This window comes from Polypterus senegalus, chromosome 16, assembly GCF_016835505.1.
Source record: "Polypterus senegalus isolate Bchr_013 chromosome 16, ASM1683550v1, whole genome shotgun sequence".
In the NCBI taxonomy this organism is placed as follows: Eukaryota; Metazoa; Chordata; class Cladistia; order Polypteriformes; family Polypteridae; genus Polypterus; species Polypterus senegalus.
In genome coordinates this window covers 56,357,050-56,429,138 of record NC_053169.1, presented here as the reverse complement: position 1 = coordinate 56,429,138, position 72,089 = coordinate 56,357,050, and the positions used below count along the sequence as shown (strand labels likewise).

The window sequence follows — 72,089 nt, the reverse complement described above, 5'->3', positions numbered from 1 at the left end:
ACCAGTCTTAGCTTCTCTACACTGGCTTCCAGTTTGCTACAGGATGAAGTTTCAAATTTTACTGTTTGTTTGTAACTCCCTGAATGTTTTAGCCCCTTTTTTCTTACTGACCTCTTGCACTCTCCACGGTCAATGAAGTCCTCTGACCAGAAGTCATTGGTCATACCGAGATCCATACCTAACCTTAGAGGGGACTGAGCTTTTTCAGTTGCTATCTCTAAGCTTTCAAACAGTCTACCTTTTTATATGAGGTCGGTACCAACCTTGGTCACTTTTAAATTTCACTGGAAAGCCCATCTTATTACGTTAGCTTTTAAAACTAACTGATTCATTAATTATTTTTGGTGTATTTATTCACAGTACTGTATCTGCGGTACTGCAGCCTCTGCTGAAGGAGAGGTTGAGAGCATGCACTGATACAGCGCATTACCACACGATGAACCACCTCAGGATCCCAAATTAGGACCCAAGAGCAGCCGTGCAAGGAATGACACATCAGCACCACACTAGTTTGAATGGATTGAACAATGTGAGGTTTTTTATAGTGGCTGGAGCTGCCATCAACACCCAAGGTTTCCCTGTAAGTTGGCGGACCTGCTTACAGGGCTGGATGCAGGTTAACGTCATACCCAGAATGGAGCAACTGCAGGTTAAGGGCCTTGCCCAGCAGACTGGAATCATTTCTAGCATTTATGGGATTCCCACCGGCAACCAGTGCAGATCCCGAGCCTCAGAGCCGCCACTCCACCCTTTCTATACACTGCTGAAAAGAAAAAAACAAACAAAAATAAACATGGCAGCTGTTCTGTTTTGGTAAATTTTAGGCCTCCTAATTTAAAATTAATTTTTTTCAACAATTAAATGTAAAAACTCTAAACAAGATAGATAATCTGTGAAGTTTTAAATCTAATCATTGTAATAGCAGATACATTTTGTACATGGATTTTTATTTATTTTATAGATTTTTTTTGGACTATTGGTTTCATTTTTGTTGTTTAACTTTCATTTTAATTAATTTTGGAAAAGCTCAGTTTCACTACTGGCTTTTATTTGATTACGTGATGCTCTTGTCTCATGTCATGTGACCTTGCTTGTGTCATCTTGCTCTTACATTGTTCTGTAAGTTTGTGACGGTGTCAGCTTGCATTATTCCTTGGAGCATAAACATTTTTTATTGTGTAACTTAAGCCCTGGGGCGGCACGGTGGCGCAGTGGTAGCACTGCTGTCTCGCAGTTAGGAGACCTGGGTTCGCTTCCCGGGTCCTCCCTGTGTGGAGTTTGCATGTTCTCCCCGTGTCTGCGTGGGTTTCCTCCCACAATCCGAAGACATGCCGGTTAGGTGGATTGGTGATTCTAAATTGGCCCTAGTGTGTGCTTGGTGTGTGGGTGTGTTTGTGTGTGTCCTGCGGTGGGTTGGCACCCTGCCCGGGATTGGTTCCTGCCTTGTGCCCTGTGTTGGCTGGGATTGGCTCCAGCAGACCCCCGTAACCCTGTATTCGGATTCAGCGGGTTAGAAAATGGATGGATGGAACTTAAGCCCTACTCAGTTACACCAGGAAGTGGGTTAAAGTTATTGTTACCAATTATAGTCCTGTCTAATCTGGTCCCATGATTGAACTTTACTAACGTCTCGATTCACATGGGACTAGTTCAACCTTGTTTTTTTCATGGACATTATTAATTTATTTATTCATCCACTTTTGAATATATTTTGCATGTTTTATTGTGTATTGTGATGTTTATTTTTTATGATTATTCATATGGCACTATTTTTTTTCTTGTTGGCCCAACATTTTTTTTTTACATTTTATTGAATCTTTTAAAAGCAAGTAACATTCCATACAAGCAAGTTAAACTTGACAAAACTAAATTCAAATCAACCTCCACCCATGAGAAAGAGAGCAAGGCCAACCACAGCCAGAGTAAAACTTTAAGAGTAGAAAAGTAAGGGGGAGAAAATCTTTATCCCCAATATAAATGCTTATTCTAAAATGTTATTGATTGGGTCCTGCCAGGTTTTAAAAACATTTTGAACAGATCCTGAAAGTGAGAATTTGATATTTTCCAGTTTCAAATAGTATATAACATCAGTTGCCCACTGACTTTAAATGTTGGCTCAACCACATTTTGTGTCATGTACGTAAATTAAGTTTTATGATATGCATTTTAGGTTTTATTGTTTTTGTTTATTTTCAGTTATTATTTTTCATGTCTTAAAATTATTTAAATTGATTTTATATGTGAGTATGTATTGGAGTACTGCCCCTTTTAAATGTGAGCATGTTCCTTGTAGGTGGGGTCTCAAGAGGCGGGACTACCTGTCAGTCTTCATTAAGGACCTGCCCCCAGCCCTATAAAGGCCATGTAGATAGGCATATTGCTTTGTGCCTTCCCCCACCATAACCTATCATCTATAGGGGAGGAGCAAAACCTTTAGATTTATTTTTTAAAATTTTTGATCTCCAGTTTCCTACGGATCTCGATGTTTTAGGGTCCCCTGATACCAAAAACATTGATATCTTGATGATGTTTGTGTGTCTGTCCGTGTGAGTGTGTGTCACGGTTTCTTGAGGATGGTCTACAGCTAAAAGAACAGAATGGAAAAATACCAAACGTGAAACTTAAGCCTGTTATGAGATGACGATGTGCTGATTAGTTTTTGAACCAAATCATGCATGAAAAAGAGGTCCTCTAGAGAAACCCTCAAATACTGTAATTCTGCAATTAATTATGAATTCTTCTCCTCAATTGCTATCGTAATGACCTATTTTATGATCAGAATGATCAGCATCAGAGCAGTAAATAATTACTGAAATGTTATAGAATAGTTTAGGTAACTCTTTTCATGGAGACAGAGTATGCCTGGCCTGGCTTGTGAAGGCTTCTGGAGGCCTCACATCCTTTTTAGCTTTCATGGAGGCTCCAGTTCATGACATTTTGTAGCTTTCTGGATGGCTGCAGCCATAGTTTTTACAAGTTGTCGTTTGCCAGACACATGGCACTTTGATAACTTGGCCTTTGCCACATTTAAAAGATGGCAGCATGCTAATCCGGCTGTCCAAATGCCTGGTTTCTGAAATCAATCTTCATGCTGCTTTTATTAACTGAAACTCAATTTACAGAGAGAGTTTGTTTTGTGTGTTGGACTTTGGTATTTTGATTGTATTTACCCTTTTGCTTTTTGCCCTGCTTATTATTTGACAATAATTTTCTTTCAGCTCCTGGCTGAGGTACTCATATTTACTTTTCACAACCTACCTTTTCTCCAGCAAAGGTAGAGAAGGTACAATTATTCATAGGCTTGTCGTGGTACCATTTTGTTTTTATTGCATTCTTAATGTTTTTTGTCAGTACTTATCAGTATTCGTACTCTGACAAGCCAGAAGGCAATAGAAGAGCCCGCTGGAGTAACTGAAAGAAAACATAACAGAGAATTTACATTTTGTTCAGTTACTGATTCCTCTCAAGGGAATCGCCAGCGTTGGTAGGTCATGATGTGTCTTTCTGGGGGATACCAGGCTGAGAATGATTTGTTTGTGAAAAAATTCCCTCAAGTCTTTAAACGAAATATGTATTAAAAGACTGTGGGGTGTTCTAAAAAGGGATTAAAATGCACAAAAAATGTCCTTAACTAAGGCATTTCAGTGGCAAAAGGTGCTAAAATACGATAACACAGGTGTTGAAAGTTATGCGTCAACAAATGGCTGACCGAGTAAAGGCAATTTGGACTTAAGACCATACTCTAGAAATTGTCAAAACCAGCTATAATAAAAAATCTGTTATTTTTGTAATTATCATTTCACAGGCTCACATACGTTTTGTGTCTTTTGGGTCTTTAAGGTTTGTTTTGATCAGCACCGCTCCACATGGCTAATGCATTCAGCCCGCGTCGGTCGGCTGTCCCTTACTCCAATGTTTCTGGACCTTTAAAGTCCCTTGACCCAGTTTTGCCTTTTGACAACCCACTTGCAGCAAATGCAAACCACCCTCCTAGAACACTTAAAAATGGGGAAACATATCCCGCAGTGCTGTCGATTGCTTAAGTAACCCACCATTACCGACCTTGTGAGCCAACAATGGTAACCTGTAACCCAACAGCATCCTGTGACCCACCAGCTGCACGACAGAGGCTGAGAAACACAGTCTTAAATGGATCCGGTGTGTGGATCTGTCATGTTCATCAAATCATTTCTGATCAATTTTTGCAGTGTGGCAAGGCATATTATCCTGCTGAAAGAGACCACTGCCATCAAGGAATACCATTGCCATGAAGGAATGTATGTGGTCTGCAATAATCTTTAGGTAGGTGTCAAGGTAATATCTACATGAAGGCCAGGACCCAAGCTTTTCCAGCAGAACTTTGCTCAGAACACCACACTGCCAACTGGCCTTCTTCCTATAATGCATCCTGCTGCCACCTATTCCCCAAGTGAACAACACAAATGCACAGACAATCCACATGAGCTAACAGAAAACATGATTCATTAAACCAAACTACCTTCTTCCATTGCTCCATGGTCCAGTTCTTACCTGCCCATTGTAGGCACTTTTAGGGTTGGATAGGGGTCATCATAGGGAATCATTACTGGTCCACATCTAAACAGTCCCATTAGCAGCAAGCTGTAACACATTGTGTTTTCTGACACCTTTAGGTTGTTCAGCAATAAGTAATACTGTAGCTCTTCTGTAGGATCAGACCATACAGGCTAGCTTTCACCCCAATGTGTGTCACTGAGTCTTGGTTGCCAATGACACTGTCACCAGTTCACTGGCTGCCCTTCATTGAACCACTTTTGGTAGGTAGTAACCTCTGCATACCAGGAAAACCCCACAAGACAAAAATAAAATGGCTGCAGTTAATAAGGCTCTCTAGTTTGCCTTGTGAGATACGTGGAGCTCCTTAGCTTTGGTTGATTCCTGCAGAAGTGATGCCTTCCTCTGGGTTGCTGCGTTTTAATAGCCCAGAGATTGGAATGGGCGGAGTCCATCTATCTATCTATCTATCTATCTATCTATCTATCTATCTATCTATCTATCTATCTATCTATCTGTTTGTCTTCAGTACCAATAAAATGTTTTCACCCCCTTGGAAGTTTTCACATTTTATTATCACAGTGGATTGAATTTGGTTTTTATGATACAGATCAGCAGAAAAAGATACTCTACTGTCAAGGTAAAAGCATATCTCTGCAAAATGGTGTAAATTAGTTACAAATATAAAAGTCAGTACTTAGTAGATATAGCTCTGATTTACCTAAATCATCACTCTGATTGGTTTTAGCCATCGCAGAATTAGTCAAAACTCTTTCTTTCTTTCTTTCTTTCTTTCTTTCTTTCTTTCTTTCTTTCTTTCTTTCTTTCTTTCTTTCTTTCTTTCTTTCTTTCTAAATTAGACAAAGCACTAGCCCACAGCCCTCTTGAGACTTTGCCCAAATGCAGACACCCCCCTCCTCCTTCCTTGTGGGCTGAGTCACGCTGCACAAAGGAAAGTCTTTCTCATTTCTTTTTGTCCACAGACGAGATTTTCTGACTGAGGGTGGGGATATTTATCAATGTATAAGTGTGACATTTATTCACAGCCAAAGAAGCAGCAAAAAATGGTGCTGTATTTTACTTTGAATAATGTGCTTCGCAGATTATTTGCTCACTACAGTGATGGATTAATGAGAATAGTCCTTTATTTTTTAATCGTATGAATACTGCTTTTAAAACATTGTGAAATTTTATGTTCTTCCTGATAGATAGATAGATAGATAGATAGATAGATAGATAGATAGATAGATAGATAGATAGATAGATAGATAGATAGATAGATAGATAGATAGATAACATTGGGTCATTTCACTGAAAATATTATCTGATGAGTATGCAAGAGAGGTCCAATGAATCAACAAACAGATTAAGAAGGCAGATTCAATTATGAGACACACTGTTGACCCCCTGAAGATAGTAGTGAAAAAGAGAATGAAAACAAAACTGATGGTCAACATCACCAATGCTGCAAATCCACTAGCATTGAGGAAATTCAGACAACAAGTTATTCACCAGTAGGGTATCAAGAAACAGTACTGGTGCTCTTTCATACCTACAGCACTATGTATTTATAGTACCACACTATGACTGCTCTCGTATCTATCTATCTATCTATCTATCTATCTATCTATCTATCTATCTATCTATCTATCTATCTATCTATCTATCTATCTATAATTTTGGAGCCTTGGATGGACTGTCAAATCCTCTAAGTCTACACCCTGCATGTATGTAAGGCCTTGGATGGGTGAGCTTGCCTAAAATGATCTAATCCTCTAAGTCCATGTCCTTTGTGACAAGGTGAAAAATCACAATTTGGAGCTCTGAAAACTCTTGATAGCACATGGATACAGCAGAAGAATTATGGAGCCATGGACATGAGTCACCCTGCATGTGTCTGGGGCCTTGGATTTCTTAGCATGTCCATTGATGTCAGTCCATCTAAATAAACACCCTGTGCGTCAGGGTAAAATGTCACAAGTCAGAGCTCCAAAAACCTCAATAGTACATGAATGCAGAAGGAGAACTGTGGAGCCTTGGATGGGTAAGCATGTCTGTGGATGTCAAATCCTCTAAGTCCATACCCTGCATGAGTGTAGGGCCTTGGATGGGATAGCATGTCTACAATTATTAAATCCAATAAGTCCGTATCTTTTGTGTGAAGGTGTAACATCACAAGTTGGAGCTTTAGAAACTCTGATAGCACATGAATACAGCCGAAGAATTATGGAGCCTTGAATGGGTTAGCATGTCTATGGATATCAAATCCTCTAATTCCACTCCCTGCGTGTGTGAGGCCTTGGATGGGTTAGCATGTCAATGAGTATCAGATCCTCTGATTCCACACTCTACGTGTGAAGGTGAAACATCACAAGTCAAAACTCAGAAAACTCTGACAGTACGTGAATGCAGCAGAAGGATTGTGGATCCTTGGCTGGGTTAGCATATCTGACTGGAATGAAAACCTGCTGCCACTGCAGCTGTCCAGGACGTGAGTTTGACACCCCGATGTAAAGTCTGCCAGGATTGCTTACCTATAGTGTGAAAAGAACCAACCGGCTCCAAAGAACTGACTAACTAAATCTTCTTTGTTATCTTTTCTATCTTCCTTAGTAACATTATCTTCACAACACACCCTCACAATCTATTTTTAATAATACATTTTCAGAAGTTTCCTTTATTCTAAAGTGCAGGAGCAAAATGTTGATAGTTTGGTAGCTAAAGAAACAGAAAATGTAACATGTCTAATCAGGTGCTAATGGAGTAAATTCCCTTTATAGCAATAATAAAAAATAAAATTCACATTCTTTTTTTCTTTTGCTGACTTGAAAAGTAGGTGAAACTATTTTTTTTTCATTTACAATAAAGTTCCAAATGAGAAAGACAGAGATATTTTTAAGTCCTAAGTTTAGCTGAGACTGTTCTTTCTGAATGCATCCTGGGTTTATATGGGTAGTCAGAGCAAAGAGTTGAGCTGAGGGGTCTGATAGCACACTGGTTTGTGCAGCAACCTCACAGCACCAGAGACATGAGTTCAAATTCTAGTTTGTTCTCATTTCCTTGTTGCTTTTTGGTCACATCCTAAAGCATTCGTTACTTAGCACCTTTAAATTGGTCTGCTGTGTTTGAGACCGCCCTGCCATTGACTGATTTCCAGTTTAGGGTTGGCTTCAGCTTCTTGTGGCTCTTCTGCAACATTCAGCATATAACAACAGCAGCATATTTATATGTATATATATATATATATTGTTGCAGGTGGCTGGGGGGGCAATCCGGCTGGGACCCTCCGGAAGACCAGAAGAGGGCTTATGCCCACCTCAAACCACGTGGGGGCAACCACCCTGGTTGCTATGGGGACCACAGGTACAGGGCTTTGAAGCTTAACCCTGTAGGGGCCCATGGTCACATCCAGGGAGCGCCCCGATGCCTTGAGAACCCTGGACCTCAGCACTTCCGCCACACCCAGAAGTGCTGGGGGAAGAGAAGTGGGGAGACCCGGAGTGCTTCCGGGTACGCAGCCGACACTTCCGCCACACTGGGGAGTGTCAGTGGAAGATTGCCGGGAAGCACCTGGAGGACATCCGGGTTCATAAAAAAAGGGACCGGCTCCCTTCAGATGGGGACTTGAGTCGGGTGGAAGCAGGACGAGGTCTCTGGAGAAAGGCAAGGAGGCGGCCTGAAGGAAAGTGAAGGCATTGGACTGTGTGGCCAGGACTTTGGGGACTTTTGGGGTTTGAGCACTTTGTAAATATGGAACAGTTGTACAATAAACGTGTGTGGGGTGATTTTAACGTGTCCACCTGCCTGTGTCCGAGCCAAGGTCCACAATATATATAGGACCGGGAGAGGGACAATACCTTCTTTGGGCCACGGGAGGGCAGCCACCCTGATTTATATGGGGGTGCCTGGAGAATCATGGAGCCATGGACTGCAGCACTTCTGCCACAACCGGAAGTGCTGCCGGAAGAGATTCCAGGCACACCCGGAGTGCTTCCAGGTGCTCATGTTGCACTTCCTCCACACCAGAAAGTGCCGTCAGAAAATCATTATGAAGCACCTGGAGCAGATCCAGGGTGTTATAACAATGGCCACCTCACTCCGGAGCCGGAGTTGAGAGGAAGAGGACGGAGCTTGCGATTGGAGGAGTGGATGGCAGAAAGAGAAGAAGAGAGAAAAAGAAGGGACTGAGTTGGCTAATTGAGCATTGTGTGGTGCTGTATAGTGCAGAGAAAAGCATTAAACATGTGTGTTTTGGACATCTGGTGTCGTGTCTGTCTGTGTACGGGGTGCTGTTATACCACTAAATATATATATATATTGTGAATAAGGTGCTATATAAGCGTCCGACCCGGCACAGATTCACAATGAGGTACATATAAATAGAACAGATATCTTTTATCTTTCTTCACCTGTGGGGCACGTCTTCACCGTGAACCCCACAGGTATAACACAGTCCCCAAAGTACCTTACTGTCAACACAACAATCTTTCGCTGGCACCACCACTCCTCTCAGGCAACCTCGTCCTTTTCCTCCCGATACAGGCCCTGAGTGGTGGTTGCTGGCTCCTTTTATGGCCCTCCCAGAAAGGCTCCTGGTGCTTGCTCTCCTGTTCCCCATCACACTCCCGGGTGGGGCCGATAATTAAAGCAGCTGGGCTCAACGATCTCTGCCATGCCTCATGGCGGCCATCCCAGGTCCCCACAGGGTTGTGGAAAACTCCATCTCCCATGAAACCTTGCGGGAAACTGAGGCATCATCGACAACCAGGGAGGCATCCATGGGGAGGTACTGAGGAGTCCATGGCTGCTCCCCCGGAACATAAGCAGAAGGGGCGTCCTGGCCTGGCATGGACCCCGGCCGTCCTCCACTATATATATATTAGTAACATATATATATCACAATTCCCCAAAGAAAAACTCAGGACATTGGAAGTTCCTGCACTTCTGGTGTGTTTTTTTTTCCCCATCCACAAGAAATCTTTATTTAAGTACTAAATGACAGGCAGAGATATGTGTAATTAATGCCTGAAAACACTTCCAGGCAGGAACTAATCTCCTTTCTTCTTGTGTCAATGGCACAAATTTTGCTGCAAATGAAAAGCACAATTTATTTAGCAAACAGGTCTTCTAAAGCAAAACACTGAGTTTCGCAGCAAATTTATTTTCATGTGAATCATTTTACTTATCACTTGTTAACAGTGTTACCATTCTCACAGCTCCATAAAGCTTAATTACGACTATTGACCTTTATTCTAGGCTACATGCTTGACGTATCTCCGTGATGGGGGTCAATTTTTAATTCCACTTGAGGGGGAAGCCTTATTTTGCACTAACGTCTATCAAATTCTAGTTGTGCGATCGAACAGAAGCCATCTCACCCAGATCGTTCCCTTCTTAACCTGTTTGCTTCCCACAGTTCCAAGTTTCTTGTTTCAAACACAAAACTCCATCAGGACACACACATGCACACAACAAACCAGAGAAGGCAGGCATTTTATTTATTTTCTGTCCTTAGGTCTCTGCCCAATTGGTTTCTGGCTTCGGCTGTGGTGCATGTGTACACCCGCAGGATTTCTTTTTGCCAGGGCCTAATGCCACTAGAGTTTGGTAATAGCTGCAATATACTGTATACACAGGGACTGCTGCACCTCCATCCATCCATTATCCACCCTGCTATATCCTAACTACAGGGTCATGTCGGTCTGCTGGAGCCAATCCCAGCCAACACAGGACGCAAGGCAGGAAACAAACCCCGGGCAGGGCGCCAGCCCACTGCAGGGCACACTCACACACCCACACACCAAGCACACACTAGGGACAATTTAGAATTGCCAGTGCACCTAACCTGCATGTGTTTGGACTGTGGGAAGATGACACGGGGAGAACATGCAAACTCCACATAGGGAGGACCCGGGTCTCCTAACTGCGAGGCACCATGCTGCCCACTGCTGCACCTAATATATACATTATATTGTTAGCTATATTATTATTATTAATTAGAATGATGCTATTAATATAATCTTCTTATATAATACACTACCGTGGCTGTCCATTTGTCTGTCCAGGATTTTAAATCACCTGTAGTTCGCAAACTGTTTGAACTATTGACCTGAAATTTGGTACACATACACACGTGGACAAAATTGTTGGTACCCTTCAGTCAATGAATCAAAAACTCAAAATGGTCACAGAAATAACTTTTTAATCTGACAAAAGTAATAATAAATAAAAATTCTATGAAATTTAACTAATAAAAGTCAGACATTGATTTTCAACCATGCTTCAGCAGAATTATTTAAAAAAATAAACTCATGAAACAGGCCTGGACAAAAATGATGGTACCCCTAACTTAATATTTTGTTGCACAACCTTTTGAGGCAATCACTGCAATCAAACGATTCCTGTAACTGTCAATGAGACTTCTGCACTTCTCAGCAGGTATTTTGGCCCACTCCTCATGAGCAAACTGCTCCAGTTGTCTCAGGTTTGAAGGGTGCCTTTTCCAGACGGCATGTTTCAGCTCTTTCCAAAGATGCTCAATAGGATTGAGGTCAGGGCTCATAGAAGGCCACTTTAGAATAGTCCAATGTTTTCCTCTTAGCCATTCTTGGGTGTTTTTAGCTGTGTGTTTTGGGTCATTGTCCTGTTGCAAGACCCATGACCTGCGACTGAGACCAAGCTTTCTGACACTGGCCAGCACATTTCTCTCTAGAATCCCTTGATAGTCTTGAGATTTCATTGTACCCTGCACAGATTCAAGACACCCTGTGCCAGATGCAGCAAAGCAGCCCCAGAACATAACAGAGCCTCCTCCATGTTTCACAGAAGGGACAGTGTTCTTTTCTTGATATGCTTCATTTTCCGTCTGTGAACATAGAGCTGATGTGCCTTGGCAAAAAGTTCAATTTTTGTCTCATCTGTCCATAGGACATTCTCCCAGAATCTTTGTGGCTTGTCCACATGTAGTTTGGCAAATTCCAGTTTGGCTTTTTTATGATTTGTTTTCAACAATGGTGTCCTCCTTGGTCGTCTCCCATGAAGTCCACTTTGGCTCAAATGACGACGGATGGTGCGATCTGACACTGATGTTCCTTGAGCTTGAAGTTCACCTTGGATCTCTTTAGAAGTTTTTCTGGGCTCTTTTGTTACCATTCGTATTATCCGTCTCTTTGATTTGTCATCAATTTTCCTCCTGCGCCACGTCCAGGAGGTTGGCTACAGTCCCATGGATCTTAAATTTCTGAATAATATGTGCAACTGTAGTCACAGGAACATCAAGCTGCTTCGAGATGGTCTTATAGCCTTTACCTTTGACATGCTTGTCTATAATTTTCTTTCTAATCTCCTGAGACAACTCTTTCCTTCGCTTCCTCTGGTCCATGTTGAGTGTGGTACACACCATGTCACCAAACAACACAGTGACTACCTGGAGCCCTATATATAGGTCCACTGACTGATTACAAGATTGTAGACACCTGTGATGCTAATTAGTGGACACACCTTGGATTAACATGTCCCTTTGGTCACATTATTTTCAGTCTTTTCTAGGGGTACCATCATTTTTGTCCAGGCCTGTTTCATGAGTTTATTTTTTTAAATAATTCTGTTGAAGCATGGTTGAAAATCAATGTCTGGCTTTCATTGGTTAAATTTCATAGAATTTTTATTTATTATTACTTTTGTCAGATTAAAGTTATTTCTGTGACCATTGTGAGTTTTTCTTTCATTGACTGAAGGGTACCAACAATTTTGTCCACGTGATGACCTCCAAGGTTATTCCTCTTTTTATTTTTATTTTATTTAATTGTAAAATCAACTCTCAGCAGCGGCCAGCAGGGCGGCCATGCGACGCATGCATACGGGCGCTGTTCTCATACCTACCACTTTTGTCATCACTTCCCTTGAAGTGCCAGCTTAAGTGATAAATTAAGGAAAATGTACTCATTGCAACACAAACACTGACTTAATCAGTTTTAATGCGAAAAGATGCCGACGAAAGAAAAGAAGAAGCGGGCCGCTAGGGTGGAGACGAGAAGAGCTGCTCAGAAAGTAGCAAGCGCATCAGCCTCTGAGCAAATGAATGTTAAAAGTACAGAGAAAGAAAGAGGATGAAAACTAGGAAACTCAAGTCAAGTGTATTCGCCTTTACTGGTTGTAATATAATTGTATTGTAAACCATTCTTTAAAGCTATTCATTCGGTTTAACTTAGGATAATGGTCACCTGTCTAAGAGTGACAGGTTTATTTTTGTGAAGGCAAGAAAACAGTCAAAAAATCCTCTGTTAAATTTTCACCAACACACAGAACAACAAATTTTTTCAAAAGTTTTGATAAATTTTAATAATAATGATCGATAGCTTCAGGCCAAACATGAATGTAATTTCAGATTGACTATACTATGTAGGTATTTTGAGAAACATGAAACTACATTTTACTGAATTTAGTGTGTTTAATCACTCAATGTTGCCGGCACGTTGCATTGGTTCAGTAGAGCTAAAAGTGTTTTGCCGCTGATTGTCATTTGTATTCTACATGTGATACGCCTCATTTCAGTGTCCAACAGCAGTCTGTTAGCATTGATGGATTCCACCTGCCTTGAGAAGTCTAAACATGATCCTTTAGTGACATGGTGCACTTCAGGGTTTTGCATGCTTGAAGCATGTTGTCAACCAGCTGGATGTAGATTGATGCTCTATAGCTTCCAAGAAAATTCTCAACATTATCCTTGAACGCCTTATGTGTGATCTCCTCCAGCCTCCTCCTGGCATATAACAGAGACATATGTACTGCATTTGTCATTTCAACAGATGGCACAACACAAGCATCAACAATGTTTTCATGAATCCCATACCAAATGGCAAATAACAGAGACATATGCATTGTATTTGTCATTCCAACAGGTGGCATATCACAAACATTTTCTATTAATGCATTTTATTGCCACAAATGTTTCTGATGCACCATCTGTAAGGATGAAAAATGCAATGCTTTTTATTACTACATCCATCCATCCAACCTGCTATATCCTAACACAGGGTCACCGGGATCTGCTGGAGCCAATCCCAGCCAACACAGAGCTTAAGGCAGGAACAAATCCCAGGCAGGGCTCCAATCCACTCCATGCATTACAAAATAATTTCAATAGATGATGCACTGGAAGCGTTTACACTGAGGTCTATGTTGATTACATCGACCCATCTTAGATGGATAGCACAGCTAGCATGTGCATAAAACAACAAAATGTCCAGCGTCCATGCCCAGGCATAATGTCGTCCGCCATCCAACAGAGTTCTGCAATGTTTCTGATGTGCCACCTTTTGGAATGAAACGTGCAATGCATTTTATTACTATGTGCATTACAAAACCTGTCTTAGTGGCTTAGTTTTTAATACTTTTGTAACATGGATTTAGAATAAGATCAGCATCACTCTTCTGTTTCTTAAAAAGTGACTAAAGATGGTTGGCCCAGGGAAGGGATACACGGGTGAAACATTTCTGCTCTATAACCGCTTTGAGGGACCAAATGTTCAATCTGGATGAACACAGAAGGGAAGAGGGTGGTTGAAATAAATAATGAAATTAATTACAATTTAATTAACATCAGGAAACAAAGATTAAAGGAAGACAAGATTAGCCAAGAACAGAGTGGAGGAAACACATGTAGAAAAACAAAAGACACAAGGGAAACAATAATGAGTACAAGACTGAAAGTAGGTCACAAACTGACTGACCTTAGTAAGAGGAAGGCAAAAGTAGATCAAATAATTAACTCAAAAATCTCTAAACTAACTAAGCTTATACCAAGTAAAGAGGGGCTACAGGAGAAGTAAATTGACACAATGGCATTACTTAATCAACGTGGCATGCTAAGGCAATGAAGGATGACCATATTTTGCTTTTTAAAAGAAAAAGAATGGGGTGGCCATGAAATCGACACTTGATGCATGCTTTCTGCATGCAATGAATCTTTTTTGCTTGTTCTCGTCATAATATTTGCTCAGTTTAAACTTCGTAGTTTTTATTGAAGTTATGAACAAGTCTGCAGGGTTTCTAAAAGGAAAACAATATGTCACTCAACTTGAATGTTTTTTACAACACTGTATACTCGGTGGGGCTCTCTCTGTCACTACCCAATCTGTACTACATAGCAGAACACGCTTAATAAAGCAATGAAGACACAAATTACAATAAATCTAAGCAGAACAATGAAGCATTTTCATCACATCTTCATTATTGTCAGCTAAAGTGCCCCACAAATGAAAACACTGTGAGTTTGTTTTTTTTAAGGTGCAAATTTGGCTGAACTACTGATCAGGAAGTGACATCATACATGGTGTAGGAGAACGGACATTCTGGACGGATTTGAGGATATTTCATTACCAGGCCAGTGTGATAACGCAAGTGGTGTGACCAGTGGGGCAAAGAAATGAATTGATATCTGCCCAGTATGTTTGGATGGACTGAGAAGCACAGAGGATCGGTATTGGTTCCATCCCCCATACACTAGGTGGCACTGGTCCTCATATGGTAACCCAATCATGATGTACACGGGGGTGCTAGAGACTTGAAGTGCGGAAGTGCAGCCCTGTTAGGGGCCCTGGGGATCGATAGAGGGCGCTGTTGGGCGAGGACCTTCCTACTTTTTCTATGGCCCGGAAGTGCTTCTTTAATGGTACAAAATGACACTGGAAACATTCCTGGGTCCGACATGAAAGGAGTCTGCTACCTCACATCAGGAAGTCAGAGTTGGGAGGCAGCGGGCAATACTTAACAGAGTAGAGAAGGAGGAAGAATTGTGTATTTATTGTGCAATTGTGGCTGATTTTAAAGAAAGGAGATTGCAAAGAAGTGCTTTGTTTAAATAAATATGTGTGGTCACAATGCATTGTGGTCTTCTGAGCAGTAACAGGCTGTTATAATTGCATTTGGGTGCCAAGCCAGCTGTCCCAGTTTACTTGTCAAAATGTTCAAATAAAACAATGCGTGGTGGCATTCAGCAATAATTTAAACAAAATAAGGTAGTCCCTCAGTAATCGGGTATGCAGGGCTTTTTTGTGTATGGCTCTTTCAGTCAGCGTTTGGAGAGCCTCTCCTTGGTTGCTTAAACCTTAAGTGACATCTTTCCTCAGGTAGGATCTCGAATTTATAGCCCAAGGAGCACAAAGGTTGCAGTTGGTTGCCCTCAATGGGTGGTCTTTCTGTGCTGCAGAATAAAGAGAAGACAAGGCAGTCAGCGAAGGCAGTGCCCCCTCTCGGCTTGGAGTGGTATCACCTACTTGTGAAGAACTTGGCAGGTGACCCTCTAATGCGCAACTAGTGTGTATTCTTCACCGATGCATGAAGCAAATTAGTCAATGGTGTAAAATTGTGAGGTGGGGCACCGCTTAGTGCAAGCATGTGCAATTCAAAAATGGAGGCAGTATAGATTGGGTAGGGACATCTCCATCCAAAACTGGCTGGTACAGCTTTGTGATATCACACTGACCTCACCAAGCGTCATAAAGTGCTGAGAAAAGACAAAAAAAAAAGTCAGCCACATGACTAATTTTCAGGAAAAAAAATTTGAAAAATGAAGTCACTGAATAACCCAGCAAATTCACTGCAAAAATCGCTTTGCCAACTTCCACCCAATCAACAGTACTGTCAGCTCTACGGTTGGTACATTTGGCTTCCAATTTAGTTGGAAACATGGGTAATATTATTATTATTTTTTTGGGGGTCATTGATTAACCAGCGGCTCCATCCTTGACTTTAATTTGCTTGATTTTTTATTTATCTTACTGTTTTATGTGATTTGTTTTGGTATATTTGTTAATGTTTTGAATAAATGTTCTGCGATAATTTTTTTTCAGTTTGGAATTTCCCAGTTACTGTCCCTGTTTTCTATGGTACATGTCGTGTTCAGGAGTCTCAAGCATGGTGACGGCGGTGTGAGGCCTCCAAAAAAAGAGTCCCTAAGCAGGCCAAAAAACTTCACCAGCCGGTCCAGAATAGACTTACCCAAAGTCATACAGGCCCCAACTACAACCACTACAGGCCTAAAAATGGGGAGCTGGACTATAAAAGTTGAAAAATACATCAAAAGGTCTATTAAGAGAGCAGAACCAGTCTCAATTAGAATAGCATGCAAACTGGGAACTGCATAAGTGCAATATCACAGTGCTTAGTACTGAGGTGGCTTGCTTAAGAAATGTGTATAATTCATCAATATGATCAATTCAACAAGAAATATCAGAGATGTACACTTATTGAGCAAATGCTTAGTATAACACTTTAAGACCTGCTTATCTATCAGCCAATCACATGGCAGCAGTGCAATGCATAAAAATCCCGCAGATACAGATCAGGAACGTCTGTTAATGTTCACATTAAAAACCAGAATGCAGAAGAAAATGCGATCTCAGTGAGCCTGACTGTTGGTGCCAGACAGGCTGGTTTGAGCTCAACTCCATAGGATTTTCACCTACAACAGTCTCTACAGTTTACTGAAAATTGTCCAACAAACATCTAGCAGTTCTGACAATAGAAATGCCTTGTTGTTGAGAGGAGACCGGCCAGACTGATTCAAGCTGAAAGAAAGGCTACCATAACCCTGCTAATAGAAACACAAAAGCATCTCAGAATGCACAATACGTCAAACCTTGAGGTGGATGGGCTACAACAGCAAAAGACCACGTCAAGTTCCACTCTTGTCTGCCAAGAACAGAAAGCTGAGGCTGGAGTGGACACCTGCTAACCAAGATTAGACATATGTAGCCTTGGTGTAATGAATCTCGATCTCTGCTTACAGTAGAGTCAGAATTTGGTGCCAATGCCATGAATCCATGCGTTATGCTTAACAGTCCAGGATGGTTGTGGTGGTGTACTGTTGTGGGGTATGTTTACTTTGGGCCCTTTAATGCCACAATCTATTTGAGTATCATTGCTGATCATGCACATCTCTTCATGGCCACAATTTTTCTGTCAATGGCTACTTTCAGCAGGATGTCACAAAGCAAATGTTGTCTTAAGCTGGTTTCAGGAGTTCAGTGCTCTTCAGTGGCCTTGTAAATCACCAACAGAATAAATATGGTAGAGTGGGAGATTCATGGCATCCATCAGCAGAAATTGTGAAATGCATGTAATCATTTCAACATTGACCAGAATCTGCTCAAAGAAATGCTTCCAAACATTTTATGGAGTTCATGCCACGGCCATCACCAGTATTAGTGCAGTGGTTCTAAGAATTTGATCAATTGGTGTATTTGATTTTGAGAACGACAAACTGGCATGTTATGGCTTTAGTTTAAAAATACCTAATAAATTCCTAGTGTACCCTAAAAACTCTTTCCCAAAATTCATACTCTTGTCATTAAAATCCCACACAATCAGTTTTCAGTTTCAGGGGTCTTTTGTTTGGGATTGAACATGTCTGAATATAAGTGATACTGCACATACTGTATACTACCCTTCTGCTGGGGTGTCAGCAGGATCTTCTGGTCGGTATCAAGTTGGGCTATAAATGTAACCCACTACTTTTTTTGTTTGGTTATTTTGCAGAATTTAGTACTCAATTCCAGCAGGTTTACACACAGTCGACTGTGTATAGCTATTGCATGACAAGTAAATAAGCTTTAAATTATGTTTGTGCCAAAAATTTACAGTAAATAACTGTACTACAGTATATGACTAGAACAAAAATTAGAAATAAAATCTTAAAGCATCAAAACAATCCATCCAGAAAATATCACTGAACAATTCCAAATAATTTATTAAAGATCACATAACAGTATAAATAACTATTCAAATATCAAACTATACACATATACATTTGTAAGTGATTTTTATATAATATTGTTAAAAAAAAAAAAAAAACAAAAAACGCTCAGATTTTTATTTATCAGGTATGTCAGACATGTTCCCTGGATCTTAATTGTAGTATTAAATTTAGTTCAGTTAAATTGAGGTATATGTCATTTATTGTTTAAATAAAGCACATTATATATAACAGCTTATTGAAGTTAGGTGCAATGGCAATATGGTCAGACTTCTGTTCTCTCGAGAGTCATAAAACAAAGTTTGCTGTCAAGTAATTATAACATTAGAAAAGAACAAGTGTTTTCCATTTTGATACCAGTCTCTCCGTTAATTCTTGTAAATCTGTCTAAACAAGTCGCACTCGTTACAGAAGCCTTGTTTCTCCTGGTTTGCGTAGTGATCGCAGCCTAGGGTCCTGCACTTTGGCTTGGCCGTTTCTCCCACTGTCTGTATCCTGCGATTTGTTTGCACGCCGTTTTTCTGACATTCGGAACAATACTCCTTCCAGACTGACACACAGTTGCTGCAGTTGTTTGTGAAACACTGTATTGGTGAGGTGATCAAATGGCTTTGCTGAAATCTGGGTGGGGTGGTCTGCTAAACAGAGGTAAAGAAAATTTATAAGAGCATGATTTACAAATTGCTGATGTCAAAACAATATGTAATACAAAAGAAGTTTAGGTTGTTGAGGGCAAGTGGGAAAGTCACGCTTTCCTTATATTAGACAAAAAGATGAAAAACAAAAAAGACTTGAGAGACGTGTAGAAAGGGTTTTAAGGGAAAGAGCTGAGTTGCATGATCCACAACACAAGTTAGATATAAAAGCAGAAAATGATGTATATACAGTATTCAAATTCATTATACAAAATGTACTTTTAGTAGATATTTATCACATAATAGGAGTGTTACTAAAATACAAGTGAAGCCCATAGCAGACATATTGCATGCTAACTTTAGAATCTCATATTGAAATTGGCTGACACCTCTGCAAAGAAGTACCCAGAGCAGGGGATGTACTGTATGTGTGACATTAAATAAATGAAAATAGACAATGAAATGGTATTGTACATGATTAATCGATTGTTCACAATGCAATGCTTATTTTAGGCTGAGAATTAGTGGAGGTGTTAGTTTAGAAAAACTTTCACTTTTGCCCGAAGTATTCGTGTTGTAATTACTACTGCCTATTGGCCGACTCCTGTGACCTGTTCTCATTACAGGATGCAGCCAAGTTGATTTAGTGCAAATTAATTATTTCCATGCTGACCCGGACTTCAGTGTACAATTTGCTCACTCTACATGAATACAAACATTAAGGCATAACGCGAGATGCAATGTGAGTAAGTAAGGTCCAGGATATACTCAGAACCTGTATGTGCATATATCATGGCTGCCACACCTACTTAGCACTCTTTTGGCTTCTGAGCATGTCATTAGAAATTAGTTGCAGCACCAGCAAAAATTTGGGAGGCATGTGCATTCAAGTGTTGGTACGTAACATCAACATCATACTGTAGTTTACTATCAACATCTCCATAGTGACCAACATGCCTGTCAGAAAGGCTGGTAACACAGGCTCTTTGAAAGTGGATGTGGAAACGTGTGAGACGAAATGGAAACAAATTTGTCTGTGCAAAGCATAAAATATCTGACAAATGAAGTGGGAATTGCAAGACAATGCAGTGTGACAGCAAGCCACACTGCATTTCGGGATCCAACAGTATCAATGTGCGTGGTGCAATAATTGATGAATGATTCAATGCGGTGAAGCTAATCATCAAACTTAAATGTTGACATACAACAGGAATTTGTGGCTCTTTTCTTCATCCACTTCTTGCATAGGCAATAAAACAGTTGCATATTCCCCATCGTACTGACACAGTACATTTAAAGGTCTCCACATACCATCTGTGTCGCTGTTGCCCTCTTTCTTTTTGCATCCGAATGCAAACAATTTTTACATTTAGCATCTTTCTTCCTTCAACTCACAACACAGTGAAACCAGACATTGTTTTCTCACTGTGACGATTTCTCACAATGCCACCTGGTGGAGTCGTCTTGATTTACATAAAGCACATGCGCAAGTATAGCCAGTACACTGCCTGCATAGCAGTAGCATCAGCAAGCGTCTGCAACACATCAAGTATATCCCGGCTCTAATGCATACCAAGCAGTAGTAATGTATAGTACGTAGCATCCGATTAATGCAGAGGTAGCTTGGGGCTGATGAAACGAACTGCCAATCTCCATCTGAAGTACTGACTCCCTCAATTTGTTTCAGAAGTGTTTGAGTGGCTTTCATAGGTTCTTGTAACCCAAAAAAAAGAGTAACTAAACTTGTTTTGTTATATTTGGTTTACAGCTCTTCACTTGTAATGATCATTTTTAGAACACTGTCCTGGTGACTTGTTTCAAAACTGTCTCCTAAGACTCAATTATACTGGTCTCTTTTGTTGGTCACTTTAAATAAAGGCGTCTAAGTGATTAAATACAGGTGTAGGTACCAGACATACTTACTTACCAAACCAGTAAAACTCTTTGTGTAAAGGAATAGGTTAAGAACAAATTGTCCTGCAGTACTTGCTTTTAATAAAGAAAATCTACCATTAGCATATTCTCAATGATAAAGTACTAACTGGAATTGTAAATCTACTGGCCCATTAACAGGGTATAATAGTAAGTAATAAACAAAATATCACAATGACAATAAAGAGGGGTGATGCGTTACTTTCTGTTATATACTAAACTAGCTGTTCCCCGCAGCTCCGTCTGCATGGTAGTGAAACAGAACAAAGTTTAAAAATCAACAATAACAAAAAAAAAAAAAAGTAATTTTTATTGAGAAGAATTTGTAGCAATTGCTTTTGTATCCAATGGCCTCTTGATATACAATATTTTTGGCTTTGCAATTAAGGGCGAGAATGTAGCTGTGATCTCTGCCAAAAATGTAAAAAGTTGGCAAGGTATCTCTGGCGAGGCTGAAGGTAAGTATGCTTCAACATCAAACGTTGGCACAGTATCTGATAGTGTTTAGCTATGATGGGAGAGCATCCCCCGTGTGGGGAGAAGAACACGTGGCTGTGATATCTCTGCCAATGAGCAGGTACCTTCTAAAACACAAGTAACTGTGATCTCTCTCACAAAAACATCAAATGTTACTCTTTAACAACCTCTAGATCATAATTTCTGTATAACAAACAGGTATCGCTAGCACCAACACATGGTGAGAGGTACAGTGACTCGAATGGAGGGCCCCGCCCAACTCCTGAGGTCCCGCCTCCCCCTTCCTCAGGCCTGCAGCCTATTTCTCTGATTCTTGCAAATAAATCTGTGCTTAAACCGAACTAGAATACTTCGCACAATGACAAGCAAATTATAGGAAAAAACCTGATCTAAATCAGTTAAGAAGTAGTTCTCTTGTAAAAGGCAGACAGACATACAGACAAATGGATTATATATATATATATATATATATATATATATATATATATATATATATATATATATACTGCTCAAAAGAATTAAAGGAACACTTTTAATCAGAGTATAGCATAAAGTCAATGAAACTTATGGGATATTAATCTGGTCAGTTAAGTAGCAGAGGGGGTTGTTAATCAGTTTCAGCTGCTGTGGTGTTAATGAAATTAACAACAGATGCACTAGAGGGGCAACAATGAGATGACCCCAAAACAGGAACGGTTTAACAGGTGGAGGCCACTGACATTTTACCTCCTCATCTTTTCTGACTGTTTCTTCACTAGTTTTGCATTTGGCTACAGTCAGTGTCACTACTGGTAGCATGAGGCGATACCTGGACCCTACAGAGGTTGCACAGGTAGTCCAACTTCTCCAGGATGGCACATCAATACGGGTCATTGCCAGAAGGTTTGCTGTGTCTCCCTGCACAGTCTCAAGGGCATGGAGGAGAGTCTAGGAGACAAGCAGTTACTCTAGGAGAGCTGGAGAGGGCCATAGAAGGTCCATAACCCATCAGCAGGACCAGTATCTGCTCCTTTGGGCAAGGAGGAACAGGATGAGCACTGCCAGGGCCCTACAAAATGACCTCCAGCAGGCCACTGGTGTGAATGTCTCTGACCAAACAACCAGAAAGACTTCATGAGGGTGACCCAAGGGCCCCATGTCCTCTAATGGGCCCTGAGCTCACTGCCCAGCAGCATGCAGCTCGATTGGCATTCGCCATAGAATACCAGAATTGGCAGATGCACCACTGGTGCCCTGTGCTTTTTACAGATGAGAGCAGGTTCACCCTGAGCACGTGACAGAAGTGAAAGGGTCTGGAGAAGCCATGGAGAACATTATGCTGCCTGTAACATCATTCAGCATGAGCAGTTTGGTGGTTGGTTAATAATTGTCTGGGGAGGCATATCCATGGAGGGTCACACAGACCGCTACAGGCTTGACAAAGGCACCTTGGCTGCCATTAGGTATCAGGATGAAATCCTTGGACCCATTGTCAGACCCTATGCTGGTACAGTGGCTCCTGGTGCACGACAATTCCTGGCCTCATGTGGTGAGAGTATGCAGGCAGTTTCTGGAGGATGAAGGAATTGATACCATTGACTGGCCACCACACTTTCCTGACCTAAATCCAATAGAACACTTCTGGGACATTATGTTTTGGTCCATCCAATGCCACCAGGTTGCACCTCAGACTGTCCAGGAGCTCAGTGATGCCCTGGTCCAGATCTGGGAGGAGATCCCCCACAACACCATCTGTCATCTCATTAGAAGCATGCACCGATGTTGTCAGGCATGTATACAAGAACACAGGGGCCATACAAAGTGCTGCGTACAATTTTGAGTTGCTGCAATGAAATTTTGGCAAAATGGACTAGCCTGCCACATAATTTTTTCACTCTAATTTTTGGGGCGTCTTTGAATTCAGGGCTCTGTATGTTGATCATTTTCATTTCCATCAAACGATGTGGCATCCTTTCGTTCCTAACACATTACCCAGTCTATATCAGTATAGATATCCAGGAGGATTTCTTTTTCCCATTGAGATCTGATGTGTTTTCAAAGTGTTCCTTTAATTTTTTTGAGCAGTTTATATATATATATTATACATACACACACGGATAAGATACTTGTAATGCATCTAGGGAAAGAGTAACATCAGTGGTACCTGCCAAGTCTTTACAACGAGGACAGAAGAAATTTGTTTAATAAACAGAATATTTCATTGTACTGACAACAGTAGATAAATGGACCGAGTTAATTGCGTTGTTGCTAAAAGTAGTATTTCTGGAAATCAGAATTAGTGAGTGAACTGGAATTGTCTTGCCTATGCTTAGGTGAAACATGTTCATTTTCTTGCATATGTGTATACCAAAGGAGGGTCAGTTTATGAATGTTTTTGCATTAAACAAAATTTTATTTATTCATGTCATACATAATCAATCAAAAAAAAAAGTAAACCTAAACAAAAATTAACGCTTTTGTAATGCAGTCTATACAATATTGTACAGCAGGGATTTTCAATTATGTTTGGTTATGCACAGGATCATGGGGAGTTGGAACCTACTGCTAAAACACATATTGTATTGGGCCAATTTTCTTTTGTCATTCAATCTGCCAGTATGTACTTGATCTGTATAAGGAATACTGGGTAACACTTTCTTTACAAAGATAAGTTGAACATTCATATAACAGTACAACAACAGGACAAGAGTACTTTTTACTAAGCTACTGTATTACCTCATGCCTAGTAGGTGGAGTATGCTCTGCAGTCCTGCGTGCATCTACATATCTTTGGTTCTGTTGTTTTAAGTAACATTTCTCACAGTACCCTTCAAATATGGAATTGCCCAGGTTGGTACAGTGATGACTGAGACATTTTGAAGTATTCTGAAAGACGGCTTCAGCAGAGCTCAAGACATTCCGGGGAGAAAGTCTTCTATGAGCTAGAGATGCGTCTTCACTTCCTGGAATTCAAAACGTGTAATTACAAAACTGCATTTCTAGTTGTCCATTACTCATCCATTCATATTTAAACCTACAAAGAAATGTAGACACTAATATTTAAATATTTTGTCTTCCCTAAAAGAAATTGTTGACTGATGTTTTTCAGTTTACATCTTGGCTAATTGAAAAATGAAACATTTAGATCAAAACTGAAGGAACTTTGGCTAATGACTATACCCATAAACATTTGACAAGCAAAACATGCAACAAAATCATGTACAAAAAAAAAAAAAAAGATAAACTTACTCTGCATGTTTTGATACTCAAAAAAACATATGGTGCAGAATCCCAGTTTCTGCAGTGTTCCATAAAATGGACAACCTTGTTTTCTGCATGGTGTTCCTTCTGATATTTCTTGAGACTGAGATGGCAAAACAGATTCCTCTGGATCAAACCAAAGCCACTGTCTGGAGCCTACAGGCTGGGAAGGCCAAGGTGAATTTCTCTGATATTTTGAGAGAATCGATTTTTCATTGCAACTCCTCTGCATGCACAAATTACATAGACCATTAAAAGTCCGAGAGACATTCTGATGGCAAACACCACATTTAGTATCTTCAGAAATAGTGGGTGAGTCCTCATTTTGCTTATGCCACAGCTGTAGTGGTAGCTGTGGCTCATTCAAACATTTACCAAATTCCGGATTTCTTTTACTTTCCACATCAGGTATCTGATTGGACTGTCTAGCTATGAAACAATGTTCACAAAGTCCATTGTGCTGGACATTTAAAGTGAATAGACACTCTGGGGTTTTACATTTCATTGCATGAGTTTCACTGAAAAGATTAAGACTAGGCGCAGTGGGAGGTGCACATCGAGGGCTGGTAACAGATTTTTCATTTGATGTTCTTAAAGGAACACAGTCCCTTGGATTTGAAGAACCTGCCCTAGTCAGTTTGTGATGCTCTGCTCCCAACAATGGGATCTGGCTCTGAGGCTTCATTTCTGGTTTGGCATTCATTCTTTTTTCAAAGCATTCATGACAATAGGGTCTAGTGTCTACTGAAATGTAAAATGGACATCTTTTGGTGGCACACTTAATTTCAATGAGAGAAAGCTGAGAAAGAGAAAACTGCTCTGGTTCATTGTAGCCGGACTGCCTGCAGGATTTGGATTTCTCTTGCCAGTGTTTGTACTCATGGTTGACAACTTGTAGATAATCTTCCATGAGGTCCATGTCTTCTGGCAAATTTCCTTCATCAAGTCTGTAAAGATCAAATTGAAGTCTTTGTTCAATATTATTTCCAGACCAATACAATTCTCTATTACTGATATACTGCTCATTTTGAAGCACTTTTATGGTATATTTTGCATCTAAACTTAAGGCTTAAAAGGATTTAATTAACTAGCAAAAATAAACTCATTATTTAAATATTTAGGATTTGAGGGCATTAAACTAAGAAACAACATTATTATTAATTTTTCTGAAGTAATTATCTCAAAGAAATCAAACCAAACATTGAAATATTTGATTTTTTTTTTTCATTTTAAAATAAGTTACAACATAATAGTATTCAAATATAAAAAATTGGCAATAGCTTTGAGAATATGAAATTTTTTAAACAATACTATTTACATTCTAATATGAACTCATCTTGGCCTTCAAGGTTTTATGTGACTACATTTTAAATGTTAGTTTTTTCACTTGATATTCAGTTGGTGCTGTTTTTGGAAACACCACTTAAACTGTAAATTAGGTTGAAAACTAAAGTCAGAAGGACAATTGAACATAAAATAAAAATGAAAAACCATGATTGAAAGTTGAATTCTGCTGTCAATTCCGAGAAAGAGGAAGTGTAATTCAGATAATGAAATTAACAGATCAAAATGCATTAGTGCTACTTTCAAACTTCAACAATGTTAAAAGATGATACATGCATATTTATTATTATTTTGATGGCTTTAAAACTGTATAGCTTTAGTAATGCTCTTGTCTGGTATTTCACAACTTGAGTATTTTTGATGTGTAAGACTATACTGTAAACTTTTAAAATGCATTTTTATGGAATTATTTGCTGCAAGTAGTGCATACTGTTATGAAATATAATGATTTCCTTAGAAATGATACTTCATTTTTAGGAGAAAATAAAGGCTAGTCAATCAAAGTGAATACATTTGTAATACACAGGTTCCCCAAATATGTGTGCTGTTATTTTCTTCATGTTATTCTAATTCGCCTGTTAATTGTCACTTTCTAAATGTAAATACATTTAGTTGCAATTAGAATCAGAGTGAGGGTAGAAAGGAAAATATCCTAAGGACAAAAAGATCAGAAAAGCAGATTCCTAAGATAGGGTTTTCAGAAAGCAGGACAAATTATAGACGTAATGAATAGCTAACTAGAGGTGACACGAAGTTATGATATATAAATGATCTCACAGCTCTAAAAGTGATAGAAGGAAAAACACTCAACAGCAATAGTTTTGTGTTAAGTTGTCTTTGCAAAAGAACAGACATCAGAAACTGTTGCTACCTATACATACCCATGAAGAAAAATTTCTTACAATGCCAAAACAAAATAAAAAAAATGTTTGATTGATATGTCTTTCCCTAATATTGAACTCAAGTAATTCTATCTTCCTATATTTTGACTAAAGCAACAGATATGCTGCATTCCCTTTGGAAGACTAGATGACTCGATAACAGGAAGAACTGCAGCACTGGTAGGTGCAGCTTCTTCTAGTATTACAACGGGGGGGTTGGGTGTTGGGGAAGAGTTCTCATTAGCAAATAGCACAAATGATAAAGAATGAGCTGTCCAATTTGATGTAAAAGCTGCTCCCACAGGGTCCAGCAATGTGTAATACTATGGAGAGTACATGTGACAATTCAGCAATCCTGTCCAATTAATTTGCTTCTGATTTGTCTGGCAAGACACATATAACTCGACTCTTAAACACACGCCTGCTGCCTATCATATTATGGACTATAAAACAGGTAGCCTATAACATGGAAAAAACAAGTTAAATCAATAAAGCATGTGACCCAAACCATTTTGGAGGTATTTTTGCATATGTTATCTCCGGAGTCGTAACGTAAGAATGCAACTTCTATATCTAAAAAAAAAACACTGAGCTATTTGAATATAGTAAAGTAGTACAATGTATAAGGATAATTAAAGTGGAATAAAAAGCATAACAACATACACTAATAAAATGTATTTCTTTGATCTATCATATTAGCACACATACTACTCACATAAATATAATAGTGTGTAATACAAACCTTGCAGCCATAATGATGTGTGTTATATCAGATCCAAAACGCTGAATTGGAATTTCAACTAAATTCAAATATTCTTTTAACAAATCATTTTTGTCCTCTGAACCTTTTAGAAAGTGGACTTTCAAATCTTCAAATCTACCTTTCCCTTCATAGGCTAAAGGCACAGCTCGAATTTCTATTAGAAAAGAAAGAGAAATACAGGATCAAATGTTTGTCAAACTGTTACTTATACCACATCTCCTTATAAAGTAAACACAAAGCTTTCAGCAAAGTCTTAAAGGCTTGAGCAAAATAAAATGGAAGATAACACAAATACAAGTTTAAATATTGTTTCACAGATATTAAACATTCTGCAGATGCAAATAAACTGAATGTCCATTCTTGCTGCATATTTCATACCTGCACTGCTGTCTTTCATTGTTATAAGAGGTGCAAAATGTTGAGAATCATAACCAAGCACTATGGGATATCTGTAACACTGATGGGGACGCCAGGCCAGAGGCAAATAAATTCCTCCAACATTAAGAGGAGAAAAAGCTGTGCCAGACTTCATACTTTTCAGTACCTGATCTGATTATTAAAAAAAAAAAAAATCAGAAGTTAAATTATTCTAATACTGCAAAAGCTAAAATTATAAGGGAGGTATTCATAATAAAACATCCTTGTTTATTTAATTAATTAAATGACTTTAAATGATCATTTACATTATTAGTTCAGATTTATTAAAAAAAAACATACTCCTGAATGTTCTTTTCGTTCAGTTACAATAAACATTTTTTTATAAAACAGGATAACGTACAGATTAACCTACAGAAAGAGACAGTGAATTAAAATTCTACTAATATGATCCATTTGTGCAAAATCTACAAGATGCAATATAAAAAACTGGGACTAATATGAAATATCTTAGAAAGTATAAGTAATGGAAGGCATGATTCGCTGATCAAGAGGCTACATACCAGCTATGACAATAATGGGTCTCCGTAGAATGTTTGCTAGAACCAATATGTGGATATCTTCTAAAGAATCATATTGTAGACCACTGTGACTTGAAGTAGGTGATGCCATTTTGATAATTTTTTCCCATTCATCTTCCCAATTCTGGAAAAAAAGTTTTTGCGTACAGAATTTTAAAATGCAATATGAGCAAAATTAATGTTTCCCTTAATGAGATGGAATCATATACTTGTTTCTAAATGGCAAGAGTAAATTTTTTGGAAATATTGTGCATTTCATGAAATGTTCTTAAAATATATGGCTCTTACTGATAGAATGACATCTCCTATATATTTATTAGTAAACTTGAGAAGGGAATATGAACACATTTTTTTCTATAATTTACCATAGTGTTATAGCAGAGTCCTGTCTCTGTAAATGCCTGAGACTGCATGCATGCGAGCTGATAGCGCATTTTAAAGTTGTGTGCATCCGTTTCCCTCAGTGCACTATACAAGGCTTTCCGCAGAACAAGGTCTGTATCTTGAACGCCCAACATGTACTGTGAAGCAGCGTGGAGTAGGCAATTTCCATCACCTGTTGAACAAATATGAGAACTTGTGAGGCTAAGCAAAATGACAAACATCAATTATAAGTAAGATTGACAGAGGTACTCCAGAAAATAAATTGTAAAAGCAGTGCTTCAACAATTGGGATACAGTATATACTATGCTGAATTAGTTTACAAAAGCAATCTTTTAAAAGTTTATTTTTCTTTAACAAAAGAAACAGTTAACAGTGACAGTATATACTAGTCTTTTACTATTCACAGACCATAGCATTTATTATTATTTTTTTTTTTTACTTTTTACTGTAATTATCTTGTATTACTGGCCACAAACCTGTTTTTATGTATATCAGACTATTGTAAAAAATAAATCTGGTGAAATATAACATACATAAAGCAAGATAATTTGCATAGTTGCTAACTGGGTAAATTAACAATTTGTCAGTTTGGAAATGGTGGGCACTGAACCTTGTTAACCTCGAACTAAATTTAACTGGATTTGGAATGTATGGATGAAAAATGCATAAAATGTACTGTATTACAGAAAATTGTTAACTGATATTTTCTTTAACTTCATTAAGAATGTAAATCAGAAAGGCATCACAACAAAGACAGGCTACCAAACCACAGAATGATGGTACCAGACCTAAGTTAGTTTTCTTCAGTTAGGTTTATTATAGTACTTTTCTGTATGCTCAATCAAATATTTTTAAAGCTGTACTGGTCATTTAAACTAGAAATGAAGGGCCTGATATGCCTATAATGCAAGTTCAGAAAATGGATGCACATATGCACACAAACATGCCAATGCACTAAAATTCCTATACAAACAAAACAGAGCAAATGCAAACTAAATAAACTGAAAAGCTGCAGGACACAGAATAAAATCTTCACATTAAGAGAGAGACGCAATTTATAGGTTGCGCAAGGGGATGGGCTGAATACTCCAGTATAGCATGCTACCGATCACCAGCACTGTGTTAACCAATCAGAGGGTGTCAGATCTGCATGACTGTACTGCCTATCAAAGTGGAAATAGGACACTGGTCAAATGCCCTATGAATTTTAATGTTTAAGTGCTGTATAAAGTCCAATCAACTACTTTTTGTCACTTTTGCTGTATCCAATGCAATTCTCTCTCATAGAATGGCCACATGTCTGGCAACTATAGTTACTTCTTCAAATGCCCAATTTAAAGTGGTACAATCTCAATTAAAATGAAATAAAATTCAAATTAATGCTATAATTAATTAATTTTAAACATTTTAAAACTTATGTGTATGTTTAGGATTTATTTATTTAGTGTCCTTTACTGAAGTAAAAGTAACCATCTGTACTGAAATGTTGCTCTACACAAGTGTAGGAAGAAGCCTGCTGATTTTTCAAAGCCGCAAAGGACTTGATAGGCTCTGCAAACACAATTGAGTCAGCAAGTTAATTATCTAGATGGGCTCCTTGTGAGTCAAGAAGAAACTTTTCTGCCCCCTAATAAAATGTTTCCTACTGTGTAATGTATCATGTCCTTTAGCAATCAACTTGATTTGTAAGCATAACAACTTACATATACTTAACCATAATTAATCAATTAATTAATTAAATGTAACTAAACTAGATAGCTGGTTTGAAGTTTTTAATTTTATAAACTGACTGACACTACACACAGCTACTCAAGGAGCACAAGGAATATCCATACAAGGTATACTTTTGGGTTATTCAAACCATCATATTACCAGACAAATGTAATTCAATACAAAAAAAGCAAGCACTTCATGACTTAAGAGAGTAACTGTGTAGAATTAAATGTGGTTTATGATTTATGGAATTACTGTATCCAGGAATTTCCCTATAATATAGTCGGGACATTCCGTTTTTCTGCAATTGCACTTCTCTTTCTGTCACAACTTATTTATTTATATACGTAGCTGTGTTTACTTTATTTACTTTTATAATTTTAAGCATTGGTCATCTGGTAATAAAATATATAGGTGCTTAATATAGTTTAAACTGTTTTTCTATCAGATAAACAACCCCAATAGGGAATAGAAAAGGAAAATGGTTAGTTAACAAAGACTAGAGTAAAAGGGGATTTCCAAAGTGCTGCTTTAGCAGCTGCTGCACTTTATACTTCTAGTTGTATAAGCCACAGAAGACGGAACTGAGGTCAACAGAAGAGATAATAATATTTGGAGATAAACTGGTTAACTTTTTCAAAGCTTTATTCTAAAATACCATCTTCCTTTTCTGAAACTTTATTAGCAGGGGCTAAAAACTGTAATGAAAAATATGTAGATGTTTTATTTTAATTAAGTGTATTGATGAAAGAAAAATAATAGATGAGGAGTCCTTGGATCAGACCTTAAAAGGGGCTTTGAGTCCTGTGCACAAAACGGTTTAGTTAAATTTATCTGTTTGCTAATTATTGAAATGTAATAACATACAACTTGTAGAATCCCTTTCACTGCAATGTTTAAAACTAGTGACATATCTTGTATATTTTTACTTATACATAACTGGCTGCATACATAATATGACAAAACTTAAGTATGCAGTCACTCCTGTGGTTTTAAGGGTTATAGTATTTTAGTACTTTTTTTCTTTTAAAAAAAAAAGAACTGCAAATACAGAAGCTAAACAATCTGTACATGAAAGAAAAACAAAACATATATACTACACACACACACGGATATTGTATAACACAAATATATATATATGTATATACATACATACATACATACATACACACACACACACACACACACACACACACACACACACTATATATATATATATATATACACACACACACACACCCATGTAAAGTAAATCATTTGGTGGATAGGAGATACAAAAACATCTCAAGGGAATGTTTATACTACAGATAATTCCTGTGGTAGTATTTTAATATAGGTAGAGAACCATACCAATTGAGGGCTGTTCATCTAAAATACCCCAAGCTATTCAGAAGGAATTTCCCGGTGTGTGGTTCTCTGACTAAGAATGAAGCAGCAGCCATAGTACTTTTTTCCTAATCTTGTTCTAGACATATGAACCATGAATTAACAGTGGACTTTCCAAAGAGGCGTGGCCCAGCTCACTTGGAATGCCTATTCATTATACAAGTGAAAACTCAGGGCCCTATTGACACTGGAATTTTTTCTCTTTTCTTTTTTAAATAAGGGGAAGTTTCAATTTTGAAATCCACCTACTCTCTTCCCCATTTGCTCTATTTTCACGTCCTCAAATACAACCATAAAACAACATTAAATAAAACTGAAAGTCTCTACGTCCAATAAAACCTTATAACAGAATATGGGCATGTAAGAGGAAAGGTGTATACAGTATACCTCATGCATATACACATATGTATGCGTACAAATAAATAATATCTACCCATGCATATTATTTTAAATTGCTTTCTAATTGAGGTTTGCAGTGAGCCTAAACCTACTTATGTCAGAAAGATGTACAAAACAGCATTGGATGGGCTTACATTCTACCACAGGGCATGTTCATAATTTAGAATAAAAGTAAAATTCCGTTATAACGAACTCCCAGGGACCTAAAAAATATTTTGTTGTAACGAATATTTCGGTGTAATGAGATTCTGTATTTGTTACTATAGTGCCTTCTTTAACTTGTATCCAGGTGTTTGCAATCATTTCAATAGCTTCTTTCACGTTACTTTTAATCTCCTCCTGCCTACAAATTATGCTCAAGAAAATTTTTCTCAGCATTTCCTTGTGATAATTCACTTTCAGGGTGCGAATGATGCCCAAGTCCAATGGCTGAAGCGCTGCCGTGCAATTGGGTGGGAGGTATTCAAAGCGAACATTATCTGAATGTGGAAGCATGTTGTGGGCAGCACAGTTGGCAGTCAGGAGCCAAATTATTATTTCTTCATATTGTGAGGCTTCTGAACTCTTTTGAGACCCCCCCACACCCCCAACTAACGGGAACGACATGCTGAAGTGCGTCCGGAAGCACGATTGCAGCGTCTGTGGAAGATTGTTTGTCCGTTGGTGGGGCAGGGCAATAGGAGGCTCACATTGCTGCAGTGAAGCACCATAGAGGCAAATCATAAAAGATCGGGGACATGCAATAAGTCCCTGTCTTGCACCCTAAAACATGAGGCTTAGTCTCAGTACTTTATCAAAACCAGCTTTATTCAGCTTGAAGCAGGAATGGCACAGTTATTTATTGTAGCATGATCTGCCACTCTGCTATACACAGACATAGCAGTCAGGCAGGATCGTGGCCAGATCAGTGATCAAGTAATCCTGTTACAGTATCTGCATTTACAATTTACGTGCTCCTAATCTTGCATCACCCATCGAGATCTTTTCTGTTTACTTTGGCGGAGAGACGCAGCATATCGGTGAGCCTGTTATTGCCCCGTACAGACGCGGAGATTGCACCTCGGGACGCTCTTCGGCTTCCTGTCTAGTTGGGGGAGGTCCCAAGAGTGTTTACAAACCTCACATTTTCTTGAATGAGTGCCGCATTGATAGGAATGTTTCTTGAACGAGCATCACTGAACCACATAAAAACGGCTTTTTCAACGTCTTCAAATGCAGCAGTTCACATATGTTTGCAACCCGAGATTTTTCTACTTTTTTTGCTCTGTCTTTCAAGAAAGTTGACAGTGTTGATGGCGAAATTCTGAAGTCACTAGCAACGCCTTTTTTCTTTTTGCAGCAATCGAAAGCTGCAAAAAATTAAAGTTTTTTTTTTCTAATATGAACTGTTATCCTTTTTCCGTGTCTGCCGTTTCTATAGGAGGGTGACAATGAGTTAAATTCCAATGGATGTTTTTCAAATGTTCACGAGCAATAAGTAAAAGGTACCACTGAAAACCGCAGGAACCAAAAAAGGCAAAAAATAAAAAAAGTACAAGGAAAGTTCGAAGAAAGAAAAAAAAAATAAAATACAGTGCTTCTGTTTGGGGATCATTGTGCACAACTGAGCTGTGGCCACAAAACTAACTGCTCTGTGGATGATTCATTCAGGTATTTCAAGGTCTTGTGTGAATTTCGTTGTAATGAAAGTATCTGCTGAATGTACTTCATAGTAACGAGATTTCTATAGACTTGTGTCGTATGGGGAAACTGTCGGGACCATAAAAATACTTTGTTGTAATGAAAATTTTGTTGTAAAGATATTCATTACAATGGAATTTTACCTGTATTATGATTTTGAAAAATTTGAGCCACTGGAGGAAAAAAGAGAGTTAAAATGCTTTTTATACCCAGAAAAGATAGCAGTCAAGAATCCATAATATTAGAAACAGTATTACTGATGCATAATAAATACAGAGAGGAAAAAAATATTTGACATCATACAATTTTGTTTTTGCATTCATAAGAGTCAGATTCTGGTCTGTATGTCAGTGCGCGTATGCTTCATTTATTACATACAGTATTTCAAATAAACAACAAAACTCATATATTAAGTGAAATGATATTAACAGTTAATAGAAATGGACATCTTGCATTTTCAGAAACCACTGCTATCTGTGTTACCTGTTTAAAAGTTGTACATACAACATGGGGTAATGTAATCCATGACCCAACTGAAAATAAGGCACCTTAGGATAAATGGTGAGGGTTACGTCAGGAAGGGCATCCGGTGTAAAATTTTGCCAAGTCAATATGCAGACAACGTAGATGATCCGCTGTGGTAACCCCTAACAGGAGCAGCCGAAAGAAGAAGAAGCCTTTCATGTACTATCATGTATAGTGTCCCTAGAGCAGGAATGAGCAATTATAGATCTGGAGTGGGTGTAGGCTTTTATTAAAAACAATTTGAAAGTAATCCTTAATGTTAACTGAATTTGTTCTTTAGGACCAATTACTCTAGCTCTTTATATTCTCCCTCAGGTGATAACAATAAGCCTCCCTGTTCCTTTAAAATTAAGAACAATGCATACTGCCACCATGAGTTTTAGCATGTTGATGCCTATTGATGTTCTCTACATTTACTGCTTCTCTTGAATACTAACCACAGTGTATTCACTGGTAAAAAGCTCCTTTTTATAACTGATGGATTTTAATCCTCCACATTGCATTTTATTGAGTTTCAAAGAAGTATAACCTAGAAACAATTTCAGACAGGCAAGACTGATAATGGTCGAAGTGTAGAGTATCAAGAGTGTATTATAAACATTTTGTTATATAAACCTCACAAAGTGGTTTTCACTTAAGAAAGTACTTAGAACAAAAGCCTGATTTTGTTGTTATTTTTTCCAGTCTACACTTATCTATTCTAAATTATATAAGCAAACATTTATCCTGTTTGGGTGGCGCAGTGGGTAACTCCCTGCGTGGAGTTTGCATGTTCTCCCCGTGTCTGCGTGGGTTTCCTCCCACAGTCCAAAGACATGCAGGTTAGGTGCATTGGCGTTCCTAAAATTGTTCCTAGTGTGTGCTTGGTGTGTGGGTGTGTGTGTGTGTGTGCGCACCCTGTAATGGGCTGGTGCCCTGTCCAGGGTTTGTTTCCTGCCTTGCACCCTGTATTGGCTGGGATTGGCTCCAGCACACCCCCGTGACCCTGTAGTTAGGATATAGCAGGTTGGATAATGGATGGCTGGATCTATCCTGTTTATTCCATTACAGGGATTAAAGGAGCCAAAACCTATCCCAACAACACTGGATGCAAGGCAGAAACCAACCCAGAACAAGACTCAAGTCAATTGGAGAGTTTGTTGACACTCAATAAAACTTTGTCATCCATGGCCATTGTAGGGTCATCAGGGAAACCAACCTGTACATGTTTGAATATGGGAGTAAAGTTGAGTACACTGAGGGGGAAACACATATGAACACTGGAAAACACAAAGAATCAACAAAAGCCCTGAAAAAGCCAGGATTCAAAACTATGCCACTGGAATTTGACACAGAATTGCAAATAACTACTACAGTGTGCCATCCACAAACATACATATACCCACCATTGACCATTTTAGTTCAAGGGTATCATAGTCTGAACACATTCAAATGCTTAAAAGGAACCAATTAATTGTATTACTAAGAAAGTTCCACCTGACAGAAAGATTCACCATCTAGCTTGGCCATGCTGCACCTCTCGATGGTCCGGGATTTTTCGGGTGATTTTCTATGTAATAAACTTAATAAGTTACAGTAATGAAAATTGCAAAAAAAAACAAGACCGATGTAACTAAACATGAAGCTTAAACTTAAAAATAGAATGCTTTGAAACTTGCACGCTACCTCATTCAATGCATTAATATGAAATTTAATTCAATTGCATAGTCTAAATATACCTTGTAGATTTGTACAATGCACTAGCATACACTTTGGGGATGATCCCCACCTTACACATGATGCTGCTGGGATAGGCCGTGGCTCCATGTGACCCTGAACTGAATTAAGCAGGTTTGAGAAGATCTGGCACACAGCTGGTTGAAATGCATACTCTACAGCAGCTGTAAGTGCTTCTCAGTACTTCATTAAATACTTGCTGACAAGGCACAAGTCTGCTGTGCAACAGAATGCCAAGCAAAGACAGAGGTACCAACCCATAAAACTGATAATTGAATAAATCAAAAAATGTATTTTAAAAATGCACTCAGCACCCCATGTGCTTGCTAAATATACTAGAATCAATGATAAAACTAAAAACGTATTTTGGAAAACCCATGGAATATCATTTCTATCATTCAGACATCAATCAATTTACAGATCATCGTTTGATCCATTGTTTCTCCATTTTCACACCCTGATTTGTACATTTCTTTAGATAAAAATGTAAATAATACTTTTTTTTTTTACAAAAGGATTGTAATTTTAAGCAACAAATTAAAAACACTGTATTTACCATTAGTTCGAAGTGGGACGAGCTTCTTGACTTCTTTGCACCAGTTCAGTTTTTTCTCTTCCTCCAGGGAAACCCGCATGGACTGGTCGAGGAGAGCATTCTGGATAACTTCCCTGAACTGTACCGTAAACTGACTTATCCTAAACATCTGCAAAGTGCACCTGTGCATGCTTTTTAGGTAAGGAATGATTCCATTTGTAGATGAAGACTTGACAACATCATCAGCAACCCTCTCTCGTATTTTAACAGCTTTTAAGAGGTTGGTGATGAACAAAAATTGCGGTAGTAAGTTCTGTTGGCCAGACATCTTTTGAAGGTTGAAAAACTGATATGGACAGGTAAATGTAAGTCTGTTAAAACAAAACAGAACAGAAAACAGTTAAGAAACCAATCAGATCTTCCCTTAATAAATCATGTATTTGTAATGTAGCTGTCTTTCTCACTCTGTTATACACGTTTATTGTGTTTACTTTTGAAAGCTCACCTTTGAGCCTGTTAACATCTGAGAGAGAGAGAAAGAGAGAGAGAGAGAGAAATGTAATTTGAGGAGAATAAACTGAGGGGGTGGTTACAGATTTTTTGTAGGTGGGATGGGGGTGTTTGTGCCAGGAATAGATTACTTCAATGGGACAATAAAATATACAAGGGCTTTTTGTAAATATTTTTCTGAACTGTCAAAAAAACCAACGTTCTTCAGTTTTGACACATTATTGGAAATAATCTTAAAGCATAATGGGAGGGGAGGCTCTGTGCAATCCTGGCAGTGATGAGATCATCACATTTCTTATTATTTTCCCATTGCCATGCAGTGATACTGAAACTACCACATGATCAGCTTACAGCTTTACAGTATTTTGTAATGGCACACTTTGTGATAGCATGACAAACATAGAAAATGCTTATTTTTGTGATAAAGCATTTATAAAAAAAATGGATTTATTAAAATTTTGAAGTTAATGCTTTATTTGTTTAAACAAAACTTGTTTTAAAATGAAAATAATTTCTCTTTAAAATTAATAAGCAAAACAATTAGATATGACGTTGACTAGAAATAGATAGAAATACAGTATTCATTTAACAGCTTATGATGGTGGATTCATTATGCATGTTTCATAACCCACTACTTTGATGGGTTCAGGGAGTAAATATATTAAATGTTACTGCATTCTACTAGAGAAATACAGAAACCAAAAACCTAACTTGAAAAAAGAAAAGCTTGTCATTTGGCTGGTTTAATTCAATTCAATTCAGCTTATTTTTGTATAGTGCTCTACACAGAGTGCTGTTCTCAGTTAAACTGTCAATATAGAGTTTACTACAAACCAAATTAGTGCACATAAAAACAGAAATTTGTTACAACACAGAAAACAAAGTAGAAATTCATTAACATACAGTAAATGGAAAGCAATAATATATGTCCATTAATTAATTGTTGAACTATGGCCAGTTGACAGGTTGCAAAAAAAGTTTACAGGTAAGTACACACTTTCAAAAAAAAGTATTTCTATAAACAATAAGGCTAATATAAAAATAGTTAAATAACTAGTTCAGGTACCATTAACTATAAAAATAAAGTGCTGTTTTAACTGAGCCTATTATCTTATGAATAACTATCTGCATGCTCATAACTTGTTTCCAGTAAAGCTTTGTTCATTTTTAAATGTAGTTAAAACTGTTGTGAAAAATATACAATGGCCATGTGTACAGAGTAATATAAATGATCAGGCGACTAACAAAGCAGTGGTTGCCCTTAAGTAACAGAGCTCTTTCCCATAAAATTATACACATACTAGCGACTGGGAGCCTGATCGAATCAGGCTACAAATTCTACGTTTGTGAAATCCATACTTTCTCTGCAAAGAATTTTTTTTTTAAGTCCTTGAAATGATTTTGTTATCATGGTACTGATTTGTGCTTAAAATAGACCTTTTCGGCCAATGTAATGAAGAGCTTCCTGTTTAAATGGGGCTGCGAGACGTGAACTTGGCTCTTAGGCGCATCTCATTTGATTTTTTCCGGCAAACAAATTTTCAAAACAAACCGTATTTGACGACTCTAATCAGAGTCTGAGTAATAATTATGTTGCCGTGGTCATTTTAGATCTGAGATCGGCTAAAATTTAAACAATGACCGTTGTTAAATACCCAGCCGTCATTACTCAGTTTGCCAACACATGTCAGAAGGATGGATGCCAAAACTGAACCACCCAAAGATAGATTTCGACGTACCAAGCAAATGGCGATACGTTCTAAATTACTTACGGTTCCGGAGCTGTCGAAGGGTTTAAGTCAGTCGACAATGTTAGTCCTGGAATGTACGCCCCACCAAACCAACATTCCAAAAACCAACCGAACTTACTGTCACCTGCTTGAACCGTCATTGAAGCATTCGAACATTCTTAGCCAATCATGCAATACTGCGTCCGCGTTTGCCACATTATGTTCTAACTACAGAGGCAGAGTCCCATTGCATGGTTCTAACTTGTATTGAGTCGAGGACGCGAACACCATACATACGGGATATTGACGTGAACACCATACAGATGGATAGTATCAAATTATATATAAGGATTGGTTTAAAATAATAACTAAAGATAGGCAAAATTTTTAAGTGCCAAGAAAAGCACACCTGCTCAATATTAGATCAGAAAGCATCAAAAATCAAATCCTTTTAAGAATAATGTATATTGTGCAGTAAGTAAAATGCATATCTAGCTGCCATTCAGCCTGCCAGCATAAAAACTTTGTGGTCAGTCCTACAAACAACAGCGATTTGTGTGAGCTGTCAAGGTGAAACTATAGAAAGCAGAAGTAACTAACAATCGATAAACATACAGGTGTTATAATAGTGCAGGTGGCAGGGGAATCCAGTTTGGTTAATGTTTGAAATTGTCTGCTGAGGTGCCAAGGAAATCAAACTAAACAATAACAGTAATAATTCTTTATATTTATATATAGTGCTTTTCTTACTACTTAAAGCGCTTCAGTGAGTGGGGAGCCACTTCAATCAACATTAAGGTGTAGCATCCACTTGGATGATGTGACGGCAGCCATTTTTGCGCCAAACGTGTATTTAGGTGGTGAAGTGGTGAAAGAGAGACAACCAATTAGAGACAGGGGATGATTAGGGCGCCAAAATGACCAGGAAAAGGTGGGCAATTTATCCAGGACATCGGGATACATCCTAACCTTTACAAAGCACACCCAGGGATCTTTTATGACCACGGAGAGTCAGGACCTTTGTATTATGTCTCATCCAAAGGATAACACCATTTTTACAGCACAGTGTCTCCATCATTGCAGTGGGGCATTTGAATCCACTTTCAGACCGCAGTTTAAGTGCCCCCCTGCTAACCTCACCAACAAATCTTCCAGTAGCAACCCAAGCTTTTCCTAGTTGGTCTTCTATCCAAATACTGGCAGGACCCAAGAATGTTTAGCTTCAGGTAGATGACCTGCTCTTAAGTGCATGTGGTATGGCTGCTGGTTACTTCTCACAAATAAAATGCCTAGGTAAATGCAAATGAAAAAGCTATGGCACAAGTTAAAAAGCTTATGCTAAAAGAGCCGACCAACATCCATATTCAAACTATGGCCATCAGTTTCGACAGTGAAAGAGGCAAGGCCTCTAACTCTGTCTTGTAGCAACATCTTAACATGCAAATGTATAATAATCAGACAATAAGACACAAAAAAGCATAAAAGGAGAAAAGATGAAAGTTAAAAAAAAAAACTAATTTTAACATACAGTGTGGTGAAACATGAAGCATGTGGGGAAAAAGCCAGGCATTGTTGCTATGCAGAATGCAGGTTTATTAACACAGGATGGGAAAAGATGAGAGAGCATTAGTATTGGTTAATTCGTTTTTTATACTATTATCTCTTGAAGTGACATGACAAATGCCACAAAATCAAAAAATGTTAATAATACCACACTAAAGGTACACAATAGAAGTACATACGAGTTCAGCACCTGTTTATTAGAAAAGCGATGCTAAACTACAGTCCTTGCCAGATTTCATCAAAAATTAGTTACAGTCACTTCTAACCAGATTAAATAAGAAATAGCAGTATTAATAACATAGTTTAAAAAATAAATATGCCTGTGCCTTATTTTAGCTTACCTGTAAATTTCTGCAGAAGTGTATCTTGGCATATTCTATGTCAGTGAACATCCGCTATAAGGCTGAAATTGAAGTGAATCATGTCCTTTTACTACCGTATGCAGCTGGCCCAAAGAGTTAAATAAATGTTTTCTTCTCCAATTTGGCTTCAATGTAAAAAATGGTGCCTGTCTAGCACTAGTGCACAATATAATAATTACATATGCACTAATGCAAACACATGCTGTAACAGCCAGTATTTTGAATGTGGGATGACCCTGAAAATCCCTTTCTCCATTTCTCATAGTGTCAGAAACCCAAACGAGATTTGTTCTTTAAAATTAAAAAAAAAACAAAACTTTTATACTGCCTCATCCTTTCCATTCACTAACACTTTTAAACAGATTTACTTTGTCCTCCATCTTGGCCTTAATGTCAACACCTTCATCGCCTTCACTTTTCCCAAAGTGATTTTGCCTTTCCTTTCACTACATGATTTAAATCTGCAACCTTCTCAATTCCTTTAACTCTGCACTAGTGTACATATCCTTTAGTCAAGCCTATTATACTGTTTTCTTCTTAGATGATTCTTATTTGTCCCTTTCATCTCTGTTTAATGTCCAGAAACATTTGGTACATCTTATTTACGTATAAATGTTGTCCTTCAAAGCTAATGAGGCCCATTTACAGTTGGGAGAGAGTTGTACTTATTTTGCATCTATTTACATTAATTTCTAAGCCCGCTTTTCCTCAACATGGCTTGTGGGAACTATAGCATGAATTTCAATTGCATGTGTATTTCAATCACTAAAATCTTCTCTCTCTTCCTTGGGTCCACTAAAGCTAAAATATATATTTTTTACACTCATCCATTATGGAATGGACAGATATCCCTTCCAGGACTGCCTTTCACTTAGATAGGTTCTCAATTCTCAGGACACGTTGCTGGAAACGAAAATAGAGGTGTATATATACATACATTTACATAACCTTGTTATTCCAATATAGCGTCATTTAGCCAATTATGGAAGCATTCTGGCAAAAGAGAGAAAGCAACACCAAAGACAGAAAACATCCCAGCCAAGCACAAAAACCTCCACAAACAGTGCTCAGGCCTTTGAGTTTGCATCAAATACTCTGGAAGTCCGAGTCAGACGTTTAGAAACATTTCTGAGCAATTCTCCCTAAAATTGTAGAAGTAATCATGCACTACAAGAGCTAAATACAGAGTAATGTGTATGTGCATTTAGTTTTTTAGATAGTTTTATAGGGTTATTGTGATGATGTACAGTACAGTAATGCACAGTGTACATTGTAACATAAAATTCTTATTTCGGTGCTAATCAACATACAACGCCAATGCATTATGATCTGCTGACTTTCAACAACATAGCAAATGTGTAAAAAGAAATATAGGTCAGGAAAACTGACAAATTAAAAAACATCCTTTTGCCTTAGATCTTGCAAAACTCAAAAGTAAAACTTTGAAGTAGCAGAATAAAGTATTTACTAAAGCAGTTAGTGCTATCATGTACAATAACAAGTCCCTAAAAGAGTAATGTACATGTGTAGTTTTATTTTTAAACATGACTTCACTTGACTTCCAACAACTTAACAAATGGGTAAAAAGCAAAATGTGTTAAATTGTATCAGACCAGAAAATTTGCCATCACTTTTGCAATAGATTTTTTTAAAAGACTGAATAAGGTGGTAAAACAACAGAATTAGATGCTTGCTAAATTAGTCACTGCTCCATGACTAAACAGTCTGAAGACCATGGAATGTCAGTATTCCAAAATTGTATCTGAGTCCTATTGACAGTGGTTCAAATTTTAATTAATTAATTACATTAATATAGTGCTTATATAGCCTACTCAAAGCACTTTACATAGATGCAGGTAAACCACTTCAACTACCACCCATGTGTAGCATCCACCTGGATGATGCAACAGCAGCCATTTATACATCAGTACATTAACAACACATTAGGTACTAGGTGGAAATGGGGTGAAAGAGAGCTAATAAGGGACTGAGGACGATAACGGGGCCAGAATAATCTGGCTGTAGAGGCCAACTGAGCCATGATATCAGGAAACACCATACTCTCTTTGAAAGATGCCACACAACATGCAGTTCAGAAGAAGGTCATCCACCTAAGCATGTTTGGGCATGGCCAGTACTTGAATGAGAGATCAGCCAAGAAAAGCTGGGGCTGCTGCTGGAAAAGGTATTGGAGAAACAAGTAGGGGGCGCTTATCCTGTTGTCTGAATGTGGATGCCAATGCCCCAGTGCAGTGACTGGGCCACTATTCTGAAAAAATGGTGCCGTCCTTCAGATGAGATTAAAACTGAGGTCCTGATTCTCTGTGGTAATAAAAGATCCCTGCGCATTCTTCGTAAAGAGCAGGGTGTATACCAATGCCCAGACAAAATTGCCCACCATGGCCTGATCATTCTGGCTCCCTAATCATTCCCTGTCTCTAACAGGTTACACTTTTCACCACCCAACAGCTCATGTGTACGGAGCCTACTGACACAAAAATGGCTACCGTCACATCATCCAGGTGGCTGCTACACATCAGTGGTAATTGAAGTAGTTCTTCACTCATTGAAATGCTGCGAGAAGACAGAAAAGTGCTATATAAATGTAAAGAATTATGAAATTATTAAAGAAACCCAGAGATCTTTTATGAGTCAGGACCTTGGCTTTACATCTCCTCTGTAGGATGGTGACATTTTTACAGCAGTGTCCACGTTCATGCACTGGGGCCTTGGGATCCACACACGGGTCACAGGGAAGCCTCACCAACACCTCTTGCAGCAGCAGCCCAAACTTTTCCTTGATAGTCTTCCATCCATGTTCTGGCTAGACTAAGTGGAATACATGTTTTGAAGCGCTGGTACTATGTCATGGCAACACACCACAATATGCTTCTTTTGTTTTTCAGTTGATGAAAATGTATTTACGTGGTTTAAAACTGTAAAGTGTAACAAATTTAAATGTTTACACAGAATCACTAACAAGGCAAGATCTTGGAATTCTAATTCAAACCAGAGATCGTCATCACAACATAAAATGCTCTTTTTTTAAATCTGTGGCCTGTAACGTTTAGTCCCTTTCTAGACTGTTATATTTGTGTATGCCAGAATGGACACCGTCTCCGAAATGCAGGAATTTAAATTTTAAAATGGCTGGATCTATGTGTTCCATACATCTTCCGGATACCCCGAAAAGAACAAGTGGACTTTACAATTTAGGATGCCATACTATACGTGTAATTCACTTTCTTCCCCCTAGACCCTGAAACTGATTGATTTCTTTGTAGCATTTACTGTAATTTCTCAGCCAACACCCCAAGCTATTTTAACTGACAGATTTAAGTTTTGAAATGTTGTGACGTGCGCTTCTCGAACGTTAATATTATTTGGAAAGCGGCTACGGTACAGTACGCCGTGCAAAGAACTGTAAACCACACAGACATTTCACAGTGGACGGAAAATGTTACACATTGTGGATTACATTTTCAATTGTAATAAATTTCCCGATTCAATGACTGGCTGAACAATTTCCAGCCTACTTAACCGAGTAATTTTGCTCGAATGCATGCGTGGCTATAACCCGCTACGGACGGGGCGTCATTCCAACACAATGCACGCTCACTGACATCCTTGCCGAATTTGGAGTAATCTAACAACTTTCCAATAATTACAAAAATATTCAATGTCATCTTAAAACACGCACCTACGGTGTCAGCTTTATAACCAGCCACATTTTAAAACGCAAGCTCGAGCCTCAAGCTGCAAAATTGACAAGCAAGCAGACCCCTCGACATTCGAAAAGCAGCACTCACAATCCAAAACGAGCGCCTTTACAATTTCCTCAAAACGTCAGTGTCATCACTTATGAGGCAGATAACAAAATCATTCATAATGAAATGAATATGCATAAATGAAAAAAGCGTAGAAGTCGGTAAGAGTCACCCCGGTATAATAACTCACCTCGTCAGTTTCTTGCCCGGTGGCCGCGGCCCCAAGCGCTTGCGCGTGCACGACTAGACTACGCACACCCGACACAAAGCCATTCAGGACGCTGCTTATTTGGACTGCTTGACGACTCTCTGTTATGTGTGCTCTTCTGCTCCGATCAGTTGATACCTATAGCTGACTTTGTGTCACATAAAGCTGAACCAAAAAAAAAAAAGCCCAAGCGGGGATTTCCAGTTAAGGGACTTTCCGACAAACTTGTTACACAACCGCCATGTCGGCCAGCAGCCACTAGAGGGGGATGGGAGAGGAAAAGGAAACAAAAGGCGTTCAGTCCGACCTTGTCTCTTTGATATGCTCTGTTCTTTTTTTTTCTTTACTATAATTAGTTTTAAAAAGGGAGGGAGGGAAGAAGATGTGTGTTTTGTTTGGGTGAACGTCCTACTTAACCCGCTCCGCCGTCTCCGATCGCACTAGTCGCGGTGTAGGCACAAGTAATGCGCGCCGCAGGTTAGAGTGGTGCCCAGCTGCTTTTCAAACTTCACGCGACTAATAAGAAAACATGGCATCAATCATTTAGAGACGGGACTGCGAAGACTGCGACTCGGTAGACGGTCCAAAGGAGTGAAATCAATTGGATTACAACACTGCATATACTGTGAATATGAAGGAGATGGGAACAAATGTGCTTTTGGGTAGAGGTGTTGTCTTTGGAAGCATTTAGCACCCAGACAGGTTGATCCGGTCCCAAGGGCTTGGCACAACTCCAGCAATGTGGCAGTAGCTGGTGTGGCTGAACGACAAAACATCATGGCTCATATAGTATGTAAGCATAGGAAAATGTAAGTAGGCCCCATGGAATTTTTTGACTTTTTCAATATATTTGGACAGGTAAACAGTAGATCTTTATGCAAAAAGTGTCAACAGGTAAAAGTGATGTACTTGAACAAATGCCACATCAAATTGGCATTGTCCTAATCTAAATTAACAAAAATACAGATTTATCAAAGGTAAAACTTTACTACCTGCAGGGGTGAGCACATACTGTAAAACCCATCCTCCTTCACCGCCACTGGCTCCCTGTGTCTTACAGGTTTGAATATACAATTCTATTAATAGCCTACAAAGCTCTAAACATCCTTGCATCAAACTACATCAGTGACCTTCTCCGTCACTCTGCTCTTGTTCACCCACTAAGGTCCTCTGATTCCGGCCATTTTGTTGTACCCCACACTAATCTGCACTTTATGGATGACAGGGCCTTCAGCTGTATAGCATGCAGCCTTTGGAATGACTTCCCAAAATTAATTAGATCAACTGACTCCATTCATTCTTTTAAAAAACAACTTCAAACTCATCTGTTAACTTAACCTAATATTCTGCCCATTCTTTCAGTTTACCTCTCTTACCAGATGCTCAGGATAATTTGTGTGTGTGTGTCATACATCACAAATTATGTCATTTGTTCAGGTTTTTCTTCTAGTATTGAATTTAGTATTTTACTCTGGTTTATTGTCTTGTATTATATTTACTGATTTATACTGTGCACCTGGAAAGTATTCACAGTGTATCACTTTTTCCACATTTTGCTATGTTACAGCCTTATTCCAAAATTGATTAAATTCATTTTTTTCCTCAGAATTCTACATACAACACCCCATAATGACAACGTGAAAAAGTTTACTTGAGATTTTTGCAAATTTATTAAAAATAAAAAATTAAGAAATCACATGTACATAAGTATTCACAGCCTTTACCATGAAGCTCCAAATTGAGCTCAGGTGCATCCTGTTTCCCCTGATCATCCCTTGAGATGTTTCTGCAGCTTAATGGAGTGCACCTGTGGCAAATTCAGTTGATTGGACATGATTTGGAAAGGCACACACCTGTCTATATAAGGCCCCACAGTTGACAGTTCATGACAGAGCACAAACCAAGCATGAAGTCAAAGGAATTGTCTGTAGACCTCCGAGACAGGATTGTCTCAAGGCATAAATCTGGGGAAGGTTACAGAAAAATCTCTGCTGCTTTGAAGGTCCCAATGAGCACAGTGACCTACATCATCCATAAGTGGAAGAAGTTCGAAACCACCAGGACTCTTCCTAAAGCTGGCCGGCCATCAATCAATCAATCAATCAATCAACATTTATTTATATAGCACATATTCATACAAAAAAATGTAGCTCAAAGTGCTTTACAAAATGAATAGAAAAATAGAAGACACAATAAAAAATAAACATAAGTCAACATTAATTAACAGAATAAGTAAGGTCCGATGGCCAGGTGGACAGAAAAACAAAAAAAAACTCCAAGAGCTGGAGAAAAAAAATAAAATCTGTAGGGGTTCCAGACCACGAGACCGTCCAGTCCCCTCTGGGCAATCTACCTAACATAAGTCAAACAGTCCTCTTTGTATTTAGGGTTTTCATGGAAGGACCTGATGATGATGGTCATGTAGACTTCTGGCTTTCAGTCCATCAATGTTGGTGCTTCATGATGCTTTGAGTAGGTGGTGGTGGCGCAGGCTGCCACCACAAAGAAACCGGAAAAAGAAACAGAAGAGAGAGTTCGGGTAATTACGGATTTTAGAGCCACTATGAATAGTTATTGTGATGAATCGAACATATAGAGTATCAGTATTAAGTTAAAGTGAAGTTATGAGAAGGCCATGTTAAAGTAATGTGTTTTCATCATCAAAACTGAGCGATCGGGGGAGAAGGGCCTTAGTCAGGGAGGTGACCAAGAACCCGATGGTCAGAGCTCCAGAGGTCCTCTGTGGAGCGAGGAGAACCTTCCAGAAGGACAATCATCTCTGCAGCAATCCACCAATCAGGCCTGTATGGTAGAGTGGCCAGACGGAAGCCACTCCTTAGTAAAAGGCACATGGCAGCCCACCTGGAGTTTGCCAATAGGCATCTGAAGGACTCTCGGACCATGACAAACAAAATTCTCTGGTCTGATGAGACAAAGATTGAATTCATTGGTGTGAATGCCAGGAGTCACGTTTGGAAGAAACCAGGCACCGCTCATCACCAGGCCACTACCATCCCTACAGTGAAGCATGGTGGTGGCAGCATCATGCTGTGGGGATGTTTTTCAGCGGCAGGAACTGGGAGACTAGTCAGGATAAAGGGAAAGATGACTGCAGCAATGTACAGAGACATCCTGGATGAAAACCTGCTCCAGAGCGCTCTTGACCTCAGACAGGGGCGACAGTTCATCTTTCAACAGGAAAACGACCCTAAGCACACAGCCAAGATATCAAAGGAGTGGCTTCAGGACAACTCTCTGAATGTCCTTGAGTGGTCCAGCCAGAGCCCAGACTTAAATCCGATTGAACATCTCTGGAGAGATCTTAAAATGGCTGTGCACCGACGCTTCCCATCCAATCTGATGGAGCTTGAGAGGTGCTGCAAAGAGGAATGGGCGAAACTGGCCAAGGATAGGTGTGCCAAGCTTGTGTCATCATATTCAAAAAGACTTGAGGCTGTAATTGCTGTCAAAGGTATATCGACAAAGTATTGAGCAAAGGCTGTGAATACTTATGTACATGTGATTTCTCAGTTTTTTTATTTTTAATAAATTTGCAAAACATCAAGTAATCTTTTTTCATGTTGTCATTATGGGGTGTTGTGTGTAGAATTGTGAGGAAAAAAATGAATTTAATCAATTTTGGAATAAGGCTGTAACATAACAAAATGTGGAAAAAGTGATGCGCTGTGAATACTTTCCAGATGCACTGTATGTTCTGTTTTGGTATTCCATTCTGAAAATATTTGTATCCAATGTTATACAAACCCTGCTGTTCTTTCTGAGACTCTGTGAAGCACCTTTAGCAAGGAAAAGGTGCTATATAAATAAAATGTATTATTATTATTGCTTCCAAATCAGACACCATCTTCCAGGAGTGCCTCAAATTTATAGCCTTCCAACAGGAAAAGGGTGGGGTCATTTAGCCTCATTGTCCCTCGGACACATATGTGTGACTGTCACATCACTTAATATGAATGTACAGGTGAGTGAAAAACTTGTGTGCAAGGCCTACAACAGTATATCCATATTAACTTGAGTGCAAATTTACACAATAGAGTTTGCACAAAATAAATACATTTAGATATAAATCCATCAGTCATACATTGCAAAAAATAAACTTGTTACATAAGTAAGAAATTCAGATGTGAGCGTCAGTAGGCTTTGCATTCTAGGAATCAAGTTACCCTTACTGTTCTAAAACATTTCAGTAATTATTTACCGCTCTGATGCTGATCTTTCTGATCTTAAATAAGTCATAACGATAGCAATTGATGAGAAGAATTCATAAGTAATTGCAGGATTACAGTATTTGAGGGTTCCTCTAGGGTGCCTCTTTCTCTAGCATGATTTGGCTCAAAGACTAATCAGTACATCATCATCTCATAAGAAGCTTAAGTTTCGTATTTGATATTTTTCCATCCAGCTGTTTTAGCCCTAGAATGTCCAGAAACTGTGACACACACACACATCATCATCATTGAGATATCAATGTTTTCAGTATAGGGGAACCCTAAGATGTTGAATGCCAGAGATTGAAATTTTTGACGAATCTAAAGCTCTCGCTCCTCCTCTATAGATGATAGGTTATGGTGGGGGAGGACACAAAGCAATAATTAGACATACTGACAATTCATACACAATACAATGCATACTAATAACAAAAAATCAGGTCATTATGCAGAGTTTAGTATCTTAACAGCTTGATGGAAGAAGCTAACTCAGAGCCTGCTGGTTTGGGACCTGAAGGTAGTAATGTGGACAGTTCATGACTCAGATGACTGGGGTCATTGAGGCTTTTCCTGGCTTTCCTTAGATGTAGCCTAACATACATATCTGGGGCCTCATGTATAAATGGTGCATACGCACAAAAATGTTGCGTACGAACGTTTCAACGTACAAATTGCAATGTATAAAACCTAAACTTGGTGTAAAGCCACACACATTTCCACGGTAGCTCATACTCTGTCATATGCAAGTTCTCCGCTCAGTTTTGCAGACTGGCGCCACCCAGCGTCAAAGCAAATCTACTGTTCCTGTGTGGTTTATCTTTCTTTTTCAGATCCACATCCCTGACGTGGATTTATAAATACACTGCAATTAACTGCATATTGTTTATTAGTTTAATGCATCTGATTGTAATTAACCTGTAACAATATAATGGTCCACAGAATGGTCAAACTATTCTAAATACCATAGCTGCTTTAGCGTTGTTACTCTCACTGCACCTTCTTCTTTTTCTTTCAGCTGCTCCCGTTAGAGGTTGCCACAGCAGATCATCTTTTTCCATATTACTCTCACTGCACTACTCGGAGCAGCTGATCGGAAAGAGAATTATCAGTATACAGCATCAAGCACACGCTGCCTCAGCCATACTACCTATTTGAACTGATTCTCACACGGCAAACGCTTCAAAACCTTTCCTGTATGGACCTCACAGTTCAGAAACAGTTTCATCCCAAGAGCTCTAAATGCACTCAATCAGTCCATCATGTGGTCCTTGTAGAACTGTTTGTACTTATAAGTACAATTACCTCACTGTAAACTTGCACTACAGTTATAATATTGCACAACCTGAGCCACTTTATAAAGCGTGTATTTACATATGATGACAATATCATTTTTAAGCTGAAATGCAGTAAAATATGTTTATTATATTATACAGATTAAACCTTAACTTCATTTAAATAATCTATATTGTTAATTAAAGGACACGGTTTCGCTACACTAGCAAGGATCTGGCGCTCCGTTCACGAATTGTTCCTGCCTCGCACTGTATACTTCACTGGGACTGGCGTGAAGGATAGAATAATTAAACATGTACTATGAAGATATTTCAGTATTCCTTAAAAGTTTTGAAGAATCGGCATTATAAGCTTACAGATAGCTTAACGTCTATTACAGAGCTGATTGTGTGGCGATTGGGTATTTGGAGAAAGAAAAGGAAGGACAGGAATTGGAGGTTAGTACGTTTGAAAGAGACAGTACTGCTGCAATAAATTATTTCATTGAAGGTTGCACACAATCACTGCGCCACCGTGTCCCCATGTTTAATAACATGCTCCTATTATCATGAAAATGATATCACATATACATGCCAGTATTTTAGTTATTCAGAGAGCTGTAATATCATGAATGTAATGGATTCTGTGTCCTGTCGGAGGAAGAGAAGCTGGTTTAAGAAGCACGTAGTGATTCAAACACATAGTGCACATAGAAGATCAAATACAAAACAAAGCATTTAACATACTACTTTAGTTACGATGGGATTTGAGAAACTAGTAAATTAAAGGATCTTAATATTAAGTTTATGATGTTTTACTTTAATGACAAAATAAACAACGTGATTAAAGTGGAAATTTCGAGATTAAAGTTAACATTTCGTGCTTTTTCTCCACTGTGTGCCTTTTTTTTTCTCTGTACTCTATTAAGCTTTCATATGACACTCAGATGGTGGGCTATGACTCGACTTTTCACGGCGACTTTGATATGTGACTTCTTTTTTTTTCGGGCACTGTGCGACTTTGTGAATTTGAGCTTTTGAGTTTCTCCGACACGCTATGTCACTCAATCAGCTTCCTTTTCTTGTTTATACCACTGTTTAAACCAATAAATAGTACATTTTTCCTTGCTTCTGCTTGGTATTCTCTGAAATTTTTCTGTTTTTCCTTGTGGTTTTGCCATTGTCTTTTCACAGAACGCTGAGCTTAAGGGCTATTTATATTGATTTACATATTTAAAGAGGCGTAACTCTGGGAGGAGTTGGGGCGGGACACTAGTCGCGTGCACGTGCGTTACTTTTCACACTGATCGGGATTTATGCAGCGGAAGAACATGGAAGTTTGCGTATGCACAGATTCCTGCATCTGGATTTTTCTGTGCATACGCACATTCCCGCTTTTGTGCTTACGTCATGTTATAGTGTGAGTTCTATGCACAGCGTTATACATGAGGCCGCTGGTGTGTTAAGAACATCACCTCCAGTGACTTGCTGGGTAGGATGCAGTACCCTCTGCAAGGCTGTGCGATTGAAAGTAGTGGAGTTTCTATACCAGGCATTGATGCAGCCAGTTAGGTCTAAAATGATCTAAGAGTGAGCAAGCTCATGCCAAACCTCTTTAGCTTGCTTGAGATAAAAATGGTGTTTTTCAATGTGAACAGTCCATGTGAAGTCTTCAACTTAAAAGTGCTCATCCTCTCCACAGTAGTCCTATTGCTAGTGATAGGAGAGTGTACACCTCATTGCTTCATGAAGTCCACTGTTATGTCTTTGCTATTGGCTATGCTGAAGGAGAGACAGTTTTCCTGGTTCCAGTCAGTCTCATCAACATTGGAAATAAGACCCATCACCATTGTGTCATCTGCAAAACATACAATGACATTAGACCTTTTCCTAACTGTACAGTCATGGGTGTAGATGAAATATTGGAACTTAGTACACATCTCTGGGGGGCTGCCATGTTCAGAGAGAGTATATAGGAAGTAATAGCATCTGAAAATCTGACAAGAACTCCATGATCAATCTTCACATAGGCCCATAGCTCTGAGCTTGCTGTTAAGCATAGATGGAATTATAATATTAAACACTGAGGTGTAATCTACAAACAGCATTGTCACATATGCAGTGTCTTTTGTCCAAGTGGATGAGGACGGTGTTATCACCCATACATGTTGGAGGACTTCCTCACAGGCTTAGTCAAGGTATGTAATAACTCACCAATATGAGAGGGGGCACTGTCATCTCCTTCTTTCCTCACAGTGCCAAGAAGTTTCCCACTGAAAACTTGTAGCCCTGCCCCTTCTGGTCCAGCCACCAAAAAACACTGGGATGGCATCATTACTGGCCAGAGCCACTGGTGAGATGAAGTTCTGCTAAGAAGAACGGACCTTGTTACAACCTTTGTTTGAATTCCTACTGAAGGGTCACATGCCATCAAGCATTCTTTCAGTTCTTTTTTCCTTGTTCTTTTGTCTCTGGATAAAAATAAGGGACAACCCATTTGGTGCCTTAAAATTTTTTGCCACAATCCTGTGCTGTCATTCTCACTCCAGGCCACAGTGTGTAATGTCAAGGAAATTGCTTTATCAGTGGATCTGTTCTGACAAAAGGCAAATTGTAGTAGGTCTAATGTGGCAGGCAACATGGAGCAGATAAAGTGTCTGAGCGATCATTCAAAACATTTGCTTACAATGGGGGCTAGAACAACAGGACATGTATGTTATTCACAATAGGAACTGGATTAACAAAGTTGTTTTTCGTTACTGTCATGCTTTTCTTTGTTTAGATGATGCTGTTTGGAATTTGACACATGACCTGTTTTGCTGCGCCAATGACATTACTGTAGCAACAATATAAATGCAGCAGGGGTCACACTATGCATTATCCGTTGATGGTTAAATTAAAAACAATCTCAAGAATCTTTATTGTTAAGTAGCTTTTTTTTTTCTTTCAAATAAATCCAAGCACTAGGATTGTGTTCTGTTTCTTTGACTTTCATTTTGCTTTTGGCTCCTGGCTGCTTTTGATCTTTCAGTTTTAACCCTTTGCTTTATGTGACAGTGTCTTAATGTTGTGATTCATCTCCTGGTCATTTGACGTTCACAATAAGCCTCAGGGACATATTGTGTGTAACAACACACAGAAGAACAGAGCTTTCCAAACTGGGGTGTTTTGTAAAGGTAGTGCTCTAATTTGTTTAAAATTTTCAACCTCTATTTTGACTTTCAATATAGACCAAACAAACCAAGGGCTATCAGACTAGCCAAAAATATGATTCAGATACTTAATTAAATAAAATAAGTATACAGTATGTTTAATTATATTTAAAGGTAGGTTAATGTTGTGGAAATTCTCTTTTAAATAACTGTTGCAATCACCATTGTAATGTGTCTAAGATGTCCTTTATTAAAACAAAGCTGAGCGATGTGAAGGACATTTATCTTGGAAACATTAAACTATGTTAATATGGTGGAACATTTAGCTCAAAGAACCACAGAGTAATTTTCATAACACAGTTTAGAAATATATTGGGATGTACTAATCGACTTAGAGATAAATAGTATAATCCATAACACCTTATATCTTTGTATAGCTACTCATCCTTATACCATGTTCTAAACCCACTTATGCAGGGCAGGGTCGTGGGGCAGCTGAAGCCTATCCGAATAATCATCAGGCACAAGACAGAAACAATCCCTGGACAGGGCACCAGTCTATCACAAAGTCCATTAACAATGCCAATTCACCAAACCTGCATGTGTTTGAACTGTGCGAAGAGGTCACAAAGTAGTGTAATAGAAACACAGGACAATTAAAATACTTTGGGACATCTTGCTACCAACCCTGTCTATTATAAAGTCAAAATTCAAAAAAAGCATGTTAAAATGCAAAATGAGTCTTCATAGACCAGAGTCCTATTCTGACTTTCAAAGATGGTGGTTCTTCTGGTAATATGGTTGCCGGTCAGGAAGAGACGGGTCCAGGTGGAGGAAACTGGAAATGGCATCATTGGAGGAGAGCCTTCAGTCTTCTGCAGTGGGGGAAAAATAGAGTTATCACACAGCACCACCCTCTGCATTGGTGGAGAATTACATTCACTTGAGCTCTTAGACTTTGTCCCACGTACATGCATGAGACAGTAGTTACATAGTTTAAGAGTCTTTGGCATACATCTTACCATTAACTTTGGACTTTTTTTATAATACTACTGTTAAAAAGCTAAAATGTCATATTCTATCATCATCTCCATGGTAAACATGCTTGAAAAAAATGGCACATAAAGCACAGGAAAGGCAAACTCAGAACTCACAAACTAACACAGAAAGTTTTCTCTGATACTCAAAATATTCTGAGAGCTGCACATACAATATGTCTGTATTATATGTCAGACAGTTATTTTCTAACCCACTTATTCCTGAACAGGGTCATGAAGGCTACTGGAGCCTATCCCATTTAACAAGGCTGGAACAAACCCTGGACAGGGAAACAGTCCATCACAGGGCAAACACACACACACACACACATACAAACAAAGCACAAACTAGGGCCAATTGAGCGTCAGCAATTCTTCTAACCTGTATGTCTTTGGACTGTGGGAGGAATCCCACGCAGGGAGGACCTGGGTTGTGAACCCAGATCTTGTTACTGCAGGGCAGCAGTGCTACCATTGTACCACTGTGCTGCTCTGTATCATATGTTCATTTTAAAATTTCTGCTTAATTTTTTTGCTTCTTTGCTCACAGAATGTCTACAAAGCATAACGTGCATATGATGTGTGCAGAGTTTCTTAAAATTAGGATGTGAAAAATGCATCCTTCAATAAAATGTAACCCTTGAAAAGACAGCCTTTCACAAAAACAGAATTTTTTGCATGCACAAAGTGAAAAGCAAAACAGACAAACTCACTTGTGTTTGTTGAAACACAGTATGAACAAATGCAGCAAGTGGATGACAGATTAGGTGTTTAGGTGTACGGTAACTGACCTGATTTGATACTCCTCAGCACAGAATGCCAATTGAGCACTGTAGGCCATAACAGGGTCAATGAATATACAGCATACACTCACTAAGCACATTCTTAGGACCACTATAGTAATAGTGGATATTGCACTCCTTCTGGTTTCAAAACAGCCTCAATTCTTTATGGCATGGATTCAACAAGGTACTGGAAATATTCCTTTGAGATTCTGGTCCATATTGACATAATTGCATCACAAGATTCTGCAGATTTTTCATCTGCACATTTCCTCTGCAGCTCTCCCATTCTACCACATCCCAAAGTTGCCACTGAAGAACACTGAGCTCAATGTCTTGTTCATGAAACCGGTTTGAGATGACTTTTGTTTTGTGACATGGTACATCATCATTCTGGAAGTAGCCATTAGAAGATGGGTAAATTGTCGCCATGAAGAGATGCACATGCTCATGGTCAGTCAGCAACAAAACTCAAGTAGGCTGTGGCATTCAAACAAGGATTGATTGGTATTAACATTCCCAAAGTGTGTTAAGTAAACATGTCCCCCACCATTTTACCACCACAACCAGTGTGGACTGTTGATACAAGGCAGATTGGGTGCATAGATTTGTGTTGATAACACTATATTGTAACCCCGCCATCTCTGTGTTTTGAAAAGAAATCAAAATTCATCGGACCCAGCTACATTTTTCTAATCTTCAGCTCTCCAGTTATGGAGAGCCTCTGCCTACTACACCCTCAACTTTCTGTTCTTGGATGACAGGACTGGAACAAAGTTCCTAATTCCCTCAGGTAAGGTTAGTATGTTACTGGATGCTTGTATTTGAGGAGTAGCTGGTGGCAGGATTCATATGTAAGTTATTCATTAAAAGTTAAATCGGTGTTTAAAGGTGTGGTAAAGTGGTTTCCATGAAGTAAATGGTGCTTAGGTTAACAATGGCTGGAATATGTGATTATTGTGCATAGAAGCGGCACATCTTCTGCTTAACTTTGAATTTAGTTCTGTATTGTTAATTGTGTACTTCAAAATCACTTAGATTTTGTCTATCTATCAGACTTGCTTTAGCATGTCATCTAGGATAGAGGCATCAGATATATATGTAAGTATGAATAAAAATAATCTTTGAGCTGCTGTAACTTCTGAACCTCTTCACCCATAAAATGAGGGTTAAATGTCTGCTTCAGTCTCTAGTCTGTGACAGTCTATTAAACTGCACCCTACGAAGGGCCCTTAATTGCCAGTTGTTAGAGTCTAAAATAACCCAAATATAGACTTAAAATATCCTGTTTTTGATTCTTCCCTATTTCTTACTTGTAAGAAATCCCTCAAAGTTCTGTCCTTCTCCATTTCACATCCTCACACAGAGTGACTGGCAATTCCCTCCTTTCCAAGTAAACAAGTGGGCTTCTTACTCCTAAGCTGCACCTGAGAGGGTCTTATCTTACACTGTCCCTCTAAGCCTTGCTGCTACCTTTCTACACTAATCCCTTTCCTAAGAGACCCCAAATAAGCCCCCAAATGTCTCTAGTGAGAAATGATTCAGGGTGGCATTAAGCACAAATAATAATTATATAATACTAATTTATCTATAGTATACTAATAAACGGCAAAGCCCTCACTGACTCACTCACTCACTCACTCACTGACTCGCTCATCACTAATTCTCCAACTTCCCGTGTATGTAGAAGGCTGAAAATTAGCAGGCTCATTCCTTACAGCTTACTTACAAAAGTTAGGCAGGTTTCTTTTCGAAATTCTATGCGTAACGGTCATAACTGGAACGTACTTATGTACATATATACCGGCCATAGCCAGCAGCTTGGTCGCCGTGTGAGGCGGAGTTCCATCTCTCATCATCACGCCTCCCACGTAATTGAGTGCCTGCCCATATAAGGCCATCCCTCAACAGCAATCCAATAGAAACCGCTACATATTCAGACGAAGATGAGATGGTCAGGGTGGTGTTTGACACAAACTAAGCGAAACTGCGAGAGAAACTTTTAAGTGCCGGGTCTTAGCTAACATTAAATAAAGCCGTGGACATCGCAAGATTGCACGAGATAGCTCAGGCACAGCTCAGAAGCTTCGATGCATGTACTCGAGCGGCTCACGTGAACTGACTATGAACGCAGTACACAGAGAACAACCAAGACCTCTAAAGAGCACAGAGACTTTTGATCATGTGAACGTGTCTGCAAAAAGTGGCGTCTCCTGCACTGCAAAATTATTATAAAAGTCGAGCAGCCGGCACACATGCGCGTAGCTGTGCCAGCCTTTGAGACGCTGACTGCGCTTCTGCTTTAAGTCAAAGTGAGCACTTTTAAATTTTTTTCCTCCTTCCCCTGAGCTATACCCCAGACAACTGCAAACATGGGATCCCTTTTCTAGACCGCGGCAAACTAATATTAAGGCACTTCACACTTTCTTTTGCACGTATACGAGACCCACCGCAAGGTCGCGGAAGACACGCACAGGAGTGGAGGACCGACAGTGCCATCCCGGCCGGTTAATGGGAGGGACAGCTCACCAGTCTACACGAGACCCACCGTGACGGTCCCCAAAAGGCGCACATATCGTCAGCGAAGACGTCTCTCTATACTATATAAAACAAAAAGACAAGTTTCCTTTCTTTACACGTTTTTTCCTTTTATCCCAAACCAAAGCCTTTCTCTCTTAACACTGCAGAGGACACAAAACTAATTTTCTTTAATTGCTGGTAATGCCGGTAAGGCACATTACCACAGGCAGAAATTTGGACGTTCACATAGAAAATGTAATTTCTATACCACAGCCGTCGTGTAGCGCCTTTCAAAAGGGATCTACTACCGAGAGATGATCCATATACATTTTAGCTGCTGTTAGTACTACTTACCTGTTGTGTTATACAGTCTTTAAAATGTAGTTTACCCGAAACCACTTCAGTAGTGCTCAATGTATCTTTACTTCTTAAAATGTTAATGTTTTACTGTTTAATAACTTGTAGATTACATTTTATTTTTTTCCCTTGCACTCAGTGAGCGAAGCCAATGGGTAATCAGCTATATATATATATATATATATATATATATATACCGTATATTGTGTGTGCAAGAGACTAAATTGAAGGGGAGTAAGGCCAGGTGGATTGGAGGTGGATTCAAATTGTTCTATCATGGTGTGGATGGGAGGAGAAAAGGGGTAGGAGTTATTCTGAAGGAACAGTATGTCAAGAGTGTTTTGGAAGTGAAAAGAGTGTCAGGCAGAGTAATGATTTTGAAGCTGGAAATTGGGAGGTGTTATGATGAATGTTGTTAGTGCATATGCACCACAAGTTGGGTGTGCAATGGAGGAGAAAGAAGATTGAGTTGGATAAAGTGATGAACAGTGTACCCAAGGGATAGAAAGTGGAGATTAGAGCAGATTTCAGTGGACATGTTGGTGAAGGGAACAGTGGAGATGAGGAGGTGATGGGTAAGTATGGTGTCAAGGAGAGGAGTGAAGAAGGTCAGAGGATAGTGGATTTTGCCAAAAGGATGGACATGGCTATGGTGAATATGTATTTTAAGAAGAGGGAGGAACATAGGGTTACGTACAAGAGTGGAGGAAGATGCACACAGGTTGATTATATCCTATGCAGAAGTACTGATCTGAAGGAGATTAAAGACCGCAAAGTGGTGGCTGGGGAAAGTGTACTTAAGCAGCATAGGCTGGTGGTCTGTAGGATAATGTTGGAGATCAAGAAGTGGAAGAGAATGAGGGCAGAGCCAAGGATCAAATGGTGGAAGTTGAAAAAGGAAGACTGCAAGGTTGAGTTTAGGGAGGAGGCACTGGGTGGCAGTGAAGAGTTACCAGACGGCTGAGAAACTACAGCAGAAGTAGTAAGGGTGACAGCAAGAAGGGTGCTTGGCGTGATATCTGGAAAGAGGAAGGAGGAAAAGAAAACCTGGTGGTGGAATGAGGAAATACAGGAGAGTATACAGAAGAAGAGGATGGCAAAGAAGAAGTGGGATAGTCAGAGAGATGCATAAAGTAGACAAGAGTACAATGAGATAAGCTGCAAGGTGAAGAGAGAGGTGGCGAAGGCTAAGGAAAAGGCATATGATGAGTTGTATGAGAGTTTGGACACTAAGGAGGGAGAAAAGGACCTGTACCAATTGGCTAGACAGAGGGACCGAGCTGGGAAAGATGTGCAGCAGGTTAGGGTGATAAAGGGTAAAGATGGAAACATACTCACAAGTGAGGAGAGTGTGTTGAGCAGATGGAAAGACTTTGAGAGGCTGATGAATGAAGAGAACGAGAGAGAGAAGAGGTTGGATGATGTGGAGATAGTGAATCAGGAAGTGCAATGGATTAGCAAGGAGGAACTAAGGACAGCTATGAAGAGGATGAAAAATGAAAAGGCCATTGGTCCAGATGACACACCTATGGAAGCATGGAGGCATTTAGGAGAGATGGCAGTGGAGTTTTTAACCAGATTGTTTAATGAAATCTTGGAAAGTGAGAGGATGCATGAGGAGTGGAGAAGTGTACTGGTGCCTGTATTTAAGAAAAAGGGGGATGTGCAGGACTGTAGTAACTACAGGGAATAAAATTGATGAGCCACAGCATGAAGTTATGTGAAAGAGTAGTGGAAGCTAGGTTAAGAAGTGAGGTGATGATTAGTGAGCAGCAGTATGGTTTCATGCCAAGAAAGAGCACCACAGATGCAATGTTTGCTCTGAGGATGTTGATGGAGAAGTTTAGAGGAGGCCAGAAGAAGTTTCATTGTGTCTTTGTGGACCTGGAGAAAGCATATGACAGGGTGCATCGAGAGGAGCTGTGGTATTGTATGAGGAAGTCAGGAGTGGCAGAGACGTACATAAGAGTTGAACAGGATATGTACAAGGGAAGTGTGACAGAGGTGAGGTCTGTGGAATGCGACGGATGCATTCAACATGGAGGTGGGATTACATCTGGGATCAGCTCTGAGCCCTTTCTTATTTGCAATGGTGATGGACAGGTTGACAGACGAAATTAGACAGGAGTCCCTGTGGACTATGATGTTGGCTGATAACATTGTGATCTGTAGCAATAGTAGGGAGCAGGTTGAGGAGATCCTGGAGAGGTAGAGATATGCTCTAGAGAGGAGAGGAATGAAGGTCAGTAGGAAGAAGACAGAATACATGTGTGTAAATGAGAGGGAGGTCAGTGGAATGGTGAGGATGCAGGGAGCAGAGTTGGCGAAGGTGGAGGAGTTTAAATACTTGGGATCAACAGTACAGAGTAATGGGGATGGTGGAAGAGAGGTGAAGAAGAGAATGCGGGCAGGGTGGAATGGGTGGAGAAGAGTGTCAGGAGTAATTTGTGACAGACGGGTATCAGCAAGAGTGAAAGAGAAGGTCTACAGGACAGTAGTGAGACCAGGTATGTTATATGGTTTGGAGACGGTGGCACTGACCAGAAAGCAGGAGACAGAGCTGGAGGTGACAGAGTTAAAGATGCTAAGATTTGCAATGGGTGTGACAAGGATGGACAGGATTAAAAATGAGTACATTAGAGGGTCATCTCAAGTTGGACAGTTGGGAGACAAAGTCAGAGAGGCGAGATTGTGTTGGTCTGGACATGTGCAGAGGAGAGATGCTGGGTATATTAGGAGAAGGATGCTAAGGATAGAGCTGCCAGGGAAGAGGAAAAGAGGAAGGCCTAAGCAGAGGTGGTGAGAGAGGACATGCAGGAGATGGGTATGACAGAACAAGATGCAGAGGACAGATAGATATAGGAGAAGATGATCCGCTGTGGCAACCCCTAACGGGAGCAGCCGAAAAAAGAAGAAGAAGATTGAAAGTAGCAGTGGCCCCAGCACTGAACCCTGTGGAACACCCTTCTTAACATCATCCAGTTCTGATGAGGTTGCACACACCATGACCCTCTGCTTCCTGTGTCTGAGACAATTTCGCACCCATCTACAAACATTACCCTCAACTCCCACTTATTTTAGTTTGACAGGTTTTGCTTGTTTCTGGCCAGCTAAAATTCACCTCTGACAGATAGATAGATAGATAGATAGATAGATAGATAGATAGATAGATAGATAGATAGATAGATAGATAGATAGATGAAAGATAGATAGATAGATAGATAGATAGATAGATAGATAGATAGATAGATAGATAGATAGATAGATAGATAGATAGATAGATAGATAGATAGATAGATACTTCATTGAGACCAATGCGAGGTTGCAGTTTTATAGCAGCCCTCGAAAGGTGCTTAAAATCAAGCACATAGTTATTCAATCTCCATTGACAAACACCGGCAGTGGAATGGGCAGTACTGTAGAATTCAGTAACTTTCAATATGGCATTGTCATAGGATGAAACATTTCCAGTACTGACTACTGAAATGTCTGCTACTATTGTGAAGTGGAAGCATCTAAACAACAGCTCAGTCATGGTGTAGTAGACCACCCAAACTCAAAGAGCAGGACTGCCAAGTGCTGAAGTGTATAGTGAGTAAAAATTGCTTATCATCAGTTGTATCACTCGCAACAGATTTCCAAACTGCCTCTGGAAGCAACATCAGTATGAGAAGTGTGTGCTAGGAGCTTCAGAAAGTGGGTTTCCATTTGCATGTAAGTCTAATATCACTATGTGCAATGCCAAACGTCAGCAGGAAGGGCGTAAAGCATGGTGACACTGAACTTGTGTTCTTTTGAAAGATGAATCATGCTCTTTTGGCTCTTTTCCAATGTCCTTTTGGCTGAGTGGACACAAATTCCCACAGACGTAATAAAAAACTGTGTGAAAAGCCTTCCCAGAAGAGTGGAGGCTTTTATAGCCCCAAAGGGGGAGCCAACTTCATATTAATTCCCAAAGTTTTGGAATGAGATGTTTATCTAGCACAGATGAGATAGTATTGTGTCCACAAACTTTTGGCCTTAATTTAATTATAGATAATGTCTCCTATAACTGAGCTTGCTCTTTTATTCAGCTTGTTGATTGTATAAGTACGTATTGTCTGCAAATTGCTATTGAATAATTGTATCTCTAATTTTTTTTTCTAATAAAGAACCTAAAGTACAAATTTTTTAAAATAAATCATCTCGCCCAGTTTTTTTCTTTCCCTTTGGTAAAAATAGCAAACTTGTGAAAGAAACAGGCCTGTACGTCAACACTGCTTAGAACCCAGATATTCACTATTAAAGAACAGATTTTAATGTTGTCACCCAGCATGCACTGGATCTCGTTCATTTCTCTGGGAATTTTATAAACAAGAATAACTAAAGCAACCAGGAAACCACTGAGTACAATTTGATGTACCACAGCAAAGTTTCTGTATACTTCTATGATTGCGAGATTGCAGTTTTTCATTTTTAATCAATTTAAAAACCTTTCTGAAAACCTGCTTTCACTTTTTCATTATGTGTTATTAAGTTTAGAATGTTGGGAAAAAAACAATAAATCCATCCATTTAAAATTAAATTTATAACACAATAAAGTGTGCAGAGAATGAAAGGTTCTTAATACTTTTTGAAGCTACTGCATATCAAATATATGTATAAATAATGTATTTATTAGTATATAGTAGTAACGATTTCCATAAGCATTGCGTTCAATGCTCTTCATAATTATTACTTATTGACTGGTGTCAAGCATATACACTTGGAAGAGCGCTGAAGGGCTCTGGTGGTGGCAGTTGCCCACTGAACCAGGAGTTGGCGCTTTTTGCTAATGCTGTCTCTCTTTCTTCCTTCGTCTGCATAACAGAAGAGTGACAACCATTCCACGTATGCCATCACTTCTGTTGTCTGCCCTCTTGGACCAGCCCCTTCCTGCCTGGAAGCCCTATGACCGAGATGGGTCAACCTGCAGATCAAAACAGCTCCATGATTCAGTAGCTCCACTGGAAAGCCAATTGGATTGCAGGCTTATGTTTGCCCTGTGATGGACCTTCACCCTGTCCAGGGTTTGTTCCTGCTTTGCACCCTGTGCTAACTGGGATAGGCTCTAGCACCCCACATGACCCTGTTCAGGATAAAGCGGGTTAGAAAATGACCGACTGACCCTCTGATAGATCTCCACAGAGGGCTTTATCCCTAGTAAAGGATCAAAAATCTAAATTATGTTCATAATCACTGACTTTGAAACTAATCCTCACGTGTTTATGTTTGAAATGGATCATTTTTACATTTTTATTACAATCCCCCTTCTTGTCCAAATTAAGCGCACATACCCAGCCTTCTTTCCACTAGAAGGACTGACAGATTCTCAAAACACATGAATCGTACCAGGTCATTATCACTAGTCCAGGTTGATTCCCATGGACACGAAAAGGTTTGCTTTCTAAATGAGTAACACCCTCTAAATCTTGCTTTTCACTGCACTTATGTTTGGCATGACAAGATTTTCAAAATTAAGACCTGTTACCCAAAATCCGTTAGCTGCCAAGGTTAAAGCCTCTCTCATACAAGGTGACTCTCATGTTACAAAATGAAGATTTCTATAAATATGATTTCATGCTTTTGGAAGCCAGCTCAGGGTGGACATCATGACCAAGATTTTTGTAAAATAATATTAGGAGCTGTTAAACTAAGTAAACTCCCTGCCTTGTGCCTGATGCCTGCTTGGACAGGCCCCAGCTTCTTCATGACCATGCTCAGGATAAGCAGGTTTGAAAATGGATGAATGGATAGACATGATTGCGTATCAAAGGGTCACCCTCCAAGTTCCTCCCATGTATGTGATATTACTCCGGACTGGTGTAGGTGCTAACTGTTTTGTCTTTTTCCTTCCTCCACAGTGCAGAGAAACTGACCAATGAAGGGCAACTGACTCCAGTCCCTGGAGCATACAAGTATGACTATCTTGAATGAGACAGCACTTCTTTCCTGAGCGACCAATACGAAGGAGCTCCTCAATTATCCAACAGCAGATGAAATAGCCTTTGTTATTCTATCTACGTTATTCTGGTGGTAATAGGTTTTAATTTTTCATGCCATTGAGTGTTGTTTTTGTTTACACCTTTAAGTAAATGGGGATGGCTGGGTTGGCACCCCAAAATTTATCCTTGTCTGAGCCTGTCATTCTCTCAGACAACCACAATTGAAACTAAATGGAAAAAAAACTAATAAACATATACTGTACACTTTGATGTCAACCCCATAATATACCAGGAAAATGTAGTAACATGTTTTGCAGATTATTTTTTAACTTTTGGTTAAATATAATACAGAATAATTCTACATGAGAAATACACCTAGCATTATTAATAATTAGAACTAATTGGAATCTTTACCTGAATTACTATGAATTACTAGACAGTAATTAGTCAAAATGTAAAATCCCTTGAAATACAAGAAAGCCAATCTGTACATTCTGTGGACCGTTAGCCTCTGCAAACAGTGCAACACTCATATAAAAAGTAGTAGATACTCAGCTGAGTAAAATGCAAACATTTAAGAAAAGGGGAAAAACGTGGTCGACGTAAAACAGATTATTTATCTATCACAGTGTGGTCCTGTTTCCTCAGATTTTCGTTAAATCTTAATAGGTGTTTCCCAATTCCTATAATACAAACTTAAGTCTAGAGCTGTCCAAATCATTGATTAATCTCCAAACTATCTAGATATTATATGTTGTTACAGATTGGGGGCGCTATCGCTCCCTTGAACCCTCAGACTTGACTCCAGACGCCAGAATAAAGTCCAATAGTTGACTTTACTATTCCACAACAGTGCACAAAGCACCCTCCTCTCCACAATACTCATTAAATAAACAATACACTACAATAACAATCCTCCACTCCCAGATGCATTGCCACCCTTCCACCCAGCTCAGCTCACCGTCTGGGAGTTCCCACAGTCCTTTTATAGTCCATGACCCAGAAGTGCTTCTGAACCCGCAGTCCATGTGACTTCCTAGCACTTCTGGGTCAGATCAAAACTCTTCTTTTCTTCGTCAGCCCGGAAACACTTTATTTCTTCCGTCCTCATGACCTGTAAGTACTTCCAGGTTGTATGAAAACCGAACGTCTCTGTGTCTCCTTGCAGCTTTCCCCTGGTGGCCCTGACGTTATCCAGCAGGGTTGTGTATTAAGACTCCATTGTCCATAATTCCCTGCTGGTATTCGGGGCACCTCCATGCTCCAGGGGGGGCTCCACCTGGCGATCTGGGGGTTGTGGCCGGGATAACTGGCCAGCCATAGACCACAATGTTCAATAAAAATGTTCACTAAAATGGTATTTAAGCAAACAGTTACTGTATTCACAAACCTGCTTCTTCCAGAACAGGACAGCATGTGGAGGTATAACCACTTCTAATTTGTAATATATATAGTTGTATTAGTTGTAGTAGTTGTATATATATATATATACAACTAGGGCGGCAAGGTGGCGCAGTGGGTAGTGCTGCTGACTCTCAGTAAGGAGACCTGGGTTCGCTTCCTGGGTCCTCCCTGTGTGGAGTTTGCATGTTCTCCCTGTGTCTGCAGGGATTTCCTCCGGGTACTCCAGCTTCCTCCCACAGTCCAAATACATGCAGGTTAGGTGCATTGGAGATTCTAACTTGTCACTAGTGTGTGCTTGGTGTGTGTGCCCTGCTGGCACCCTGTGTTTGTTTCCTGCCTTGCGCCCTGTGTTGGCTGGGATTGGCTCCAGCAGACCCCCATGACCCTGTAGTTAGGATATAGCGTGTTGGATAATGGATGGATGGAATATACAAGTAGATATTTATTATCATAGCTTTTATGATCATGAGTGCTGTGTTATCTAAAGTATAACATCACAAAATAAAAGAAAGTGGTGAGCTGAAGAGCTTGAGTTTCTTTTCACGTGCAGATTTGTGAAATTGGTACAAATCTTCACTTTGCATGTGATTTTACAACTGTGAAAAACCAAGAGTGTTTTGGAGTTTTAAAAGTGGGTGGTGGTTAAAAGATAGGAACATTGCTTCTTAAGAGTTTCACAATACCACATACCCCTTTAGGAGTTGTATATTACTCAGAAAAAGGTCCAGATGAAAATAAATACGGGAAAACTTACTTTTGGAAACTGAACACGGTTAAGCACAACCCATGATGAGACAAAATGATGTACTCTTCGACAAATGCTCTAATCTGTGAGACAATAAAATAGTTTTCCCTGTTAGTTGAGAAGAAAACATGGTACCCTCAGTCTTAAATGAGGTCCCATTTTGACCAGTACAAAACTTTGTGCACACTGATAACAATGTCCCCCATCAGCCCCAATGCCCTCTTAACGCAAAAAGATGCCGACGAAAGAAGAGAAGAAGCGGGCCGCTATGGTGGAGAAAAGAAGAGCTGCTCAGGAAGCAGCAAGCGCATCAACCTCTGAGCAAACGAATGCTAAACGTACAGAGAAAGAAAGAGGATGAAAACTATAAATGCTCAAGTTAAATGTATATTTACTGTACATTATTGTGCAGTGCGCCATTACTGGTTGCCTATATTTTAACTTGGTACACCAAAAATGTTGTGAAAATCATTTCAGCAATGTTTTAAGATTAGCATACACAGATAAGCAAACCCTGTGAGCCCGAGCTTCTTAAACAGGTTAGAAAACTGATGGAACAAATGATGAACCAACACCCCATGGGACTGAAAGATCAAAAAACAGATCTCTTTAACATCTTTTTGGTTTCTCCTAGACAACAATGAGTTCAGAAAGAAATACAATGGTGATGTTTTCTTTTGTCTAACGCTTCTCAGAATTTTTCTACTGAGGGAAAAATACAACCGGTATTCACACAAGAGTCTTCTCTTTCATTTCAGCAGAGATCTCAACAAAAGCATACAGTAGGCTCAGACTTTCCAAGTAGTATCTTGACATTTTTTTTTTTGCAACTTGAAAGTATTTGCATTGTGCCCAGTGACGTATGGACAGTCGTTTGTGGTAATAAAACTTTTTACTGTGATTACCAAAACTGCAGTCCTTGCTTCTGAATTATACTGTACTATTAGCTGCTGTAATTTACTGTATATTGCTGTGCTCCAGTTAGATCAGACTGATTCGAGAAGAGTGAGGCATAGTGGTTAAGTGTGGCATAGTGTGGCAGTGTGGCATAGTGGTTAAGACTTTGAACTGCAAACGCTGAGGTTGTGGGTTTAAATCCCACTACTGACACCATGTGACCATGAGAAAGTCACTTCATCTGCCTGTGCTTTTTGTCTAAAGCTATTTCTCCTAAAGAACTTTTAAGTCCCATGAGCCATCAAAGATCAACCTTTGAACAGTAAAATGTGTTTATGGGACTGGAAGTGTGAACTTTTTTTATCATTGTAAAAATCTTAAAATGCCATCTAAACATTTTAAAATCAGTTTAAATAAAACAATGTTACTGAGGTAATCCTGTAATTCTTAATGAAAATTGATTCTCATCTTAAATTGATTAATTATTTTTTACATAGTTAGGTCAACTCCTGCACTAATGCTGACTCATTTTGTTTCCAGGCAGAGGAAACCTTTTTTGCCCATAGCCCACTGCTGATTATGTAATTATCATGGAACTCTTAGAGAAACTAGTAGGAAGCCCAGCAAGACTTCACAAAGCTGACTGACAGGAAACAAAGCCCACTGACTACACCATTGGACTGTAAACCACAACGTCACTGGCTTTGTTCCTATCACTGACTCACTTTAAGACCCTGAATGAGTCACTTAACCAGGCAGTGTTTCATATGTAAGAAAATAGATAAATAATTGTGTACTGTAACTGTAAGCCATCATAGGGATGTTGTCATAGTTTTTATTATGTTAGCTTTATGACCTAAAAGACTATAGGCAATTCCACTTTGTTGTTCATTTTACACAAATATATAGAGTGGTCCAAAATACTAACAGAGTTAGTTTTTCACAGACTAGTTTTATTCTGTTATATTTATAACAAGCTCACACATATTTAATGAAAATAAACAACATGTAGACATCACTCCATTTGGTAGTTTTTATGTCATCTGAACTGAACAGTAGACAGCTGTTCTGCACTTGTAGGTCTACAGCATTAGTTCGGTCTTTGATGAAGTTTGGAAATTTCTTGCAATGGTTTACATGCAGTTGAAGAAAAAACTGTTTCTGTTCCTGTTTGTTCTACTTTTTGATGAGACTTATGCATCTTTGGAAGCCCCAGCTGTCCAAGAGACTTGCTGCAGTGAATCCACTGGCACCAAGCCTGGAAACAATGAGGAAGGACTTGAGATCATCTATGTTAGGTAGGATGCCCATTAGAGGCTGGGAGGTCTTTTGGCCTTGGGCACTGCAGATTTTGTTTTTTTTTTCTCCAGCATAACATTCATTCATTATCCAACCTGTTATATCCTAACTACAGGGTCACGGGGCTCTGCTGGAGCCAATCCCAGCCAACACAGGGCGCAAGGTAGGAAACAAACCCACGCCACATACACACGCGCACACGCACACACGGGACAATTTAGAATTGCCAATGCACCTAATCTGCATGTCTTTGGACTGTGGGAGGAAACCGGAGAACCCGGAGGAAACCCACACAGACACAGGGAGAACATGCAAACTCCACACTGGGAGGACCCGGGAAGCGGACCCAGGTCTCCTAGCTGCGAGGCAGCAGCACTACCCACTGCCCCACCATGCCGCCCCCAGCATAACTTGTTTTTCAATTTTTTTTTCTGTCCTCAGGGCCATCTGACCTTATCATCATGCTAATCTTTAGAGACTTAGAATACATTATAACATTAGAACAATCTAGACCAGAGGTGGGCAGTGTCAGTCCTGGAGAGCCGCAGTGGCAACAGGTTTTTGATCCAACTCAGTTTCTTAATGAGAAGTCATTTATTGCTGATGAAGCACTTATTACTTAAGTGACAATTTGATGCTTCATTTTAGTGGTCTCACTTGTTAAGGTTCCTCATCCTTAATTGCTTGTTTCAATCTTAAACAGCTGCATTCACTGTGTTTCAATGGCATCTTATTAGCAATAAGATGTAAATGTCAAAGCAACCAGCAGTTCTCCATCTAACTTGTTTCCATTTACATCCACGTGTGTTCATCATGCTCTGTTTGATTTAATAAAGTACTTAATAGAAAATTTGACAGACTGAACATTATCTGCTTTAGGCTTCAAATCATTTGGATGATATCCTCGGAAAGGAAAACATCTATGACATAAGAACCTTACATTGCAGGCTAACAAGCCATAAAATTAAATAAGTTCTACAAATGGCAAGAGATTGGTTTCTAACTAAGCAATTGGGTTGGAACGAAAACCTGTAGATACTGCGGCTCTCCAGAACCGACATTGCCCACCCCTGATCTAGACAAGAACACATTACTCAGCCCAACAAAGCTTGCCAGTCCTATCCATTTACTGTAATTCTCCCAGAATAACATCAAGTCCAGTTTGGAAGGTCCCTAAAGTCCTACTGTCTACCACACTAATTGGTCTCTAACATTCTTCACGTTTGTGTGAAACTTGCCTTTAACAAGTTACCAATAATTTCCCCGTGTTCTTGATGAACAGATTTTAAAATCACAGTCTTGATCCACTGCACCAGTTCCCTTCGTAATTTTAAGCAATTCCTCTTCATCTTCTTTTATTTAAATTGAAAAGGCTTAACTCTTTAAATCTTTCCTCATAATTCATCCCCTGTAGTCCTGTTACATATATTCCTATCCAAATAATTTATATACAGGGTAGACAAAAATAGGTTTACAGTATACCATTGTGACATTCTTTTGAGTTAGTAAAGTTAATAAAACTATTGCAATAATCATAATATACATGTCTTTTTCCATACTAACAATTGTAAACTTACTTTGACCAACCCCTGTATTTTAAAAATAACAGCAGCCCTAGCACTGACCCCTCGTGGGACACCACTCTTAATGTCAGCCAATTCTGATGAGGTTCCTCACACCATCACCCTCTGCTTTCTGTATCTGAGTCAAATTTGCACCCATCTACTAATTCTCGATTATCTGCCAGTATCATCTGTAAACATGACCAGCTTGTTACTTGTATTCCTATCTAAATAATTTGTATATATTTAAACAGCATTGTCCCTAGCACTGACCCCTGCTGAACACCACTCTTAACATCAGTCAGTTCTGATAAGGCTTCATGCACCATCACCCTCTGCTTCCTGTGTCTACAAACATCACCCTGAACTCCTGCTTCTTTTGGTTTGATGCCCGACTTCTCATGTGGCACCTTATCAAATTCTTACCACATAAATTCCGACTGTCCATGACCTCCCGTCACTGGGCACAATGCAAATACTTTCAAGTATTTAATCATATCCTTAATAATTACTTCCATTAATTTACCTGTGATGCATGTTACACTTATACACTATAGTTGCTTGGATCTGCCCAGTCACCCTTTTAATCTTGTCCCATTAAGGGTTGCCACACTGGATCCTCTTTTTTCAAATCTTCCTGTCCTCTGTATCATGTTTTGTTACACCCACCACCTGAATCTTCTCACACCACATCCATAAACCTTCTCTTAGGCCTTCCTCTTTTCCTCTTATCTAGCAGTTCCATCCCTAGCATCCTTGTCCCAATATACTCAGCATCCCTCCACTGCACATGTCCAAACCAACACAATTTTGCCTCTCTGACTTTGTCTATCAACCGTCCAACTTGAGCTGACCCTCTAATGTACTCATTTCTAATCCTGTCCATCCTCATTGCACCCAGTGCAAATTTCAACATCTTTAACTCTGCCACCTCCAGCTCTGTCTCCTGCTTTCTGGTCAGTGCCACCGTCTCCAAACCATATAACATAGCTGGTCTCACTACCATCCTGTAGACCTTACCTTTCACTCTTGCTGATATCCGTCTGTCACAAATCACTCCTGATACTCTTCTCCACCCATTCCACCCTGCCCACACTCTCTTTTTCACCTCTTTTCCACAATCCCCATTACTCTGTTCTGTTGATCCCAAGTATTTAAACTCATCCACCTTCGCCAGCTCTACTCCCTGCATCCTCACCATTCCACTGACCTCCCTCTCATTTACACACATGTATTCTTTCTTGTTCCTACTGACCTTCATTCCTCTCCTCTCTAGAGCATATCTCCACCTCTCCAGGGTCTCCTCAACCTGCTCCCTACTATCGCTACAGATCACAATGTCATTAGCAAACATCATAGTCCACAGGGACTCCTGTCTAATCTCGTCTGTCAACCTGTCCATCACCATTACAAATAAGAAAGGGCTCAGAGCTGATCCCTGATGATGTAATCCCACCCTTTTAATAAAACAGGATAATATTTGCAATTTTTCAGTCCTTTGGAACTTCCCCAGTATGCAGTGACTTCGTAAAAATATGCATCAAGTGTTTATAACTGTACTCGCTAACCTCCTTAAGTACTTGAGGATAAATATTATCTGGTCCTGGTGATTTGTTTCATTTCAGCCTATTTAATTTGAGCAGCACTTCTTCCTCTACAATTTCCAAATCCCTTAGTATATCCTTATGTGGTCCTATTCTCTGGTGGGAGATTATCTACTTCCTCACATTTGAAGACCTCAGAAAAATGCAAGTTTAGATAGAGCATTTGCTATTCGCTGTTTGTATTTTTTAATTCCTCTTTACTATTCCTAGTCATTAAACCTTTACTTAAAAAGTCAGACCTAGACCCACACATACTAAATAATTATAGGCC

General features: G+C 39.3%; 1 protein-coding gene and 1 long non-coding RNA gene across 4 annotated transcripts; one reads left to right on the top strand and one right to left on the bottom strand.

The window, feature by feature from the left end:
• Positions 1-18,257: 18,257 nt before the first annotated feature.
• Positions 18,258-45,266, bottom strand: tnfaip3 (tumor necrosis factor, alpha-induced protein 3). 3 transcript variants are annotated; one of them, XM_039737779.1, is made up of 9 exons: positions 44,979-45,266; positions 36,878-37,227; positions 28,883-29,073; positions 28,500-28,641; positions 27,940-28,110; positions 27,541-27,715; positions 24,562-25,520; positions 24,049-24,275; positions 18,258-18,927 (listed from the first exon to the last, which is right to left on the bottom strand). In XM_039737779.1, the coding sequence occupies exons 2-9, from the start codon at positions 37,182-37,184 to the stop codon at positions 18,658-18,660; spliced, it is 2,442 nt and encodes an 813-aa protein (XP_039593713.1). In that variant the 5' UTR covers positions 37,185-37,227; positions 44,979-45,266; the 3' UTR covers positions 18,258-18,657. The 3 variants fall into 3 exon arrangements, with proteins under 3 accessions (XP_039593713.1, XP_039593712.1, XP_039593711.1); XM_039737778.1 differs by lacking the exon at positions 44,979-45,266 and adding an exon at positions 41,001-41,207 and having other exon boundaries at positions 18,258-18,924; XM_039737777.1 differs by lacking the exon at positions 44,979-45,266 and adding an exon at positions 41,001-41,197.
• Positions 45,267-45,270: 4 nt separating this feature from the next.
• On the top strand, positions 45,271-64,490 carry LOC120516257. Its single transcript, XR_005630813.1, has 2 exons — positions 45,271-45,805; positions 64,227-64,490. It is a non-coding gene; the product is annotated as an uncharacterized LOC120516257 (long non-coding RNA).
• Positions 64,491-72,089: the final 7,599 nt, after the last annotated feature.

What these genes read in the sequence shown, in the direction of transcription:
- tnfaip3 (XM_039737777.1), bottom strand. Translation starts at nt 41,032, where the DNA reads ATGCCAAGATACACTTCTGCAGAAATTTACAG. An exon ending in CGTCCCACTTCGAACTAATG is followed by an intron (nt 29,074 to 36,877) that starts GTAAATACAGTG and finishes TTTGTTCAACAG; the next exon opens with GTGATGGAAATTGCCTACTC. An exon ending in TGAGTATCAAAACATGCAGA is followed by an intron (nt 24,276 to 24,561) that starts GTAAGTTTATCT and finishes TTTGAATTCCAG; the next exon opens with GAAGTGAAGACGCATCTCTA.